This window comes from Nicotiana sylvestris, chromosome 1 (assembly GCF_000393655.2).
Source record: "Nicotiana sylvestris chromosome 1, ASM39365v2, whole genome shotgun sequence".
Taxonomy (NCBI): domain Eukaryota; kingdom Viridiplantae; phylum Streptophyta; class Magnoliopsida; order Solanales; family Solanaceae; genus Nicotiana; species Nicotiana sylvestris.
The window spans coordinates 151875910-151947998 of NC_091057.1; the positions used below are offsets into that span (position 1 = coordinate 151875910).

Here is a 72089-nt window from a genome sequence, read left to right on the forward strand (position 1 = left end):
AGCATTTGACAAAATACATCATCCATTTTAAATAAGGTGTCCCCTGGACACACGAGCAATTTGACCCGTATGATTTTATTTTTTTCTTCATATTTTTACTTCTGTAGGCTTCCCGATAATAACAATATAGCGGAAACTCTTTCCCATATCTTACCATTTGTTTCGGAGTTGTGCGCTCATAGCACGAAAGAGTGTCTTGTGGTACAATTTCACTTCATGACACGACAAACAAAAAAGAGCTTTGCTGCCTCTTTCTCTTCTTCTCTCCAGTCAACAACAAATAAGGGGGAGATGTAGGATTCGAATCTACATAAAAGAACTTCAACAGATTTACTGTCTAATTTTTATTTTATTTAACATTTTAACTGTCTCCGACTCCAGGAAAATGACTTGACTAAGATAAGTCATTTCTCAATCACTTACATTTTTAGACACTCAGTTGGACTATTAGGGCTCGTTTGGTACAAGGAACAAAGAATAATTAATTCCGGGATCAAATTTAAGAATAGTTTATCTCATGTTTGGTTGGGAGAAAAGTATGGTATAATTAATCTCGGGATTAATTATCCTAGGATTGTAGTGTTTTTTTATCTCCATGGAAAGATGAATAACTAATCCCAAGATAAAAATTACTTTTAGCCCGCGGTCGGAATTATTTATATTCGATAATCTCATATATATATATATATATATATATATATATAAGAAAACAACAACAACGACGACCAGTAAAATCCCACGAGTGTGGTCTAAGGAGGGTAGTGTGTACGCAGACCTAACCCATACCCCAAGGGAGTAGAGTGGTTGTTTCCGAAAGAGCCTCGGCTCAAAAAGACAACGAGACAATATCAGTACCACCAATAGAAACCATAAGAAAAATAATATCATGAAAATGAGAAAGTAGATGCAAAGCAAAAGTGATAGACAGTACATAGATCCGACATTATGAAAAATGAAAGAGTAGTAAGATGCAATATTGCCACTAACTGACTTCCACAAAAACCCTACCAGACTAGCCTCACAAAGGTACGAAATAAGGAAAGTGTCACGACCCGAAAATCTCACCCTTGGGAGTCGTGATAGCGCCTACTCGTGGAAGCTAGGCAAGCCATAAACCTTTGAAAATCATTAATCCTTTTCGTTTTATACTTGTTTAAACAATTAAATTAATAATGGATAAGCAATTAAATGAAAGCGAAAAAATAAACTCTTAGCGGAAGTCTTAGACAAATAGAAACCAAAATGCACAACAGCCAATACATGTCTCTACCCAGCACCTGGTGTCATAACGTACACGGACTATCTAAGAGTGCTAAATACAAGAGTCTGAAACAATGAAATAAAACTCTGTCTCGGGTACAAAAAGAAACAGTGCATAAAACAAACAGAAGAGATGTCGGGCCTGCGGACGCCTGCAGGACTACCTCGGGATCTCGTGGACTGAAGAGTGGCTCCCTGGCTACTGCTGCGCTCCGTAAGCTGCTCTGGTATCTTCACATAAGTGCAGAGTGTAGCATCAGCACAACCGACTCCATGTGTTGGTAAATGTTTGGCCTAACCCCAACAAGGTAGTGACGAGGCTAGGACCAGACTTCAGATAAACCTGTGCAATTATATATAATATATGGTGGAAAAGTAAACAGGCAATAAGCAGTAGAAGGGAGGGGGTACATGCTTCGGGGGAGCAATTTAACTTAGCAGAAACCAAGTAAGTATGAAGGAACGGTACTGTAGCTAAAGCAATATAAAAATACTACTGTTGCGGCGCGCAACCCGATCCATATGCATATTATAATTATTGCAGTGTGCAACCCGACCCAATATATATAATATCTGTTGCGGCGTGCAACCCGATCCAATGTAATATATGTTGCGGCGTGCAACCCGATCCAATATATATATACATTCATTAATAAAGATGTTACGGCGCACATCCCGTTCCAGATGTACAGCTTACAGTGATCACAACAACAATCGCGGCAAGGGACTAACCATAAATTACACTATCTCGGCAAGAGAACTCAACAGAACAAGTATAAACGTCCCGGCTAGGGAGAATCAGCTATAACCAATCTCAATTCAACTTCTAATCATCGCTACTATCATCATTTTCAACTCTCGAGTACTTCTACGAAATAAACTAAGCCTTCGCTCAATACCACAGATTTTTCTCACTATTTCAATCATAATATTATCCAGACACAAGTATCAATTTAAGACTCACGGTCATACTCAACACCAACGTATAGATACTCGTCACCATGCCTATACGTCGTACCCAACAAGAAACACATAGCAAATATGACTCAACTCCTAATCCCTCAAGTTAAGGTTAGACCGAACACTTACCTCAAACTTCCACGGCCAATTCAATCCTCAATTACCGCTTTTCCTCTTGAATTCGGCTCCAACTCAATCAAATCTATACTATAATGACTTTATATTATCAATATATGCTAAACAAATCAAACCTAATGCCTAAATATAGATTTCCAAGCTTTCTTCCCAAAATTCCAAAAATCGACCTCGGGCCCGCTTGGTCAAAACACGAGGCTCGGATCAAATTCATATCACTCATTCCCCCACGAGCCCGAACATATATTTTGTTTTCAAATTTGACCCCAAAACGAGGTCTAAATCAAGAAAAATTTAAAAGCCCTAACTCTACCCATTTCCCCCAATTTCTACCCAAAATTACATGATTTGAGCTTAGGAATTAGATAAATAGTGATGGAAAATGAAGCAAACAAGTTAAACAATACTTACCCAAGAAACTTTGGTGAATGAATGCTCTAATAATCGCCTAGAAGCTTTGGAGAAGAAAGGGTTCGTGTATTTGGTGAAAATTTCCCGTCACTGTTATGTTTTGGGCATTTTAAATAACTGGGCAAATTTTCCCTTCGCGTTCGTGGGATCAAGGTCGCATTCGCGAAGGGTTGGCTTAACAGACTATCGTGTCCGCGATGAGAAGGACGCGAACGCGAAGAGAAGGACTGGGGGGTCCAGGGGATTGGCCTATGCGAACGCATTGGCCTATACGCGAATGCGATGAAAAAAGGTTGGGAACCTACGCGAACGCGGTCCAGCCATCGCGAACGCGAAGAAGGAAGGAGGGCTGGGCCGTCAAAGTTCTATAACTTTATGCAAATGCGATGAGGGAATGCGAACGCGAAGAAGGACTCGCTCGGGCTTCCCGAACGCGAAGAAGAAAAGACCTGAACACCTGATGCAGATTTTCTGCAACTTTTCTAAGTTCAAAACCACCCCGAAACACTTCCGAGCCCTCAGGGCTCCTAACCAAACATATACACTAACTCAACAACATCCTACGAACTTAACCGTACGGTCAAATCGCCAAGATAACATCAAAATCAATGAATCAAACCTCAAAATCATTAGTTTTTCTTCAAACTTCATAACTTTCAAATTTAGAGTTTTAAGTCCGAAACACATCAAACGACGTCCGTTTTCAACCAAATTTATAGAAAGCGCTTAAACCAGATATAAGACCTGTACTGGGCGCCGAAATCAAAATACGGGCCCGATACCAACGCGTTCTAATCAATTTTCATTTTCATTTTTCTTAACAATTTTTGAAAAACAATTTCTTTTAAAAATTCATTTCTCGGGCTTGGGACCTCGGATTTCGATTCCGGGCATACGCCCGAGTCCCATATTTTTCTACGGACCCTCCAATCACGGGTCCAGGTCCGTTTACCTAAAATAAGTACCTGAGTCGGGAAATAGATGAGGATAACGGCTCCGCATATCGGACTCAAACTTCCAGGTCGATGCCTCAGGAGGTTGAACTCTCCACTGAACACGTACAGAAGGGAAACTCTTGGATCTCAACTGACGAACCTGCTGGTCTAGAATAGCTACCGGCTCCTCCTCATAAGACAGATCCTTGTCCAACTGGACAGTGCTGAAATCTAACACGTGGGCTGGATCGCCGTGATACCTTCGAAGCATGAACACATGAAAAACTGGATGCACGGCTGACAAGCTAGGCGGCAAGGCAAGTCTATAAGCTACCTCTCCCACACGATCGAGAATCTCAAATGGACCAATGAACCTAGGGCTAAGCTTGCCCTTCTTCCCGAATCTCATCACGCCCTTCATAGGCGACACTCGGAGCAATAGCCGTTCACCAACCATGAAAGCCACATCTCGAACCTTGCGGTCTGCATAACTCTTCTGCCTGGACTGAGCTGTACTAAGCCTATCCTGAATGATCTTGACCTTGTCCAAGGCCTCCTGAACCAGATTCATACCCAATAACCGAGCCTCTCCCAGCTCAAACCATCCAACTGGAGACTGACATCACCTACCATACAACGCCTCATAAGGAGCCATCTAAATGCTGGACTAGTAGCTGATGTTGTAGGCAAACTCCGCTAAAGGCAAAAACTGATCCCACGAGCCTCCAAAATCAATGACACAGGCTCGGAGCATATCCTCTAATATCTGAATAGTCCGCTCGGACTGTCCGTCCGTCTGAGGATGAAATGCTATGCTCAACTCAACCTGGGTGCCCAACTCTCGCCGAACTGCTCTCCAGAAGCGCGAGGTAAACTGCGTACCCCGGTCCGAAATAATAGGTACGACACCCCATGAAGGCGAACAATCTCTCGGATGTAGATCTCAGCTAACCTCTTAGATGAATAGGTGGCTGCAACAGGAACAAAATGCGCTGACTTGGTCAGCCTATCAACAATGACCCAAACCGCATCAAACTTCTTCCGGGTCAACGGAAGTCCAGTAACAAAATCCATGGTAATCCTCTCCCACTTCCACTCGAGGAGCTCAATCCTCTGAAACAGTCCACCAGGCCTCTAATGTGCATACTTAACCTACTGACAATTCAAACATCGAGCCACATATGCCACTATATCCTTCTTCATTCTGCGCCACCAATAGTGCTGCCTCAGATCCTGATACATCTTTGCGGCACCCGAGTGAATAGAATACCAGGAACTATGGGCCTCCGCTAAGATCAACTCTCGAATCCCATCAACATTGGGCACACAAACTCACCCCTGCAATCTCAAAACATCTAAGGTCACCTTCTTGGCACCTCCACGCTGCACCGTGTCTCTCAGGACACACAAATAGGGATCATCAAACTGTCGATCACGGATACGCTCCAATAATGAAGAATGAGCGACCGTGCAAGCTAACACTCAGCTAGCCTTAGAAATATCCAACCTCACAAATCGATTGGCCAAAGCCTGAACATCCAAAGCAAGCGGTCTCTGGCTGACCGGAATATAAGCAAGTCTCCCCATGCTGGCTGACTTCCTACTCAAAGCATCGGCTACCACATTGGACTTTCCCAGGTGATACAAGATAGTAACATCATAATCTTTCAACAACTTCAATTCAACTCCTTCTGCTTGAACAAGTACTGAAGGCTCTTGTGATCCGTGTACACCTCACACGTCACACCATATAGATAATGCCTCCAAATCTTCAAAGCATGAACAATGGCTGCCAAGTCTAGATCATGAACCGGATAATTCTTCTCGTGGATCTTCAACTACCTCGAAGCATAGGCAATGACTCTGCCATCCTGCATCAATAATGTACCAAGCCCAATACGGGAAGCATCACAATAGACTGTATAAGGCCTTGAACTTGTGGGCAAAACCAATACCGGTGTCGTAGTCAGAGCTGTCTTGAGCTTCTGAAAGCTCGCCTCACACTCATCTAACCATTTGAACTGGGCACCCTTCTGGGTCAATCTGGCCATTGGGGCTGCAATAGATGAAAACCCCTCCATGAACCGACAATAGTAGCCTGCCAACCCCAAGAAACTCCGAATCTCTGTAGTTGATACTGGTCGAGGCCAGTTCTTGACTGCCTCAATCTTCTTCGGGTCCACCTGAATACCCTCTACTGATACAACGTGACCCAGAAATGCAACCGAACTCAACTAGAACTCACACTTTGAGAACTTAGCATATAACTGACTATCCTTCAGAGTCTAAAGAACCACTCTAAGATGCTGCTCATGCTCCTCCCGACTGCGGGAGTATATCAGAATATCATCAATAAAGACTATCACGAACAAGTCCAAATAAGGCCTGAACATTCGGTTCATCAACTCCATAAATATTGCTGGGGCATTGGTCAACACAAACGACATGACCAAGAACTCATAATGCCCGTACCGAGTATGGAAAGCTATCTTAGGGGCATCGGATGCCCTAATCCTCAACTGACGGTAGCCAGATCTCAAGTCTATCTTTGAAAACACCTTGGCACCCTGAAGCTGGTCGAACAAATCGTCAATATCTTGATTGTAACTTTGTTCAATTGTCGCCAATCAATGCACATCCTCATCGAACCATCTTTTTTCTTCACAAATAACACTGGCGCACCCCAAGGCGAAATGATGGGTCTAATGAAACCCTTCTCAAGCAAATTCTGCAACTGATCCTTTAACTTTTTAAACTCTGGCGGGGCCATATGATACAGCGGCATAGAAATGGGCTGCGTGCCCGGAGCCAGATCAATACAAAAGTCGATATCCCTGTCGGACGGCATGCCCGACAGATCTGAAGGGAAAACCTCAGGAAACTCCCGAACCACGAGTACCGAATCAATAGAAGGGACCTCTGCGTTGGAGTTGCGAACATACGCCAAATAAGCTAAACACCCCTTCTCGACCATGCGTTGAGCCTTCACATATGATATAACACTATGGGTGGCATGACCTGGGGTCCCTCTCCACTCCAAACGGGGCAAATCTGGTAAGGCTAAGGTCACGGTCTTGGCATGGCAATCCAAGATAGCATGATACGGGGACAACCAATCTATCCCTAATATAACATCGAAATCCACCATGTCTAAGAGCAATAAATCAACACGGGTCTCAAGACCCTCAAACACTACCACACAGGAATGATGAACTCGGTCGACACAATAGAATCACCCACCGGTGTAGACACATAAACAAGAATACTCAATGCATTACTAGGCATAACATAGTACGGTGCAAAATAGGATAACACATACGAATATGTAGACCCTGGGTCAAATAGCACTGAAGCATCTCTATCACAGACCAGAATAGTACCTATAATGACAGCATCCGATGACTCAGCCTCTGGCCTAGCTGGAAGAGCATAACACTGGGGTTGGGCCCCACCTTCCTGAACCATATCTCTTGGATGATAGGTTGTTGGCTGGCCTCTACCTCTGGCGGTCTGAACTCCACCTCTATGACCTCTACCTCCACCTATGTGACCTCTGCCCCCGCCTCTAGTTGGTTGGGTGGCCTGTGGAGCACCTGGCGCTTGAATCATAGGATGAGGACCCTGCTGCTGCGACTGAGCACCCCTAAACCTCGGTCAAGCCCTCCTAATGTGACCATACTCACCACAATCATAACACCCATCCAAATGCTGCAGCTGAGGAAACTGAGACTGACCTTGTCGACCCGAATGACCACCTCAGAAGCTCTGAAGCGGCGATGCACTGATAGGAGCTGGTGGTGCACTGTAAGGCTGCTGATCAGAATAATGCAGCTGGGAACCACGTCCACCTGAAGTGCCATGAGAGACCTATAGAGCTGACTGAAAGGGCCTAGGAGTATGGCCTCTACCATAAGAATCTCTACCTCCAGACGAGGTACCACTGAATCTGCCTAAATGATATGGCCTCTTATCCGACCCGTGACCGCCTCCTTGTGACAAAGCTATCTCAACTCTGCGGGCCGCATTGGCCGCCTCCAGAAAAGTGATCTCACTCCCGGCTCACATAGCCATCTGGAGACGAATCGGCTGCATCAAACCATCAATAAACTTCCTCTCCCTCTCTCTCTCTCTCTCTCTCTCTCTCTCTCTCTCTCGGTGGGGAGTATGAAAATAGCATGGCGAGCTAGATCAATGAACCGGGTCTCATACTGAGTGACCGTCATGGAGCCCTGCTGAAGGCGCTCAAACTGCCTACGAAGAGCCTCTCGCTGAGTGACGGGGAGAAACTTCGCCATGAATAACTCTGAAAACTGCTCCCAAGTCAAAGAAGGCGACCCTGCTGGTCTGGCTAAGCAATAATCTCTCCACCAAGTCTTTGCGGATCCAGATAGACGAAAGGTGGCAAAGTCGACCCCATTGGTCTCAACAATACCCATGTTCTGAAGAACCTCGTGGCAGCTATATAAGAAATCATGGGGGTCCTCTGAAGAAGCACCGCTGAATGTGGTGGTAAAGAGCTTGGTGAGTCTATCCAGCCTCCACAAAGCATCTGCATACATAGCTGCCCCATCGCCGGTCTGAGCCACTATACCCGGCTAAACTGCCACAACTAGCTGAACTATTGGAACCTGAACCTGGGGAGCTACTTGCTCTGGCGTACGTGTAGAAGGAGTCTGAACCCCTCCTCCAGCCTGAGCAGTGGCTGGTGATACTGGAAGCAAACCCGCTCTGGTGACACTCTCCATGAGCCCTACCAATCTGACCAAAGCGTCCTGAAGAACTAGGGTGGCTATGAACCCCTCTGGGACCTGAGCTGGGCCCACCGGAGCTGCTGAGGCTAGAACCCCCTCGTCATAATCAACCTGAGGCTCCGCCACTGGGGATGCTGCTCGGGGCTGAGCTCTGCCCCTGCCTCGGCCTCGCCCTCTGCCCCTAGTGGGAGCTGCTTCTGAGCGGTAAAAGAGGAAGCGTGTGTTCTCGCTATCTGCGAAAGAATATAGTAGAAAGACAATCAGTATTTGAGAAATAAAAACGCACGACAAGAAAGAACAAATGTGAAATTTTCCTAACTCTGTAGCCTCTTGGGGATAAATACAGACGTCTCTGTGCCGATCCCTCAGACTCTACCAAGTTTGTCCGTGAGTTGTGAGACCCATGCAACCTAGTGCTCTGATACCAACTTGTCACGACCCGAAATTCTAACCCTTGGGAGCCGTGATGGCGCATACTCGTGGAAGCTAGGCAAGCCATAAACCCTTGAAAATCATTAATCCTTTTCATTTTATACTTGTTTAAGCGATTAAATTAATAATGGATAAGCAATTAAATGATAGCGGAATAATAAACTCTTAGCGAAAGTCTTAGATAAATAGAAACCAAAATGCATAACAGCCAATACATGTCTCTACCCAGCACTTGGTGTCACAACGTATACGGACTATCTAAGAGTGCTAAATACAAGAGTCTAAATCAATGAAATAAAACTTTGTCTAGGGTACAAAAGGAAACAGTGCATAAAACAGACAAAAGAGATGTCGGGCCTGCGGATGCCTGTAGGACTACCTCGGGATCCCGTGGACTGAAGGATGGCTCCCTGGCTACTGCTGCACTCTGTAAGCTGCTCCAGTATCTGCACATAAGTGCAGAGTGTAGCATCAGCACAACCGAACCCATGTGCTGGTAAGTGTCTGGCCTAACCCCGGCAAGGTAGTGACGAGGCTAGGACCAGACTCCAGATAAACCTGTACAGTTATATATAATATATGGCGAAAAAGTAAACAGGCAATAAGCAGTAGAAGGGAGGGGGTACATGCTTCGGGGGAGCAATTTAACTTAGCAGAAACTAAGTAAGTATGAAGGAATAATACTGTAGCTAAAGCAATATAAAAATACTACTATTGCGGCACGCAACCCGATCCATGTGCAAATTATAATTGTTGCGGCGTGCAACCCGACCCAATATATATAATATCTATTGCGGCGTGCAACCCGATCCAATGTAATATCTGTTGCGGCGTGCAACCCGATCCAATGTAATATCTGTTGCGGCATGCAACCCGATCCAATATATATATACATTCATTAATAAAGATGTTACGGCGCACAGCCCGTTCAAGATGTACAGCTTACAGTGATCACAACAACAATCGCGGCAAGGGAATAACCATAAATTATACTATCCCGGTAAGAGAACTCAACAACACAAGTATAAACGTCCCGGCTAGGGAAAATCAGCTATAACCAATCTCAATTCAACTTCTAATCATCGCTACTATCATCATTTTCAACTCTTGAGTACTTCTACGAAATAAACTAAGCCTTCGCTCAATACTACGGATTTTTCTCACTATTTCAATCATAATATTATTCAAGAATGCACAAGTATCAATTTAAGACTCAGGGTCATGCTCGACACTAACGTATAGATACTCGTCACCATGCCTATACATCGTACCCAACAAGAAACACATAGCAAATATGACTCAACTCCTAATCCCTCAAGCTAAGGTTAGACAGAACACTTACCTCAAACTTCCACAGCCAATTCAATCCTCAATTACCGCTTTTCCTCTTGAATTTGGCTCAAACTCAATCAAATCTATACAATAATGACTTTATATTATCAATATATGCTAAACAAATCAAACTCAATGCCTAAATATAGATTTCCAAGCTTTCTTCCCAAAATTCCAAATATCGACCCCGGGCCCAGTTGGTCAAAACACGACGCTCGGACCAAATTCATATCGCCCATTCCCCCACGAGCCCGAACATATATTTTGTTTTCAAATTCGACCCCAAAACGAGGTCTAAATCAAGAAAAAATGAAAAGCCCTAACTCTACCCATTTCCCCCAATTTCTACCATAAACTACATGATTTGAGCTTAGGAATTAGATAAATAGTGATGGAAAATGAAGAAAACAAGCTAAACAATACTTAACCAAGAAGATTTGGTGAAGAAATGCTCTAATAATCGCCTAGAATCTTTGGAGAAGAAAGGGTTCGTGTATTTGGTGAAAATTTCCCGCCACTGTTCTGTTTTGGGCATTTTAAATAACCAAATTTGCCCTTCACGTTCGCGGGATCAAGGTCGCGTTCGCAAAGGGTTGGCTTAATAGACTATCGCGTCCGCGATGAGAAGGACGCGAACGCGAAGAGAAGGACTGTAGGGTCTAGGGGATTGGCCTACGCGAACGCGTTGGCCTGTACGCGAACGCGATGAGAAAAGGCTGGGAACCTACACGAACGCGGTCCAGCCATTGCGAATGCGAAGAAGGAAGAAGGGCTAGGCCCTCAGAGTTCTATAACTCTATGCGAACGCAATGAGGGAATGTGAACGCGAAGAAGGACTCGCTTGAGGCTTCGCGAACGCGAACAAGGCGTCGCGAACGCGAAGAAGAAAAGACGTGAGCACCTGATGCAGATTTTCTGCAACTTTTCTAAGTTCAAAACCACCCCGGAACACCTTTGAAACACTCCCGAGCCCTCGGGGCTCCTAATCAAACACATACACTAACTCTACAACATCCTATGAACTTAACCATATGATCAAATCGCCAAAATAACATCAAAATCAATATATCAAAACTCAAAATCATTAGTTTTTCTTCAAAATTCATAACTTTCAAATTTAGAGTTTTAAGTCCGAAACACGTCAAACGACGTCCGTTTTCAACCAAATTTATAGAAAGCGCTTAAACCATATATAAGACCTGTACCGGGCACCGGAACCAAATACGGGCCCGATATCAACACGTTCTAATCAATTTACATTTTTATTAATTCCCACCCTTGGGAGTCGTGATGACGCCTACTCGTGGAAGCTAGGCAAGCCATAAACCCTTGAAAATCATTAATCCTTTTCGTTTTATACTTGTTTAAACAATTAAATTAATAATGGATAAGTAATTAAATGGCAGCGGAAAAATAAACTCTTAGCGGAAGTCTTAGATAAATATAAACCAAAATGCACAACAGTCAATACATGTCTCTACCCAACACCTGGTGTCACAACGTACACGGACTATCTAAGAGTGCTAAATACAAGAGTCTGAAATAATGAAATAAAACTTTGTCTCGGGTACAAAAGGAAACAGTGCATAAAACAGACAGAAGAGATGTCGGGCCTGCGGACGCCTGCAGGACTACCTCGGGATCTCGTGGACTGTAGGATGGCTCCCTAGCTACTACTGCGCTCTGTAAGCTGCTCTAGTATCTGCACATATGTGCAGAGTGTAGCATCAGCACAACCGACCCCATGTGCTGGTAAATGTTTGGCCTAACCCTGGCGGGTAGTGACGAGCCTAGGACCAAACTCCAAATAAACATGTGTAGTTATATATAATATATGGCGGAAAAGTAAACAGGCAATAAGCAGTAGAAGGGAGGGGGTACATGCTTCGGGGGAGCAATTTAACTTAGCAAAAACCAAGTAACTATGAAGGAACAGTACTATAGCTAAAGCAATATAAAAATACTACTGTTGCGGCGCGCAAGCCGATCCATATGCATATTATAATTGTTGCGGCGTGCAACCCAGCCCGATATATATAATATCTGTTGCGGCGTGCAACCCGATCCAATGTAATATTTGTTGCGGCGTGCAATCCGATCCAATGTAATATCTGTTGCGGCATGCAACCCGATCCAATATATATATACATTCATTAATAAAGATGTTACAGCGCATAGCCCATTCCAGATGTACAGCTTACAGTGATCACAACAACAATCGCGGCAAGGGACTAACCATAAATTACACTATCCCGGCAAGAGAATTCAACAGCACAAGTATAAACGTCCCGGCTAGGGAGAATCAACTATAACCAATCTCAATTCAACTTCTAATTATCGCTACTATCATCATTTTCAACTCTCGAGTACTTCTACGAAATAAACTAAGCCTTCGCTCAATACCATGGATTTTTCTCACTATTTCAATCATAATATTATTCAAGAATGCACAAGTATCAATTTAAGACTCACGGTCATGCTCGACACCAACGTATAGATACTCGTCACCATGCCTATATGTCGTACCCAACAAGAAACACATAGCAAATATGACTCAACTCCTAATCCCTCAAGCTAAGGTTAGACCGAACACTAACCTCAAACTTCCATGGCCAATTCAATCCTCAATTACAACTTTTCCTCTTGAATTCAGCTCCAACTCAATCAAATCTATACAATAATGACTTTATATTATCAATATAAGCTAAACAAATCAAACCCAATGCCTAAATATAGGTTTCCAAGCTTTCTTCCCAAAATTCCAAAAATCGACCCCGGGCCCGCTTGGTCAAAATACGAGGTTCGGACCAAATTCATACCACCCATTTCCCCCACGAGCCCGAACATATATTTTGTTTTCAAATTCGACCCCAAAACGAGGTCTAAATCAAGAAAAATTGAAAAGCCCTAACTCTACCCATTTCCCCCAATTTCTACCCTAAATTACATGATTTGAGCTTAGAAATTAGATAAATAGTGATGGAAAATGAAGCAAACAAGTTAAACAATACTTACCCAAGAAGCTTTGGTGAAGGAATGCTCTAATAATCGCCTAGAATCTTTGGAGAAGAAAGGGTTCGTGTATTTGGTGAAAATTTCCCGTCACTATTATGTTTTGGGCATTTTAAATAATTGGGCGAATTTGCCCTTCGCGTTCGTGAAATCAAGGTCGCATTCGCGAAGGGTTGGCTTAACAGACTATCGCGTCCGCGATGAGAAGGACGTGAACGCGGAGAGAAGGACCCAGGGGATTGGCCTACGCGAACGTGTTGGCTGTACGCGAACGCGATGAGAAAAGGCTGGGAACCTACACGAACGCGGTCCAGCCGTCGCGAACGCGAAGAAGGAAGAAGGGCTCGGCCCTCAGAGTTCTATAACTCTATGCGAACGCGAAGAAGGACTCGCTCAACGCTTCGCGAACGCGAACAAGGCATCGCGAACGCGAAGAAGAAAAGACCTGAGCACCTGATGCAGATTTTCTGCAACTTTTCTAAGTTCAAAACCACCCCGGAACACCTCCGAAACACTTCCGAGCCCTCGGGGCTCCTAACCAAACACATACACTAACTCAACAACATCGTACAGCCTTAATCGTGCGATCAAATTGCCAAAATAACATCAAAATCAATGAATCAAACCTCAAAATCATTAGTTTTTCTTCAAACTTCATAACTTTCAAATTTAGAGTTTTAAGTCTGAAACACGTCAAACGACGTCCGTTTTCAACCAAATTTACAGAAAGAGCTTAAACCACATATAAGACCTGTACCGGGCGCCGGAACCATAATACGGGCCCGATACCAATGCGTTCTAATCAATTTTCATTTTCATTTTCCTTAATAATTTCAGAAAAATAATTTCTTTTAAAAATTCATTTCTCGGGCTCAGGACCTCAGATTTTCATTCCGGGCATACGCTCGAGTCCCATATTTTTCTATGGACCCTCCGGGACCGTCCAATCATGGGGCCGGGTCCATTTACCCAAAATGTTGACCGGAGTCAAACTCATTCATTTTAACCTCAGAATTTCGCATTTAAGCTTTTGCGATTACGCACCCGGACTGTGCACGCAAATCAAGGCGACTAAAAATAAGGTTTTCAAGGCTTCAGGAGCACGAAAGGATAGAAAAAACAGGTGATGACCCAAAGGGTCATCACAGAAAGACTCAACTACCTCCTAACCTACAACCCTAATACTCGACCTCCACAACTTCCTATCAAGAGCTATGTCCTCAAAAATCTAAAGCCTCGCCATGTCCTGTCTGATCTCCTCTCCCCGATACTTCTTAGGTCATCCTCTACCTCTTCTCATATCCTCCAAAACTAACCGTTCACACCTCCTTACCGGAGCATTTGGGCTTCTTCTTTGTACGTATCCGAACCATCTGAGTCTCACTTCCCGCATCTTGTCATCAATGGGAGACACACCCATCTTTCCCGAATATCTTCATTCCTAATGTTATCCATACCAGTGTGCCGGCACATCTACCTCAAAATCCTCATTTCTGCTACTTTCATCTTCTGAATATGTGAGTTTTTAACAAGCCAACACTCAGCCCCATACATCATGGCCGGTCTAACCATCGCTTTGTAAAACTTACCTTTGAGTACCGGTGGCACTCTCTTGTCACACAAGACTCCAGATGCAACCTCCACTTCATCCACCCCACCCCAATACGGTGTGTGACATTCTCGTCATCTCTTCCCCCGGATAACCGACCCAAGGTACTTGAAATATCCACTACTTGGGACGACCTATGATTCAAGCCTCACTTCCACGCCCACATCCCTCATCTCAGTGCTGAACTTACACTCTAGGTATTCCGTCTTCGTCCTGCTCATCTTGAAACCCTTAGACTCAAGAGTTTATCTCCAGACCTCTAACCTCTCGTTAACACTGGTTTTCGACTCATTAATCAGAACTATGTCATCGGCGAATAACATATACCATGGCATCTCCCCTTGAATATGGTATGTTAACGCGTCCATCACTAGGGCAAATAAGAATGGGCTGAGTGCTATACAATATCATTTTTCCAAAAACGAAAGGGGGTATTATCACTTTTAGCTCGTGACAGAAACTATTTACATTTAATAATTGAAAAAGTATATAAAACTTGTACAATTTTTGTATATAACAAACAGTGTATATATATACTAGGTAAGGATAGCTCGTGCCAGCACGGGCCCAATATTATGAACGTTAAAACTATTATTATCAACTTTTTTTGGTTTTGAATTTGTAGGGAATAAAAATTTCATCAAATTAGATGAAGAAAAAATCACAACATAACATCATATAAATCATCAAATTGAACTAAAACAGAATAATCTAATTTTAAACATCAATTGTGGCTTCGGGCATGTGTGGACCTTCCCTTTCTTTAAGATCCACAAAACACTAATAAATGATATGGTTATCCAGATTTTCTTTCAATTCTTGTACTTGAGCTGCCTTAATGCTTCCTGCCCATAATATTTAGAAAAAATAAAAGATAAGATATTCAAATGATGTAGCAATCAACTTTGATTGTAAATTTTCATGGCAAAATCATGCTTGACATTTGACAATGTAAAACCAAATTCATATCTCAAAACTAAGAACCGCATCCGAACATCTCTTAAATTCTAAATACTCCAAAATTCATAAATTTGTATCCCATTCATACTTCACCAATAAATTATCCAGTAGTAAAGATCTCTGTCATTATTTATTTAAAAGAAAGAAGACATAAAATAAACGGGACGGGATCAAATTATCTATTCAGCTTTCCACAGCTAATGATCAAGCAACGGTGAAGATTGCATATTATAGCTCAAAATCTCCCTTCATAGTGTCTTGTGTAATACCAGAATCATCACTTGAATTTCACGATTTTTTGTCCGAAATAGCACATATTGGAGCACAGCCACCTTGGCTATACTTGGTGCAGAATGAGCTTGACTGGGACATAAATATAGTTGCCATCATTAGAGGGAAAAAAAACTGGTCAAGCTGCAAAACACTATAAATTAGCCCACTTAATAAGCTTTAACTAAAATTTTAGGAAAAAATAATAATAAAACAAACGGCATCAGAGATGCACGAAAACGTCCAAAAAAGTTATTTTGCAAATCTGCATAAGATAGAACAGAAGCAATTGACAGATCATACTTTACCTACAATTAAGAAATCTTACTTTTTCTTGCATTCAGTAGGCCTTGGCTCTTGGCTCTGTTTTCTACACATTTCCATAACCTTCTCTTTCGCACAACATGACGCAACAATTCTTATGCTCCCAACAACATCATTCAAAATTTAACTTGCTTCCTCAAACATAATCTGTGGAAAATAAGATTAGTCAGTAACATTAACATCGAAATAAAAATGATTTAACCATCTGAGATACTATTAGCAAGCTTTCTATCTTGGCTAATCTATTTATTCAACTGGTGTTCGAGAGCAACTCACAGACTTATTTATCCATATATTTTAATTTTACACGCAACTCAAACAAACTCGTGCATTTGATTGAACTCTTTCATGAATTTGATTTAATCTTACCCATTATTTCAACTACTGGTATTATAGCAAGCATAATAAGTGCCAACTTCTAACTCACTTCAAAAGCAATAAATAAACTTGTTCGCAAATGCAGCATCTTGAACCAGTTAAGTAAATGCATTTCCTACTAAAGCATGTCCCACCAGTTAAGTAAATGTATTTCCTACTAAAGCATACACCGGGGTTGCATCAACAGAGATCCTAGCAACACTCATTCCAGTGACCATTAATTCATCAAACCGTCTCACCTTCACGTGTGGACCACCTCCTCAAAGCAAATAGATTTTATACTTTTATTATCTTACAATAACCACCTATACCAAAAAGGCATGTTCTTGCTTTAGAGATATAGCTGCTCGTATTAAACTTCCATATCCATTATATAAAGACTAAACATACTTTTGGTGAGGATGTTTAGATATGAAAATAGCTCCATTTAATATCCACTAATTGAAATAATGAACAAAAGCTTTAATTTTTTTTGACAAGAAATACAAAAAACAACTCTAAAATAATATGGTTAGTTAAACAATGTAGTAAATACCTAAATGCAAAAGCTTAAATTCAGACAAAACAACTCACTTCATTCAAAATTTGACAACATTGGTAATTAAAAGAATTGACTTGGTGGTCATTTTGCGTGTTAGTCTACTTTTTCTATATTTTGTATTGAATTTTATTATTATTTATAACTGATGATGTGTGTTGGTGCGAAATTTTTAATTTTCTATCGAATTTAAAAAGAATAAGCAAAATATCTATACATAATAGCCATGGAATCATATGTTAACACCAACACACAAAATTTCTCTTTCAAATTAGTATGTTGTCATATTTCATTAGATACACATAAACTTGAGTTGTTGTGGTCACTTCCTAGCTCCTACAGTCATTCTATGTCGTATGAACCTAATGCTGTGCAAGTAAAGATGCACATTGGCAATACATCTAGTATACCAACCCGAGAGGGTAGTTCGAACCCTGTGCCATGCGAACTAAGCATGATATTTAAATTTTAGGATTATAGAAGATTTCAGTTGGTCCCAAGGGTTCGCCAATATCTAGGTCATCAGAAAAGGAAACAATACATTTCCTATACCATCCAGTCTTGTTCATTTATTTTATTATACCGTTATGAGATCTTTCAATTGTAAAATTCTTTCTTTTAACTTGGTTATTACACATTATAAGCATGTGTCCACATAATTTGAGATTTAAGTAAACAAAACCTAGAGATAATTATATACTAACTCACCAATATGATTAGATTATCTACTTAATTTGCCTCCTTATCATTACAAGCAGAACAAAAAAGCTTGAATATTAGTTGCTTATGCTCTAGTGAAATGTATAGGAAGAGAGTGTTCCGCAGATAAATTTTATTTAAGTAGTTTGCCTCTGGTTCTGGACATATCTACATTGATAGTTTTAGCAAAGATTGTTATACTTTATCAAGTAACTCTCCTAAAGGAGAGGAAAGGGAGCTGAATATTATGCATCTCTGTTAGAGGAAAAGAAAAATTCAAATATATCAATAGCTAGATTTTGCTAATTTTATAATATCCAAGAATATATTCCATCCTCATATATAAACTCCAAATGCAAGGAGTTCATAGATAAAGTATTATATTCTAACCCTGAATCTAAATGTGAAAATTTACATATAACAACTGTCAAACATGTAATGACAAATGGGTAAACTTACTTGTCTTTGTACATCTTGTCCCATCTTTAGCCATAATATTCCTACAAAAGGAAGAAAGAGTTCAAAGCTAAATTCTTTCTATAACATAATTCTGATTTCATAAAGTTTTGATAGCTTATGTGGACAACTCTAATGTGAGCTTCAATCCACTGTAGAACCTTAGTCTGCCTCTAAGAATTTGCCTCCTTTGAAAAAGATGTTAAAACATAAGGTATTAATTTATCATACTCTGTCATGTATAAACTTGCATATTGACAGAACATAATTGAAAATATTTTTCTCATTCACCTCGTACTTCCTCGTTGAAACAATTAGTCCCACCACCTGAAATATGATTTCGAAATCCCTTGGAACCTTAAAGCAGATAGTTACGGAGTCATAATCAGACGTTCAAAAATAATATTTTCACATATAAAAATAATTCAAAAATAGAAAAACAAATAAAGTGATATGCGTATCAGGCTAGACCTGCGAAAATGTTACAATCACAAAATAATGTGATAACACATGAATATTCAAGAAAAAATGGAATATGCACCAAAATTGAGATAGCAGATGCACCAAAAGGAAATTGCAGAAGCAAACTCACAAAACCCCAAAAAGAATCATGTCGATAGAAGCAAACAAGATACCCAAAAAATTCCAGCAAAAGCAAAGAGAGCAAAAATAATAGAAATGGACCCAAGATAGATAAGAAGAAAGCGATGAACCAGAGAAAACAACTAAGTTGCAATATTAGAAAAATGTAATATGTTGTCTCTGCTGAATTAAAAGACACGTGGAATCAACATCTTTTAGAATCAAATGGAAGAGACACGTACTCTTTTCAGTGCAAAAGTGTATTGGTAACTGAGAAATATGTAAAGAACTGAAGAAGCATTAGTTGAAGGTGAAGAAAGAAAGAAGTTGTTGTTGTCATCTAACATCACTACTTCCTATGTGCACCATCACACACACACACACACACACACATATATATATATATATATATATATAATTAAAACATGTATTGCAAAATATATCGACTGAAAACAGTTTTGAGCATATTTAATTGTTAATTCTAAGGCTCCAATGTCTTCAGCCAATTGGTCAAACATATGGCATATAATTTCACGAAAATATATGAAAGTACGATATGAATTAGCCATCCCAAAATAATTAGGGCAAAGTAATCACAGCAACCCTTCATCAATTTCACACAACCATCAAAATAGTCCAAAAAAAAAAGAAAAATAAAAGATGTCTATCAAAATCTCATCATCATATAAAGGAAATAGAATGGATCCCAAAAACACAAAGAAGGAAACTGCAAAAACCAACACATATCATCAAAATCCCATCACCAAGAAACTCCGCAGAATTCACATATATGATAAACCCCCAAAACCAAAAAGCAAATGAGAAAATGTAGAAATCAAGTAAAAGCTAATGGCCAGAGTGAAGAAGAAACTTAAGGAAAAGCTGGAATAGGGCAATAATCGAGCATAAAGACTTTAGACCAAAATCAAATTTCAACTCAAAAAGGGATTATCACTTGGTTTATGCCCTTTCTCGATGCTACGCTTTGATTGTGGTGAATTGTTGCTGTACTGCTTTTTCTTCGTGCATGCCTAGAAAATTCCAGATTGGGATATTGAGTAGAAAGAGAGAGAAAAGGGAATTAAGATTAAGATGTTAAAGAAAGAGATGCACACCTGGAGTCATATAACAATTACATGTAGACTTATGGGTAGGCAAATAAAGCCACATATATGTATGATACAACAAAAGTGATGCTAAATGACTAAAGTGTTCTCAAGCTTTTTGAAATAGACACTAAACAGACACATCGAAACTCAAGCTCTTCTATAGAAAATGTGACATAAAAAGAAATTTCAGCACCATGATACTGAACTGATTTGAGTAATCACTAAATTGATTGGCACTTTCAAACTTGTTAACCTACTCCACGCCTTCACAACTATCTTTGCAGCAAGTTTTGTCGGTAAAGCTCTGCAAGTTGCCAAATCCAATGATAAAGCATCCCATATACTATCACAGCCTGTTATAAGCCTTCCTCAGCATTTGACGCTACTAAAAGAAGAAAGTAATATCTCTTTTAGGAAGCTGGTACCAACCAACCCATCCTGTTCCAAGCACCATTGCTCTCTTCTTTGCTGATTTTGATTCACTCTCTTTAATTTGTTTTTTACTTTCTACAGTTGACTAATTCATTCAAAAGCATCAACCACTAATATTATCTACAGAGATGATGAGAAAACCAAGTATACCACAAAGAGAACCTTTTTTTGTTAATAATATAGACAAGAGAACCTATTCTAGTTAATAAAAATTAACATGAGATAAAAGAGACTTGAAGCTTCCTTTCATCCGAATGGCAAGGCTTGCTAGTTTCCTGAAGTACACTCGTATCTGTCTATCTAGTATGTATCTAGAGAGTCAGCATTGTTTCTTCTTTTAAGATTTAGATACTCAATCTGTAATATTTTTGTATGTACATTTCTGATCTAAAAGCTTGTAAACTTTTGTCAAATTATTTATAATTTAATACATTTGAAGTGATAAGTTACATCTAATTTTTGTTGTTGATAAAAAGTTAAACAAATAGTAGCAAAACTGCAATAGAGATATACTTGAAGCAAATAGAATATGTTAAAGAATAATTTCTTTAACACTGGTACATAACAAATAACACACAATATATAATTTACTAATTTTGTAGAAGTAAATAATGTATGTCGCGCCCCTTTTTCTAAAGCAAACTGGGGTTTATGACATTTGGGAGGACAACTCGTTCCCTTTTGGGAATTGAGTTTGGATTGAAGAGTCGCCACCTAATGATTAAAGTGCATTAGGACACTAAGAAGGGTTTGAGTTGAAGAACTAGAGTTTGGGTAAGGGCTAGAAATTATCCCGAGGGGAAGGTGTCAGGCACCCCTCAGGATCCACTAGTGTGGTTCCCGGCCATGTTATAATTGTGACTTTAAATAACAAATAAGAAAATAGAGGTCTCAAATAGAAGGGATTTACACATAATGTTGCAAGTAAACTGAAAGTTTGAAACAAATAAAGGAAGCAGAAATTTTAAGAAAAAGTTTGAACAATTCTGAAATTAACAAGTAAAGGGGAAGGGGGTCCTAGGTTTATGAACAATATGGATCATATCAATGCAATACCCGGTAATCGCTCCTCAGAAGAGGGGTTACACGTGATATTAGCGCACTGGTCATCATATCCATATCTACCATTTCCCACCCCATTAATGTATTAAAGCACAAAATGGTATCATTACTTATTGCATACTATTATCCGTCCCAATCCTATCAGTCCGGAGGCATTTGGGACTACTAATCCTAAAGGGAAGGGATATTTTGGCTTTTTAGAGTTTAAAGGATAAAAAGTCTAAGGCGACAAACAAAACACATAAAAACAGTTAAGGGGAAACATATAGCAGTTTAAAGGCTCGAACAGGCCTCCTCACTTAAAGAAACAGATTATTTAGCATGGCTTACATATACTGGTTATGGTTTGAATTAAACTTAATGTTAAGGCAGGTTGATTTATCATATATTTCTCAGATGAGAAGTCTGAATTAGGCCTTGTCTGGTTGTAGTTATCAAAGACTGGTGCAGTTAATTAATTACCTACTGGCTTGCCTAGGTGGAAGTATACTAATTTTTTAAAGAAGGGTTACTAATTTTAGAACCAACTAAATTCTGCAGATATTAAAACGATATTACTACTGATTTTAAACTTATTGACGAAATAGACGAATCAGATTCAAACGATTACTCCTATAGGCATGATTTCTAAGCGTTATTAGTTTTAAAGCGTTTATAAAAGTGCAAGAGTCCTATAGGCATGGTATCTAAGATGCAACTTGTTATTATTTTAACCTATAGACTGTTTTCCTAATGACAGATGTATATGCAGAAGTGCAGAAAACCTATAATCATGATTTCTATATGCAGAATTGCAGAAAACTTATAGGCGGGATTTCTATATGATATGCATAAGTGCAGGATTTCTATATGATATGCATAAGTGCAGAATTTGTAAATAGTAATTCCTATGAGCATGTTGTCTACCCATATGCATACATAAGTGACCCTCCCCTTTTCACTAAAGCCCCCATAAGTTATTACAAATTATTGCAGACCCGAATGAATCAAGAAAAAGTAAAAATTATATCAGAAATTTAAGCTACAACCAAACAGCCTAATTCAGACTCAAGGTCTAACAATATGAGATAAACCAACTTCCAGGATCCGATTTCCAAAGCCTTCTCTTATTTGGGATGTGTCAAAGTTCCCAAGAGCCTCAAGGGGGCTCCGGGCAATGCTTACACCCCAAATACATTGCAAAATTAGATTATAGTGCAGCGTGGAAAGGCCAGCCCTCAAATGTCCAAGTTCAGAGGAAACTCAAGGTCCCAAGGCAAGGCTCATAGGAGGAGGGGTAGAACTTAGAGTCTAAGAGTAAGTGCAAGTGAATAGAGGGGGAGTTAGGGAAGGCCATGGCAGGCTGGTGGTCATGCCCAGCAATTAGGAGTGCTGGCACACCCCTGACCAGCCTGTTAACCACATTTAGAGTTAGGATCCATTGGGGATCAGGTTCAGACCTGGGCAGCAATATGGATACTGCCAGGCCATGAGCCTTAACTCAAGCACATAGAAGGGAGTGGGGGTATAGGGAATTCATAACAAACAACAGATACAAAGAGAGAGTAACATAAATAGTTAACATTAATCACTGAACATGAACAGCAAAGTAAACAGGATTGCAGAAACTGTAAATAAACACATAGGGGTGAGGCTGAAAAGTTAAATCAGAACATACCAGTTTTATAGAAAACAAACAAGTAAAAACAGTAGTCTTGAAAAGCCAAGTTGCAAGCAAATAGTTCCAAAAGATCTCAAAAAGAGAAGAATGTTGTGATATTGTAAGTGTGTAAGTAAGTTGAAAGTATTGAACTGAAGGTTCAAGGTGTCCAAGTGCTGAAGGGTCGTACCCCTTTTATAGTGCAGAAAACAAGTAACAAAGGTAAGAAAATAGTTTGCAATCAATCACATAGAATCTCCCTTCAGTTAAGGGATTCTGATTTCAAACAGGTAGAATACACTTAAGGAAAGAAATTTGATTAAAAACCTTTCAAAATAGCATAAGAAGGGTAAATACATAGAGTTTATTTAAGGAAAAAGTTCAGTGGTACACGTTTTGTGAAAAATAAGGAAAGTGTATCAATCAAATAGCCAGTAAAATCAAAGTGGCAGGCTTCGTTCGAATGAACCAAGTCAGGAAAAAGGTAATGGAAGGTTTAATTTAAAGGAAATCAGTAACAATTAATTAAACCCTATTAAAGGAATTCAGAATCAATTAGTAATTAGCAAAACTCCTTTTTAAAGAAGAATTTCTCACATATAAAGCAGACAAATCAAACAAAAAGAGTCGTCATATCACTTAGAAAAATAGTCTAACATTGAAAGGTTCAGAATCATAAGCAAAGGGATACAAGTCCAGTTTGTAGACTCATAGTGAGTCTGAGAGTCCAGGGTCCCAAAGTGGAACCCTAACTCGCACACAAAATCAAAATTGCCAAGAAATCCCCAAATCCTAGGGTTTCGAATTGAATCAGACGTAGAGATGAGAAGGCAGGTCATTGAAATAGACCCAAAGGTCTATTTCAGAGCCCTATGAGAAACAAAACAGATATGATAGCAATTTTGAAACAACAAGGAAAGAAAACTGATTTAAAGCATGAAGAATATGTTTTAAGAAAAGCTTGGAACTTAAACAAGTTCAGAAGAAAGAAGTGACACAAACTTAGGCAAAAGCAGATGAAACATGTTTAGCAAGAATACGATCAGAGTCCAGTAAAGCAAACAAAAATCAAAGAACTCAATGGTAAACACATATAGTAGAAGAGTAAGGAAAACATAACATGGATTAACATGTGAGCACATGTATAGTAGAAAAAGAAAAGTAGAAGAACAATACATGCGTAGTAAAAGAAGTCATACGAGCATAACATAGACAAACACACATAAAGAAAGAATAGAAAGAATCAGAAAGATGTTTTTGAAAAACCTTTCAGAAACCCTAAATCGAAGACAAATGATTTTGAAAAGAAAATTTGGGGAAAACCTTTTAAATGTCAAGTAAAGCATAGATCTAAGCGAACAAACAACGAAAGAACCTCGAATAGAAATGAGAAAGGCTTGGAAGAAAAATCAGATCCTGAGTCGAAGAGGTCAGGAATCAGGATTCTAGTGCTTGAATATGCCGGAGCATGGCCGGAGAGGCCATAGAACTATAGATCTGAAAGGATCTGAGGGACAACCATCAAAGTCAGACTTCAACACTTCAAACAACCATGATTTAATTGTGGAGAGGGTCGAGTACAGACCATCCATGGCCTAAGAAGCCATGGATTCCGGTGAAAGTTCGGTGAAATAAGGTAGGAGGAGGCTAGGGTTCCGAAGAGTTTTGGAGAGAGTTTGAGAGCGTTTGGGATTCAAAGACGGCTGAGAGGTGAAAATGAGGGGATTAGGGTAGGTCGTTTGGTTTAATTATGGAAGGGTGAGTTATGGCTGTTGATCTTGAGTGATCAACGACCCAGATTCGAGAGGGTAGGTGGGAACCGGGTAGGGTCGTTTGGATTGGGTTATGGGTTGTGTCAAATTAAAAAGTGGGCCGGTCCGGTTGGGGTTGGGATTGGGTCAAATAATGGTTAAAATTAAAATGTAAAAAGAGGCTATAATTGAAATAAAGTGAGGCTAAATGTTAAATAGCCATTTTCACTTTTTATTTTATAAAACTAGTAAAGATGATTTTAAAAGCAAAGTAAAAGTACTGAACCAATTAATAATATTTAAATATTAATTTAAAAATACTTGAACCAATTTTACAATTATAAAATGTTATAAATCTTAAAGTAGGCTATAATTGCAATTATATGCAATTTGGCTTTAAAAATACCAAATAAATTTGTAAAAATATACAAAAATCACCTTAACTATATGGTGTAAATATGAGAATAAAATAAGTTATTCACCAAAATAATAATCTTGGAAATAATTGTTGGATTTTGTACTACTAAAATAGATAATAAATTAATTTTAAAATCTAAAGAAAATTGTGAAAAATACTAAAATACTTGGGTATGTTTATATGCATATACATGTTATTTTGAAAGTATTTTGTATATAAAAATACATAGAAAAAAATTGAGTATCAACAATGTACCTTTAGACTTAGTGGATGATGGATGTGTATATTGCAGAATACATATAGAAATAGAAAAGGGAAAAAAAATGTGTTTCAGTCATATCGTCAAACGCCTTGACTGCACCAAAATTCTTCTACGTTCCATCGCTACTTTAGAAAATAATCACACTCATGTGTGAAATATACAAAGAAATATGAAAAACTTGATAAGCAGAAAGATTCCAATATCAGTAATCTCGGAGAAAATAGATCACAATTCTACTGCCAAGTTCATCCTCGAAGAACCCATTTACTCTCCAAACAATCAACACACACCATAAATAGCAGTATATCACAAACATGCATATTTTAATATTATAGAAGAGTTTGTATCATCCGCAAACTCTAAACACAAACTGAACATTGCATATTTTCCTCAAAAAAAATTTACAGTCAGATTTTGAGAGAAACATAGACGAATTGTAACTAAATGGAGAAACTTTAGACGAAAACCAAGTGAAGGCCAAGAAACAGCATAATACAAGTGAAGAATGATGTTTTTTTTTGAAAAGGTAACATCAAGTGAAAAATGATTAGGAAGAAGTAAATACCTTTCAACACTTTTTCAAGGGATGAATTTTTATTTCTATACTATGCTTATGCCTGTGGATTTTCTTTAATTGCAAAAATAAATAGAATTGAAATAGCTGAGATCCAGTTTAATAAAATTTAAAATTATTACTCATTTAGCAGGATACATATTAGTATTAGTTGTGACGTCCCGGCCGGTCGTCTTAAGAATTAATGCCCCGATCCCCTATTAATTGCTTCCCCTAAGTTCATTTCTACTATTTTGTTTTGCCGGGACATTCAGTGTTGGGTTTCGGAGAGTTTTGGGACACTTAGTCCCTAAATGAGAGCTTACGTGTTGGAAAGTGGTCCGTCGTCGGAATAGTGTGAAGACGATCTCGGAATGGAAATCCGATGGTTCCGTTAGCTCTATTAGGTGATTTCGGGGTTGGGAGCGTGTTCGGAATGCATTTTGGAAGTCCGTAGCTCATTTAGGCTTGAAATGCCGAAGTTTGAATTTTTGAAGTTTCCGGTCCGATAGTGAATTTTTGATCCGAGAGTCGTAATGGAATTCCGAAAGTTGGAATAGCTCCATCATGTCATTTGAGATATGTGTGTAAAATTTCATGTTATTCGGACGTGGTTTAGTCAGGTTTTTTATCGAAAGCGTGTTTTGAGAGAATTTGAAGTTCTTAGGCTTAAATCCTTGATTAATTCGAGTTTCCGACATTGTTTTAGGTGGTTTAAGGATTGGTGCAAGTTTGAATGATGTTATGGGATATGTCTGTAGGTTTGGTTGAGGTCTCGGGGGCCTCAGGTGTGTTTCGGATGCTTAACGGGGCATTTTTGTGTTGAAAAGTGTTGCAGATTTCTCTTCAGTTATGCTGCAGATTTTTCCTTCTCTGCGATCGCATCTTCACCTCCGCGATCGCATAGTGCAAATTCCAGAGGGGGCCAAATCCTTCTATGCGATCGCATAACCTGGATCACGATCGCATAATATTGCCCTTCCCCTTCTTCGCGTTTGCAACTCCCTCTACGCGTTCGCACTGAATAAACTGAGTCGGTGTCTCATAGCCCAAGTTCTTCTACGCGATCACATGACCACGGTTGCGTTCGCATAGACCTGCTTCTTTCTCTTCTGCGATCATAGGCCCTTCTCTGCGTTCGCATAGGCTATTTTCTGGGCCTTTATAATTTACTCTTCGCGATCGCATTCCTACTCTTGCGATCGCATAGAACAAATCCCTAGGCAGTTATAAACAATTCAAAACCGAGGGTTTGCCATTGTTATCAAAACACAAGCTTGGGAGCTCGGATTTGGGAGAAATTTCGATGGTTTTTCGGGGGCAACTACTGGGTAACGATTCTCTACTCCCTTATGCTTAAAACCCACTAATCTAATCACGAATTCATCCTTAATTTCGGATTTTTGAATGAAAAATGGGGAAAACTTCATAGACAAAACTATTGAGTTTTGAGTGGGGGTTTGACCTCTTATTTAGGAGATTTTTATATGGTTAGACTCGTGAGAGTACAAGGGTTCTGAAAATTTGAAAATTACCCGATTCTGAGACTTAAGCCTGAGGGGCGTTTTGGTCATTTTACCTAATTTCGCGTCTTATCTTTGAATTAAATAGTAGAATCAGTTGCTTGATATGTTATTTACGATATGTAATTGAATTGAATAGATTTGGGCCATTTGGAGTCGGATACTCGTGGCAAAAGTGTGATTTCGAGTTGATTTTGGAGCCGGTTCGAGGTAAGTGGCTTGTCTAACCTTGTGTGGGGGACCTTTCCCCTTAGGATATGATATTTGGTAATTGAATGCCTTGTATATGAGGTGACGAGCACGTACTTGAGCTAATTGTTGAAAATCTGGTTTTTACTTAAGATATTGAGATTGAGTTTCTTTCGTATTTGCTTTATTCTACTTGCAATTATAACCTGTGTTAGATTAGAAAAACATGTTTAGTTTATTTAAGTTGCCTATTTGCTTAAGTTGCCTTGACTGTACTACGTGAAGCATGTTAGGCTAGTACTACCTGTTGCTTGTCTTTTTGTACTTCATTTTTGAATATCTTCTGGTTGTGGATGCGCATTTACATTGGGACTACGGATGTGGGATTCCGTTAGCTCCCCCCTTGTTTGTTTACTTTGGGACTACGAGTTAGATTCTCGATAGATCCCCCTGCACTTTTACTTTGGGACTACGGGTTAGATTCCCAGTTGATCCCCCTGCACATTGATAGTTGGACTACGGGACGGTATCCCGGGAGATCCTTCGGATATACTTATATGATGGACTACGGGACGGTATCCTGGGAGCTCCTCGGACAGTTGATGAAATGGACTATAGGATGGTATCCTGGGAGAGCTTCGGTGTTGGTACTGATATTGATCTGATTTACTCTGTGTTACCTTATTCTCCGCGTGTTATTGTTGCTCCGTATAACTTGTCTTACTTCATAGTTTTATTCATTATTTTTGTTTATTTCATACTATTGCAAGGCTTGTTATTATATTTTATCTCAGTAGGGCCCTGACCTTCCTTGTCACTACCTGACTGAGGTTAGGCTTGGCACTTACTGAGTACCGCTGTGGTGTACTCATGCCCCTTCTGCGCATGTTTTTCATGTGCAGATCTAGGTATCTCCACCCAGGCGTACTATTCCCGAGGCGGAGAGTTCTAGCGGAGACTTCGAGGTATATTTGCCGCGTCCGCATACTAGGAGTCTCTATCTTATTCCGGCTTTATTAGATAGCTTTCCTTTCTTACTGTTGATTAGACACTGTGGAGTTAGAGTAGTGTATCACATTTCTATTAGCATGTGTTTCCCGTGAGTTTCCGGGTTTTGGGATGTGTTATAGATTTTTCGTGATGATTGAGTTGTATATGCTGAGCGGCACTTATATACAGTTTCTCTTATAGTTGTTCAAGCTTAATTATCTATTTTCCGCAAGTTTAATTTGTTTTTCCGCATTATTAGGCTTACCTAGTCATAGGGACTAGGTTCCGTCACGACATGTTCATGGTGGGTGAACTAGGGAGGTGACAAGTTGGTATTAGAGCTCTAGGTTCATAATAGTCACGGAACACAGGCTGGTTTATTAGAGTCTCGCTGATCAGTACGGAGACGTCCATACTTATCTACGAGAGGCTATGTAACTGTTAGGAAAAATCTTCACTTTATTTGATTTCCTTGTCGTGCGATATTTTTGACATCACAATTCTAAACTTCTGTCTTCTATTCTCTCACAGATGGTGAGGACACGTGCTACTCGGGATGATCAGGCATCCGCGCCCCCTACTGTAGCCATCAGAGGCTAGGGCCGGGGTAGAGTCCGTGGACGCGCACGTGGTGCAGCCAGAGCACCTGCGCGAGCTACCGCTGAGGTACCGCCAGCAGATCCAGCCGGAGTTCAGGCACCTGACACGCCTACTACCACTACCACTCCAGCCCTTCAGGTGACGTAAGCTCAGTTCATGTCTATGTACACCACTCTGGCTCAGGCAGGGTTGTTTCCCCTTGTTGCAGCCACATCCCAGGCTAGGGAGGAGCGCAGACTCCCGCCGCCCGCACTCCCGAGCAGCGAGTGCATGTTAAGCAGGTCCCAGAGATCATTCCTGTTCTGCCTGCAGTGCCAGTTTAGCCCGTGGATTGGGCAGCTACTTTTGAGGACGAGCAGCAGAGGTTGGAGAGGTTCAAGAAGTATGATCCTCTGGTATTCAGTGGGCTAGCATCAGACGATGCCTTAGAGTTTCTAGAGGAGTGCCACCGTATTCTTCGCATTATAGGCATAGCCGTATCTAGCGGGGTTTCCTTTACTACATTCCAACTTCGGGGAGCCGCCTATGATTGGTAGCGCACATATGAGTTAGACAGTCCAGACGAGACTGCTTCAGTGACTTGGACCCAGTTCTTAGATATGTTCCTGAGAGAGATTGTTCCCCAGAACCTCAGGGACGCATGGCGCGCAGAATTTGAATATTTGCGCTAGGGTGCTATGACAGTTTCAGAGTATGCCATCCGTTACACCAGATTGGCCAGGCATGCATCGGCCTTGGTTACTACAGTCCGTGAGAGAGTTCGTCGGTTCATTAAGGGTATTATCCCACCCATCAGATCTAGCATGGCTCGAGAGTTGGAGATGGACATTCCTTATCTGCTGGTAGTGAGCATTGCTAGGAGGATCGAGGGTATGCTCGCTAGGGAGCGAGAGGAGAGAGAGGCCAAGAGGTCTCGAGAGTCGGGCAACTACTCTGGTGCCCGTACCCCAGCAGCAGGTCGACATGGTAGGGGTTATATGAGTCGCCTCGTTCATTCAGCTCTTCCAGCAGCGAGCAGTGCTCCAGCTCCTCCTAGACCTCAGGAGCGTTACTATGCACCTCCGGTTTCTAGCGCGCCCCTGCGCGGGGTGCTATCAGATGCCAGTCCAGCAGACCTGGCCCTAGCCAGTCACAGCCACCACATCCTCCTAGAGCTTGTTTAGAGTGTGGTGATACACGTAATATGGTTAGGGACTGCCCCAGACTTGGTAGGGGTGCATCTTCATAGACTTCTCAGCCACAGCGTGCTCAGCAGAGTTCTCAGGCCATGATCACGGCTCCAGTTGCTACCCCATCTTCCCAGCCAGCAAGGGGCGGAGGTCGTGGAAATACAGGTCGCCCTCGAGGGAAAGGCCAGGCCAGATATTATGCCATTCCTTCTCGTACCGAGGCTGTTGCCTCCGATTCTGTCATTATAGGTATTATTCTGGTTTGTCACAGAGATGCATCGGTTCTATTCGATCTAGGATCCACTTATTCTTACGTGCCTTCTTATTTTGCTCCACATTTGGGTTTAGCCCGAGATTCTTTGAGTTCTTCTGTTTATATTTCTACTATTGTGGGAGATTCTCTTGTTGTGGACCGCATTTATCGGTCTTGTTTGGTTACTATACGTGGTTTTGAGACCAGAGCAGACTTATTGTTACTCAGTATGGTGGATTTCGATATTATCTTGGGCATGGACTGGTTGTCGCCCCATTATGCTATTCTTGATTGTCATGCCAAGACCGTGACGCTGGCTATGCCAGGTATTCCGCGTGTTGAGTGGAGTGGTACGTCAGATCACACTCCCAGAAGAGTTATCTCTTTCCTTAAAGCTTAGCGTAAGGTTGAGAAGGGGTGTGTTGCATATTTAGCTTATGTGAGAGATGTCAGTGTTGATACCTCTTCTGTTGATTCAGTCCTAGTGGTACGGGATTATCCCGATGTGTTTCCAGCTGATCTTCTGGGCATGCCGCCCGATAGAGATATTGATTTTGCCATTGATTTGTTGCCGGGCACTCAGTCCATTTCCATTCCTCCGTACCATATAGCTCCTCCTGAGTTGAAGGAGTTGAAAGATCAGTTATAGGAATTGCTTGATAAGGGTTTTATTCGACCCAGTGTTTCACCGTGGGGGGCTCCTGTCTTTTTTATGAAGAAAAAAGATGGTTCTATGTGTATGTGTATCGATTATCGCCAGTTGAACAAGGTTACAGTTAAGGCCGTTATCCTCTGCCTCGTATTGATGACCTATTTGACCAGTTTCAGGGCACACAGGTGTTTTCTAAGATTGATTTGCACTCAAGTTACCATCAGTTGAAGATTCAGGAGCTAGACATCACGAAGACTGCCTTCAGGACTCGGTATAGTCATTACGAGTTCCTTGTTATGTCATTTGGGCTGACTAATGCCCCAGCAGCTTTTATGCATTTGATGCACAGTGTGTTCAGGCCATATCTCGACTTGTTCGTCATTGTTTTCATAGATGATATTCTTGTTTACTCTCGGAGTCGGGAAGATCATGAGCAACACCTGAGGACAGTGCTTCAGACCCTGAGGGAGAAGAAGTCATATGCAAAATTCTCAAAATGTGAGTTTTGGTTGGATTCTGTGGCATTCTTAGGCCACGTGGTATCGAGTGAGGGCATTCGGGTGGATCCGAAGAAGGTAGAGGCCGTGCAGAGTTGGCCTAGGCCATCCTCAGATACACAGATACGTAGTTTCCTTGACTTGGCGGGTTATTACCGTCATTTTGTGGAGGGGTTTTCATCGATAGCAACCCCTATGACTAGATTGACCCAGAAGGGAGCTCCATTTCAGTGGACAGAGGAGTGTGAGGCGAGTTTTCAGAATCTCAAGACAGCTTTGACTACAGCCCCTATTTTGATATTGCCTACTGGTTCAGGGTCCTATACAGTTTATTGTGATGCCTCACGGGTTGGCCTTGGAGCGGTGTTTATGTAGGACGGTAGGGTGATTGCCTACGCATCCAGACAGTTAAAGATACATGAAAAGAATTACCCTTTCCATGACCTTGAGTTAGTTGCTATTGTTCATGCCTTGAAGATCCGACATTATTATTTGTACGGTGTGCCTTGTGAGATTTATACTGACCATCAGAGTTTGCAGCACTTGTTCAAGCAAAAGGATCTAAATTTGCACCAGAGGAGGTGGTTAGAGTTGCTGAAGTATTATGATATTACTATTCTGTATCATCTGGGCAAGGCCAATGTGGTGGCGGATGCCTTGAGTCACCGGGCGGAGATTTTGGGAAGTTTGGCATATTTACCAGCTTCAGAGAGGCCTATGGCGATGTATGTTCAAGCCTTAGTCAGTTAGTTTTTGAGATTGGACCTTTCGGAGCCCAGTATGATGACCCTCATTTACTGGTCCTCAAGGACATGGTTAAGCACGGTGATGCCAGAGATGTGACCATTGGAGATGATGGGGTATTGAGGATGCAGGGCCGGATTTGTGTGCCCAATGTTGATGGGCTTCGAGAGCTTATTTTAGCAGAGGCCCATAGTTCGCGGTATTCCATCCATCCGGGTGCCGCGAAGATGTATCAGGATTTGAGACAGCAATATTGGTGGAGGCGGAAGAAGAAGGATATAGTTGGATATGTAGCTAGATGCCTCAACTATCAGCAGGTGAAGTATGAGCACCAGAGACCAGGTGGGTTTCTTCAACAGATAGATATTCCGGAGTGGAAAAGGGAGAGGATCACTATGGGTTTTGTAGTTGGTCTCCCTCGGACCGCGAAGAAGTTCGATGCCATTTGGGTGATTATGGATCGGCTGACCAAGTCCGCTTATTTTATCCCTGTGTGTACTACTTATTCATCGCAGCGGTTGGCGGAGATTTATATCCGAGAGATTGTTCGTCTGCATGGTATTCCAGTTTATATTATTTCAGACAGAGGTACTCAGTTTACATCACAGTTCTGGGGGGTCGTTCAACTGGAGTTGGGTACTCGAGTGGAGTTGAGCACAGCATTTCACCCCTAGACGGACGGACAGTCCGAGCGCACTATTTAGATTCTTGAGGATATGCTCCGTGCGTGTGTGATTGAGTTTGGAGGGTCTTGGGATCAGTTCTTGCCATTGGCGGAGTTTGCTTACAACAACAGTTATTAGTCCAACATTCAGATGGCACCGTATGAGGCTTTATATAGTAAGAGGTGCAGATCTTCGGTGGGCTGGTTTGAACCGGGTGAGGCCAGGCTATTGGGCACAGAGTTGGTTCAGGATGCATTGGAGAAGGTCAAGGTGATTCAGGATAGACTCTGTACAGCCCAGTCCAGACAGAAGAGCTACGCAGACAAGAAGGTTCGTGATGTGTCATATATGGTCGAAGAGCGGGTTATGCTTCGGGTTTCGCCTATGAAGGGCGTCATGAGGTTTGGAAAGAAAGAAAAGTTGAGTCCGAGGTTTATTGACCCTTTTGAGATTTTGAAGCGAGTTGGGGAGGTTGGTTATGAGCTTGCCTTACCTCCCAGTTTTTCCAGGGTTCATCCGGTATTTCATATTTCGATGCTCCGGAGGTATCACGGTGATCCGTCGCACGTGTTGGATTTCAGTTCAATCCAGTTGGACAAGGATCTATCCTATGTTGAGGAGACAGTGGCTATATTGGACATATAGGTCAGAAAGTTGAGATTAAAGAACATCACTTCAGTAAAGGTTCAGTGGCGGGGTCAGCCGGCTGAGGAGGCGACTTGGGAGACCGAGCGGGATATGCGCAGCCGATACCCTTATCTTTTCACTACTTCAGGTATGTTCTCTATGCTCGTTCAAGGGCGAACGAATGTTTAAGTGTAGGAGGATGTGATGACCCGGCCGGTCGTCTTAAGAATTAACGCCCCGATCCCCTATTAACTGCTTCCCCTAAGTTTATTTGATCTATTTTGTTTTGTCGGGACGTTCGGTGTTGGGTTTCGGAGAGTTTTGGGACATTTAGTCCCTAAATGAGAGCTTAAGTGTTGGAAAGTGGTCCGTAGTCGAAAAAGCGTGAAGACGACCTCGGAATAGAAATATTATGGTTCCATTAGCTCCGTTAGGTGATTTCGGGATTGGGAGCGTGTTCGGAATGCATTTTGGAAGTCTGTAGCTCATTTAGGCTTGAAATGCCGAAGTTTGAATTTTTGAAGTTTTCGGTACGATAGTGAGTTTTTGATCTGAGAGTCGGAATAAAATTCCGAAAGTTGCAGTAGCTCCGTCATGTCATTTGGGATGTGTGTGTAAAATTTCAGGTCATTCGAACGTGGTTTAGTTAGGTTTTTCATCGAAAGCGTGTTTTGAGAGAATTTGAAGTTCTTAGGCTTAAATCCTTGATTAATTCGAGTTTCCGGCGTTGTTTTAGGTGGTTTAAGGATTGTTACAAGTTTGAATGATGTTATGGGATATGTTCGTAGGCTTGGTTGAGGTCCCGGGGGCCTCAGGTGTGTTTCGGATGCTCAACGGGGAATTTTTGTGTTGAAAAGTGTTGCAAATTTCTATTCAGTTCTGCTGCAGATTTTTCTTCTCTGCGATCGCATCTTCACCTCCGCAATTGCATAGTGAAAATTCCAGAGGGGGCCAAATCCTTCTATGCGATCGCATAACCTGGATCGCGATTGCATAATATTGCCCTTCCCCTTCTTCGCGTTCGCAACTCCCTCTACGCGTTCGCACTGAATAAACTGAGCCGGTGTCTCAGAGCCCAAGTTCTTCTACGCAATCGCAGGACCACGGTTGCGTTTGTATAGACCTGTTTCTTTCTCTTCTGCGATCGCAGGCCCTTCTCTGCTTTCGCATGGGCTATTTTCTGGGCCTTTATAAACAATTCAAAACCGAGGGTTTGCCATTTTTATCAAAACACAAGCTTGGGAGATCGGATTTGGGAGAAATTTCGAAGGTTTTTCAAGGGCATCTACTGGGTAAAAATTCTCTACACCCTTATGCTTAAAACCCACTAATCTAATCGTGAATTCATCCTTAATTTTGGATTTTTGAATAAAAAATGGGGAAAACTTCATAGGCCAAACTATTGAGTTTTGAGTGGGTGTTTGACCTCTGATTTAGGAAATTTTTATATGGTTAGACTCGTGAGAGTACGAGGGTTCTGAAAATGTGAAAATTATCCGATTTCGAGACGTTGCCTTGTGGGGCGTTTTGGTCATTTTACCTAATTTAGCGTCTTATCTTTGAATTAAATAGTAGAATCAGTTGCTTGAGATGTTATTTACGATATGTAATTGAATTGAATAGATTTGGGCCATTTGGAGTCGGATACTCGTGGCAAAAGTGTGATTTCGAGTTGATTTTGGATCCGGTTCGAGGTAAGTGGCTTGTCTAACCTTGTGTGGAGGACCTTTCCCCTTAGGATATGATATTTGGTAATTGAATGCCTTGTACGTGAGGTGACGAGTGCGTACTTGAGCTAATTGTTGAAAATCCAGTTTTTACTTAAGATATTGAGACTGAGTTTCTTTCGTATTTGCTTTATTCTACTTGCAATTATAATCTGTGTTAGATTAGAAAAGTATGTTTAGTTGATTTAAATTGCCTATTTGCTTAAGTTGTCTTGATTGTACTACGTGAAGCATGTTAGGCTAGTACTACCTGTTGCTTGTCTTTTTGTACTTCACTTCTGAATATCTTCTGGTTGTGGTTGCGCATTTGTATTGGGACTACGGATGTGGGATTCCGGTAGCTCCCCTCCTTATTTGTTTACCTTGGGACTACGGGTTAGATTCCCGGTAGATTCCCCTGCACTTTTACTTTGGGACTACGGGTTAGATTCCCGGTAGATCCCCCTGCACATTGATAGTTGGACTACGGGACGGTATTCCGGGAAATCCTTCGGATATACTTATATGATGGACTACGGGACGGTATCCCGAGAGCTCCTCAAACAATTGATGAAATGGACTATAGGACGGTATCCTGGGAGATCCTTGTTATTGGTACTGATATTGAGCTGATTTACTCTGTGTTACCTTATTCTCTGCCGTCACGAATGTTCTGGGTGAACTGGGGTCGTGACAAGTTGGTATCAGAGCTCTAGGTTCATAAGAGTCACGAAACATAGGCTGGTTTATTAGAGTCTCGTTGATCGGTATGGAGACATCCGTACTTATCTACGAGAGGCTATGTAACTGTTAGGAAAAATCTTCACTTCAATTGATTTCCTTGTCGTGCGATATTTTTGACATCACCATTCTAAGCTTCTGTCTTCTATTCTCTCACAGATGGTGAGGACACGTGCTGCTCGGGATGATCAGGCACCCGCGCCCTCTATTATAGCCGTTAGAGGCAGGGGCCGGGGTAGAGGCCGTGGACGCGCACGTGGTACAGCCAGAGCACCTACGCGAGCTGCCGCTAAGGTACCGCCAGCAGATCTAGCCAGAGTTCAGGCACCTGACACGCCTACTGCCACTACTACTCCAGCCCTTCAGAAGACGTTAGCTCAGTTCATGTCTATGTACACCACTCTGGCTCAGGCAGGGTTTCTTCCCCTTATTGCAGCCACATCCCAGGCTGGGGGAGGAGCACAGACTCTCGCCGCCCGTACTCCCGAGCAGCGAGTGCATGTTGAGAAGGTCCTAGAGATCATTCTTGTTCCGCCTGTAGTGCCAGTTCAGCCCGTGGATGGGGTAGCTACTTCTGAGGACGAGCAGCGGAGGTTAGAGAGGTTCAAGAAGTATGATCCTCCGGTATTTAGTGGGCTAGCATCAGATGATGCCTTAGAGTTTCTAGAGGAGTGCCACCGTATTCTTCGCACTATGGGCATAGCCGGATCTAGCGGGGTTTCCTTTACTACCTTCCAGCTTCGGGGAGCCCCCTATGATTGGTGGCGCACATATGAGTTAGACAGTCCAGACAAGGCTGCTTCACAGACTTAGACCCAGTTCTCAGATATGTTCCTGAGAGAGTTTGTTCCCTAGAGCCTCAGGGATGCATGGCGCGCAGAGTTTGAGCATTTGCGCCATGGTGCTATGACAGTTTTAGAGCATGCCATCCGTTACACCAGATATGCCAGGCATGCACCGGCCTTGGTTGCTACAGTCCATGAGAGAGTTTGCCGGTTCATTGAGGGTCTTATCCTACCCATCAGATCTAGCATGGCTCGAGAGTTGAAGATGGACATTCCTTATCAGTAGGTAGTGAGCATTGCTAAGAGGATCAAGGGTATGCTCGCTAGGGAGCGAGAGGAGAGAGAGGCCAAGAGGTCTCGAGAGTCGGGAAACTACTCTGGTGCCCGTACCCCAGCAGCAGGTAGACATGGTAGGGGTTATATGGGTCACCCCAGTCATTCAGCTCTTTCAGCAGCCAGCAGTGCTCCAGCTCCTCCTAGACCTCAGGAGCATTACTATGCACCTCCGGTTTCTAGCGCGCCTCCTACGCGGGGTGCTATCAGAGGCCAGTCCAGCAGACCTGGCCCTAGCTAGTCACAGCCACCACGTCCTCCTAGAGCTTGTTTCGAGTGTGGTGATACACGTCACATGGTTAGGGACTACCCCAAACTTGGTAGGGGTGCATCTTCACAGACTTCTCAGCTACAACGTGCTCAGCAGAGTTCTCAGCCCATGATCACGGCTCCAGCTGCTACCCTATCTGCCTAGCCAACTAGGGGCGGAGGTCGGAGAGGTAGAGGTCGCCCTCGAGGGGGAGTCCAGGCCAGATATTATGCCATTCCTGCTCTTACCGAGGCTGTTGCCTCCGATTCAGTCATTACAGGTATTATACTGGTTTGTCACAGAGATGCATCGGTTCTATTCGATCCAGGCTCCATTTATTCTTATGTGTCTTCTTATTTTGCTCCGTATTTGGGTGTAGCTCGAGATTCTTTAAGTTCTCCTGTTTATGTTTCTACTCTTGTGGGAGATTCTCTTGTTGTGGACTGTGTTTATCGGTCGTGTTTGGTTACTATACGTGGTTTTGAGACCAGAGCGGATTTATTGTTACTCAGTATGGTGGATTTCGATATTATCTTGGGCATGGACTGGTTGTCGCCCCATTATGCTATTCTTGATTGTCACGCCAAGACCGTGACGCTGGCTATGCCAGGTATTCCGCATGTTGAGTGGAGTGGTACCTTAGATCACACTCCCAGTAGAGTTACCTCTTTCCTTAAAGCTCAGTGTATGGTTGAGAAGGGGTGTGCCGCGTATTTAGCTTATGTGAGAGATGTCAGTATTGATACCCCTTCTGTTGATTCAGTCCCAGTGGTACGGGATTATCCCGATGTGTTTCCAGCTGATATTCTGGGCATGCCGCCCAATAGAGATATTGATTTTGGCATTGATTTGTTGCCGGGCACTCAGCCCATTTCCATTCCTCGGTACCGTATGGCTCCTCCTGAGTTGAAGGAGTTGAAAGATCAGTTACAAAAACTTCTTGATAAGGGTTTTATTCGACCTAGTGTTTCACCGTGGGGTGCTCCTGTCTTGTTTGTGAAGAAAAAGGATGGTTCTATGCGTATGTGTATCGATTATCGCCAGTTGAACAAGGTTACAGTTAAGACCGTTATCCTCTGCCTCGTATTGATGATCTATTTGACCAGTTTCAGGGCACACAGGTGTTTTCTAAGATTGATTTGCACTCAAGTTACCATCAGTTGAAGATTCAGGAGCTAGACATCACGAAGACTGCCTTCAGGACTCGGTATAGTCATTACGAGTTCCTTGTTATGTCATTTGGGCTGACCAATGCCCCAGCAGCTTTTATGCATTTGATGCACAGTGTGTTCAGGCCATATCTCGACTCGTTCGTCATTGTTTTCATAGATGATATTCTTGTTTACTCCCGGAGTCGGGAATATCATGAGCAGCACCTGAGGATAGTGCTTCAGACCCTGAGGGAGAAAAGGTTATATGCAAAATTCTAAAAATGTGAGTTTTGGTTGGATTCTGTGGCATTCTTAGGCCACGTGGTATCGAGTGAGGGCATTCGGGTGGATCCGAAGAAGGTGGAGGCCGTGCAGAGTTGGCCTAGGCCGTCCTCAGCTACAGAGATTCGTAGTTTCCTTGGCTTGGCGGGTTATTACCGTCGTTTTGTGGAGGGGTTTTCGTCGATTGCAGCCCCTATGACTTGATTGATCCAGAAGGGAGCTCCATTTCAGTGGATAGATGAGTGTGAGGTGAGCTTTCAGAAGCTCAAGACAGCTTTGACTACAGCCCCTATTTTGATATTGCCTACTGGTTTGGGGTCCTATACAGTTTATTGTGATGCCTCACGGGTTGGCCTTGGAGCGGTGTTGATGTAGGACGGTAGGGTGATTGCCTACGCATCCAGACAGTTGAAGATACATGAGAAGAATTACCATGTCCATGACCTTGAGTTAGCTGTTATTGTTCATGCCTTGAAGATCTGGCATCATTATTTGTACGGTGTGCCTTGTGAGATTTATACTGACCATCGGAATTTGCAGCACTTGTTCAAGCAAAAGGATCTAAATTTGCGCCAGAGGAGGTGGTTAGAGTTGCTGAAAAGGATTATGATATTACTATTCTGTATCATCCGGGCAAGGTCAATGTGGTAGCGGATGCCTTGAGTCGTCGGGCAGAGAGTTTGGGGAGTTTGGCATATTTACCAGCTTCAGAGAGGCCTATGGCGATGGATGTTCAGGCCTTAGCCAGTCAATTTGTGAGATTGGACCTTTCGGAGCCCAGTCGGGTCCTAGCTTGCGTGGTTTCTCGGTCTTCCTTATTTGATCGTATCAGGGAGCGGCAGTATGGTTTCTCGGTCTTCCTTATTTGACCCTCATTTACTGGTCCTCAAGGACACGGTTCAGCACGGCGATGCCAGAGATATAACCATTGGAGATGACGGGGTATTGAGGACGCAGGGCCGGATTTGTGTGCCCAATGTTGATGGGCTTCGAGAGTTGATTTTAGTAGAGGCCCATAGTTCGCGGTATTCCATTCATCCGGGTGCCGCGAAGATATATCAGGATTTGAGATAACACTATTGGTGGAGGCACATGAAGAAGGATATAGTTGGATATGTAGCTAGATGCCTCAACTGTCAGCAGGTAAAGTATGAGCACCAGAGACCAGGTGGTTGCTTCAACAGATAGAGATTCCGAAGTGGAAATGGGAGAGGATCACCATGGATTTTGTAGTTGGTCTCCCTCGGACCGCGAAGAAGTTCTATGTCAATTGGGTGATTGTGGATCGGCTAACCAAGTCCGCTCATTTTATCCCTGTGTGTACTACTTATTCATCAAAGCAGTTGGCAAATATTTATACTCGAGAGATCGTTCGTCTGCATGGCATTCTAGTTTCTATTATTTCATTCCAGTTTCTATTATTTTGGACAAAGGTACTCAGTTTACATCACGGTTCGGGGGGGGGCGTTCAGCGGGAGTTGGGTACTCGAGTGGAGTTGAGCACAACATTTCACCCCCACATGGACGGACAGTCCGAGCGCATTATTCAAATTCTTGAGGATATGCCCCGTGCGTGTGTGATTGAGTTTGGAGGGCCTTGGGATCAGTTCTTGCCATTGGCGGAGTTTGCTTATAACAACAGTTATCAGTCCAGTATTCAGATGGCACCATATGAGGCTTTACATGGTAGGAGGTGCAGATCTCCGGTGGGCTGGTTTGAGCCAGGTGAGGCCAGACTATTAGGCACATAGTTGGTTCAGGATGCATTGGAGAAGGTCAAGGTGATTCAGGATAGACTCCGTACAGCCCAGTCCATACAGAAGAGCTACATGGACAGGAAGGTTCGTGATGTGTCATATATGGTCGGAGAGCGGGTTCTGCTTCGGGTTTCGCCTATAAAGGGTGTCATGAGGTTTGGAAAGAAAGGAAAGTTGAGTCCGAGGTTTATTGGACCTTTTGAGATTTTGAGGCGAGTTGGGGAGGTTGCTTATGAGCTTACCTTACCTCCCAGTTTGGCTGGAGTTCATCCGATATTTCATGTTTCGATGCTCCGGAGGTATCACGATGATTCGTCGCACGTGTTGGATTATAGTTCAGTCCAGTTGGACAAGGATCTATCCTATGTTGAGGAGTCAGTGGCTATATTGGACAGGCAGGTCAGAAAGTTGAGATCAAAGAACATCGCTTCAGTAAAGGTTCAGTGGCGGGGCCAGCCGGCCGAGGAGGCGACTTGGGAGACCGAGCGGGATACGAGCAGCCGATACCCTCATCTTTTCACTACTTCATATATGTTTTCTATGCTCGTTCGAGGACGAACAAATGTTTAAGTGTAGGAGGATGTGACGACCCGGCCGGTCGTCTTAAGAATTAATGCCCAGATCCCCTATTAACTGTTTCCCCTAAGTTCATTTCTACTATTTTGTTTTGCCGGGACTTTTAGTGTTGGGTTTCGGAGAGTTTTGGGACACTTAGTCCCTAAATGAGAGCTTAAGTGCTGAAAAGTGGTCCGTAATTAGAACAGTGTAAAGACGACCTCGGAATATAAATCTGATGGTTCTGTTAGCTCCGTTAGGTGATTTCGGGGTTGGGAGCGTGTTCGGAATGCATTTTGGAAGTTCGTAGCTCATTTAGGCTTGAAATGCCGAAGTTTGAATTTTTGAAGTTTCCGGTCCGATAGTGAGTGTTTGACCCAAGAGTTAGAATGGAATTCCAAAAGTTGCAGTATCTTCGTCATGTCATTTGGGATGTGTGTGTAAAATTTCAGGTCATTCGGACGTGGTTTGGTTAGATTTTTGATCGAAAGCGTGTTTTGAGAGAATTTGAAGTTCTTAGGCTTAAATCCTTGATTAATTCGAGTTTTTGGCGTTGTTTTAGGTGGTTTAAGGATTGGTACAAGTTTGAATGATGTTATAGGATATGTTCGTAGGTTTGGTTGAGGTCCTGGGGGCCTCGGGTGTGTTTCGGATGCTCAACGGGGCATTTTTGTGTTGAAAAGTGTTGCAGATTTCTCTTTAGTTTTGCTGCAGATTTTTCCTTCTCTGCGATCACATCTTCACCTCCGCAATCACATAGTGCAAATTCCAGAGGGGGCCAAATCCTTCTATGCGATCGCATAACCTGGATCGCGATCGCATAATATTGCCATTCCCCTTCTTCGCGTTCGCAACTCCCTCTACGCATTCGTACTGAATAAACTGAGTCGGTGTCTCAGAGCCCAAGTTCTTCTACGCGGTCGTAGGACCATGGTTGCGTTCGCATAGACCTGCTTCTTTCTCTTCTGCGATTGCAGGCCCTTCTCTGCGTTCGCATAGGCTATTTTCTGGGCCTTTATAATTTACTCTTCGCGATCGCATTCCTACTCTTGAGATCGCATAGAACAAATCCCTGGGCAGTTATAAACAATTCAAAACCGAGGGTTTGCCATTTTTATCAAAACACAAGCTTGGGAGCTCAAATTTGGGAGAAATTTCGAAGGTTTTTCGAGGGCAACTACTGGGTAATGATTCTCTACTCCCTTATGCTTAAAACCCATTAATCTAATCACGAATTCATCCTTAGTTTCGGATTTTTGAATGAAAAATGGGAAAAACTTCATAGACCAAACTATTGAGTTTTGAGTGGGTGTTTGACCTCCGATTTAGGAGATTTTTATATGGTTAGACTCGTGAGAGTACGAGAGTTCTGAAAATGTGAAAATTATCTGATTCCGAGACGTTGGCCTATGGGGCATTTTGGTTATTTTACCTAATTTCACATCTTATCGTTGAATTAAATAGTAGAATTAGTTGCTTGAGATGTTATTTACGATATGTAATTGAATTGAATAGATTTGGGTCATTTGGAGTCGGATACTCGTGGCAAAAGTGTGATTTCGAGTTGATTTTGGAGCCGGTTCGAGGTAAGTGACTTGTTTAACCTTGTGTGGGGGACCTTTCCCCTTAGGATATGATATTTGGTAATTGAATACCTTGTACATGAGGTGACGAGTGCATACTTGAGCTAATTGTTGAAAATCCGGTTTTTACTTAAGATATTGACATTGAGTTTCTTTCGTATTTGCTTTATTCTACTTGCAATTATAATCTGTGTTAGATTAGAAAAGCATGTTTAGTTGATTTAAATTGCCTATTTGCTTAAGTTGCCTTGACTGTACTACGTGAAGCATGTTAGGCTAGTACTACCTGTTGCTTGTCTTTTTGTACTTCATTTTTGAATATCTTCTGGTTGTGGATGCGCATTTACATTGGGACTACGGATGTGGGATTCCGGTAGCTCCCCCCCTTATTTTTTTACTTTGGGACTACGGGTTAGATTCTCGATAGATCCCCCTGCACTTTTACTTTGGGACTATGGGTTAGATTCCCGGTAGATCCCCCTGCACATTGATAGTTGGACTACGGGACGGTATCCCGGGAGATCCTTCTGATATACATATATGATGGACTACGGGACGGTATCCCAGGAGCTCCTTGGACAGTTGATGAAATGGACTACAGGACGGTATCCTGGGAGATCCTCGTTGTTGGTACTGATATTGAGCTGATTTACTATGTGTTACCTTATTCTCTGCGTGTTATTGTTACTCCGTATAACTTGTCTTGTTATTATATTTTATCTTAGTAGGGCCCTGACCTTCCTCGTCACTACCCGACCGAGGTTAGGCTTGGCACTTATTGAGTACTGTCGTGGTGTACTCATGCCCCTTCTGCGCATGTTTTTCATGTGCATATCCAGGTACTTCCACCCAGGCGTACTATTCCCGAGGCTGAGAGATCTAGCGGAGACTTCAAGGTATATCTGCCGCGTCCGCAGACCAGGAGTCTCTATCTTATTCCAGATTTATTAGATAGCTTTCCTTTCTTACAGTTGATCAGACACTCTGGAGTTAGAGCAGTGTATCACATTTCTATTAACTTGTGTTTCCCGTGAGTTTCCGAGTTTTGGGATGTTGTTATAGATTTTCCATGATGATTGAGTTGTATATGCCGAGCGGCACTTATATACATTTTCTCTTATAGTTTTCAAGCTTAATTATCTATTTTCCGCAAGTTTAATTTGTTTTTCCGCATTATTAGGTTTACCTAGTCGTAGGAACTAGGTGTCGTCACGACATGTTCATGGTGGGTGAACTGGGGTCGTGACATTAGCGTTACCAATTACTGGTTAAAGAAAGATAAAAGTAACAAAAAGAAGCAGTTTATGTGAATATCTTAATGGATCCAAGATCTAGGTCAAAAATTCGACGGATGATAACTTGGATCTCGTAAATTAGTCAAAGCTGAAGCATGTGTGTTACGAGAACTCATAATATCAATAGATATTGGTAGCATCACCTGTTAACAAAGGAAAATCTAGCAATAACACATAAATGAAAGATACCATCCTTAATCTAACAGTCTCGTCAACTCTAACCCCAATCGGTTCCGCAAACTAAAATAGTTTCGTCAACTCTAACAGGTCTGGGTTCAAAGTACCAAGAGCAACCAACATAGCCCAATGGGTAATTCATTATATATTGCTTGAAATGCCAGAATCAGCAAAATCGCAACATGGGAAGATGAAATAGAGATGATAGAGAGGCAGAAGAAGGCGATGAACAGATAGCAAGAAGTGGCCAATGATACGTGTCTACTCAGTTGCAGGGTTAAAGCCACGTTGCAAAGGGGGAGAATGATTAGGCTTACTGTTATAGTACCAAGTGTTAGGAAAGTGAAAGTAAACATAGCTTTTTAAGTTAGTGGGTATTTGAGTTAATATCTGGACATTTGCATTCTGCATACCTCTTTTGCTTTGGTATGAAGATTTGCACACTTTTCATAATAGCATTGATAGTTCAATATTCTAACTTTTGCAGCTTCACTGCTCTGAGAAGTAGTAGGTTAACTGGTCAAGGTGAGATAATAAAGTGTAAGATACAATAAAGTTTTTTTGAGTTTTTTTGCATCAAGCTTCAGTAGATTATGCAATTAAATTTTTACGTGGTCTAAGATTAAATGGCTTCATAAAAAAGGATAGTCAGAGTACATTGCATCCATTATTTCTACCAGAGTGACCTGGATTTGGTATAAGTGTACCTGTTTTAAATACTCAAAACTAAGTGTTGCTCGAGAGGTAGAGTGATATGCTGCGTGGTGGACTATTCAGTTGCATAATGAAAGACACGTATACGATACAAAAGTAAAATTAAAACACTGCAAAAACACACAATTTCTTTGTACTTTGTTTCTCCGATCTCCATAGGCCCTCTGAGAATTGTGTGTTCTTGCTCTTAAGGTTGTGTGTTCTAGCTACATGTTTGTTCCTCTTTTAAATGTTTTTCTTAGACTAAGTGTAAGTTACCTATCTAATATCGAATCCAATTCTGATAGTAAGTATTTAAATCATTCGACAACTAAATCAACAGAATTAGTAGGCAGCTATTCAAAATTCCACCTACTTTTTATACCGAAACTACTACTTGTTCTATTAATACAGTTATAAAGAAAAAGCATTAGCAGATAGATATTACAACATATGGATTTCTTTCTCCTTTTAAAACATAAAGAGCTATTAGAAAAGGCAACTGGAAATGAATATGAGGCAGGGTATTTAGTGCACTTTTAGACTTCACTACTCTCCTATATGCTTTACATGGACCACATAAATTAGGCAGCTGGTATTTGGTGTAAAAAACAGAAATTCAAGCAAGTAAAGAAACTGAATTTGTTTTCTTGATTTCAATTCATCTCCGAAAAACAAAAAATTTCCCAATTTCATCCATCGAAACCTTAACTCGAAAATCTGTAATTAATTCACTCTGTTTTCATAAATTTAAAACAAAAAAGAAAGAAGAAACATATAGAAAACAATAAAATTTCCCAAATTCATCCATCAAAACCCTAGCTCGAGAATTTTCGATTCTTCTGTAGGTTAATTGATTTAGTTCAAGAGATTTGAGAGAGAAAGTAGGAAAATTCAGCACAAATCACAGGTACAAACACAACTCACAGCCCAACAAATGCCAAAACCAAAGAGAATGGATTAAAAGCTAGAAACTAAGGAGTAAAGCTGATACAGAGCAATAATCGAGCAAAATAACTTTGAATCAAATTCAAATCTGAAATTCAGAAAGAAATTTTTACTTGATTTCGAACTGGTCTTGTGATGGATCGCTTCTCTGATGCTTTTTCTTGTGTCTGCTTTGCTAAGGGATACATACATTGAAAGAGAAGAAAAGATACATGTGGTAATAGCCAGAAATGTACACATATATCTGGGGAGAGCACAAAAAGGCACGTATATAGCTAATGATAAATGACTTAAATGCCCTCAAACTTATTTAAAAAGATTCCAAGCCGACGTGTCGAAAGTCTTCTTCTAAAGAAGAGAAAATTTGCATTTGCTATACAATTTCATATTTCCAAAAAGGAAATGGCACTAAGCCCAGGCCCATTAAAGTAGACAGCCAGCTTAAATTCCAAATTCCCCCTAGTCCCTCCTTCACTCAGTTGTTCAAATTCCTCTCGCTCAGCCATTCGCAAATCCATCGCTCGAAAAAGGTACTCTTCAATCTCCATATTTCAATTCCAAAAAACCCTAGTTGCATTCATATGCTATACCTATATCTATAGATTACAAGTTTTTCAATTTACTCTTCCGTAAAACCCTAGAATGGAGTGGAACCCCGAAACCCTACAATTTCTGTCCCAATGCTTCCTTAATACGCTGTCTCCGTTACCGGAGCCACGCCGTCGAGCTGAAGCGGCACTTGCCGAGGCCTCTGAGAGATCTAACTATGGCCTCGCCGTCCTTCAGCTCGTAGCTGAGCCTTCTGTTGATGAGCAGATTCGTCATGCTGCTGCTGTTAACTTTAAAAATCATCTCAAGGCCCGTTGGGCTCCATCTCCTCCTAAAGAACCAAATGTTCCATCCTTAACCCCAATTTCAAACGCTGAAAAGGAGCTTATTAAGAGTTTGATTGTTTCTCTTATGCTTAAGTTGTCACCCAAGATACAGTCTCAGCTCAGCGAAGCATTGGCCGTGATTGGTAAGCATGATTTCCCGTTACAGTGGCCCACTTTGTTGCCTGAGCTTGTTGCCAACCTTGTTAGTTTGACACAAGCTAATGATTATGTTTCTGTTAATGGTGTTTTAGCTACGATTAATTCTTTGTTTAAGAAGTTTCGATATCAGTTTAAGACCAATGAGTTGCTTGTCGATTTGAAAGAATGTCTTGATAAGTTTGCGAAGCCACTTTTGGAACTGTTTAAAAGAACAGTGAATGTAATCGATCAAGCTGTGGGGTCTGGGGCTGCAGATGCAGCGACTCTGAAACTGTACGTAGAGTCTCAGAGGTTGTGCTGTAGGATATTTTATTCGTTGAATTTTCAGGAGTTGCCTGAGTTCTTTGAGGACCATATGGATGAGTGGATGATTGAGTTTAAGAAGTATCTCACTGTGAAGTACCCCGTGCTTGAGGACAGTGGGAATGATGGTCTTGCTGTTGTCGATGGCCTGCGTGCTGCAGTGTGTGAAAATATTGGTCTTTATATGGAGAAGGAGGAGGAACTGTTCCAAAAGTATTTAAGCGGGTTTGTGGAGGCTGTATGGAGTCTTCTTGTGGTTTCATCTGCATCTTCTAGCAGGGAACGGCTAACTGTTACTGCAATCAAGTTCTTAACCACTGTTAGTACAAGTGTTCATCATGCTCTCTTTGAAAGAGATGACATTTTGGAACAGATTTGTCAGAGTATTGTTATTCCCAATGTGATGTTGAGGGATGAGGATGAGGAGTTGTTTGAAATGAACTATATTGAGTTTATTAGAAGGGATATGGAAGGGAGTGATCTTGACACGAGGAGGAGGATTGCATGTGAACTGCTCAAGGGCATTGCCATGCATTACAAAGTCAAGGTCACGGAGAAGGTTTCCCTTCAAATAAAAAATTGTTTGGCCTTGTTTGCTCAGAATCCAGAAGCAAATTGGAAATATAAGGATTGCGCTATCTATTTGGTCGTCTCCCTTGCAACTAAAAAGGCAGGTGGTAGTACAGTCTCAACTGATCTTATAGATGTTGAGAACTTTTTTGGTTCAGTTATTGTACCAGAGCTGCAAAGTAGGGATGTGAATGCTTTTCCAATGTTGAAGGCAGGTGCATTGAAGTTCTTTACTATGTTTAGAAATCAGCTGCCAAAGGATGTTGCAATGGCATTGCTTCCAGATGTTGTGCGTTTCCTTGCTGCAGAGTCCAATGTGGTTCATTCTTATGCTGCGAGTTGCATTGAGAAACTCTTGCTCGTCAAAGATGAAGGGACACGACCAAGATATACAGCCACAGATATTAGTCCCTTTTTGCTTGTGTTGATGTCGAACCTTTTCAGTGCCTTGGAGAAGCCAGAATCCGAGGAGAATCAATATATAATGAAGTGTATCATGCGAGTGCTTGGAGTTGCTGAAATTTCTCGTGATGTTGCTTCAGCTTGCATAACTGGTCTGACAAATGTTCTCAACAGAGTCTGCCCGAACCCAAAAAATCCTATCTTCAACCATTATCTCTTTGAATCAGTTGCTGTTCTTATTAGGAGAGCCTGTGAGGGGGATCCTACTCTCATATCTGCTTTTGAAGGAAGCCTTTTCCCTAGCCTCCAGATGATCTTAGCTAATGATGTGAGCGAGTTCTTCCCTTATGCATTCCAACTGTTGTCCCAGCTTGTTGAGTTGAATAGACCTCCTGTTCCTCAGCACTACGTGCAGATCTTTGAGATTCTCCTTTTACCTGAGTCATGGAAAAAGTCGGCAAATGTTCCTGCTCTTGTTCGCTTGCTCCAAGCATTCCTTCGTAAGGCACCCCATGAGCTTAACCAACAGGGCAGACTGTCTAATGTTCTGGGTATTTTCAATACACTTATTTCATCTCCCAGCACAGATGAACAGGGGTTTTATGTGCTCAACACAGTTATTGAAAACCTTGGGTATGATGTGATATCACCTTTTGTCGGCCACATTTGGGTTTCACTTTTTAATCGGCTGCAGCATGGCAGAACAGTGAAGTTTATGAAGAATCTTGTGATATTTATGTCTCTTTTCTTGGTCAAGCATGGGTTACAAAATCTTGTGGTTTCGATGAATGCTGTTCAGAAGGATGTCTTCCATACAATTGTGGAGCAATTTTGGGTACCTAACCTCAAGTTAATCACAGGATCAGTTGAACTCAAGCTGACTTCAGTTGCTTCAACTAAACTAATATGTGAATCTTCAACATTATTGGATTCCAAGGTTCGGGGCAAAATGCTTGACAGTATTGTTACTCTACTCTCTAGGCCAGAGGAAGAGAGACTGTCGGAGGAGCCAGACGTTCCAGACTTTGGGGAGACTGTGGGTTATAATGCAACTTTTGTCCATCTTTATAATGCTGGGAAGAAAGAAGAGGATCCTTTGAAGGAAGTGAATGATCCAAAGCAATATTTGGTGGCTTCCATGGCAAATCATGCTTCTAGTTCCCCTGGGATGTATCCACAACTTATTAGGGAAAATCTTGAGGCAGCAAATCAAGCAGCACTTCTTCAGCTCTGCAGCTCCTATAATCTTTCAATTGTTTGAGAGCAATCTGGGTGGTGGTATGCCTTCTTCTTGGTGCTTTTTTGTCCCGTTTAATTGTCATTTGATGTTGTCCAATCGATACTTCTCATTTTTAAGGATTAATCTTAATGGTGGTGTTTGGAGTTTTTGTGTTTACATCTTTGATTAAATGACTCATTGAAAAGAAGATTCATTGAATCTGTCTTAGAATCCTGTGTTCAGGTTATCAGCAATTATTTTTCTCACTGCTCTACTTGAAGGAAGATAACAACAACAACAACAACGACCCAGTATAATCCCACAAGTGGGGCCTGGGGAGGGTAATATGTACGCAGATCTTACCCCTACCCCGAAGGGTAGAGAGGCTGTTTCCAGGAGACCCTCGGCTCAAAAAAGCAATAGGAGATGATATATTAGTACCATAAAAATGCATAATAAAAATAACAACAATATAATACGAAATACGAAATAGATGGCTGGTATAGCACAACTAGAAGGTAAAGCCCTGCATCAATAGACGACCAATGACATTCCTAGTCTAACTCCTAACTGGATAGTCTCACTCTATTGTGCTGTAGAAATATTCACACTCTCCCTAAACCTACAACCTTAATGCTCGACCTCCATAATTCCCTATCAAGGGACTTGAAGGAAGATAAATTGATAGAATAGTTATGCTTGCAGATATTACCTAATTAATTATTTTAGGTGATAATAGAGTTGCTTGAGTTAACAATCGTTTTATTTTTTTTCTTTTTCCTACTGTGCGGTTAGTTTGACTATAACGAACGACTGTTTATTGAATTGTAGAGTCTGGTCATTTTATCACATTAAGCATGGTAAAAGTAGGACAGCTTAACTTTTTTTTGGTTTAGCTGCATTTATTGTGGTGGGAATTGTGATAGTTTAGTGCGCCAAGTTGCTTATATCAGATATCCTGATGTTTAATATGTGTGCTTCGTAAGTGGCTGCTTCCTGCTCATTGAAGTTAGTTTGCAGTTCGAGGTTCTTTATGCGATTTTTTAGGCTGCCAAGCCTTTTTGCGACAGTTTTTGCTTATGATAAATTTTAGCTTAATCACGAACCCGGCTCAAAGTGTAGGAAAGAGTCGGTCTACGTTACATATGCTGATGAACATATGCTTTGTTCAGCCCCCAGTCCCTTGGCTTAACAGAAAGATTATACAGTGCAGGATGCACATCACGACTTTGAACCTGTGCTGGTGAACTAGGTCTAGTATTCAAATGGAGAATGGCAGGGCAGAGGAGCCCACCCATTATTCACCAAGTTCCAAAGCTAGAAACAATGTATTTATTGGTTATTAAGAAAAAAAGAGGCCTTTGTTCAGAAAAAAAAGAGGCCTTTGTTCAGAAAAAAAGAGTTGTCTGATGGAGATCTGTGACAACAACAACGACGACCCAGTAAAATCCCACTAGTGGGGTCTGGGGAGGGTAGTATTTACGCAGACCTTACTCCTACCCCGAAGGAGTAGAGAGGCTGTTCCGAAAGACCCTCGGCTCAAGAAGACAAAAAGAGACAATATTAGTACCACCGTAGAAATCATAGGAAAAATAACAACATGAAAACCAGAAGATAGATGGAAAGCAAAAGCGATAGCCAGTAACTAGACCCAGCACGATGAGAAACGAAAGAGTAGTAACATACAACATTACCACTAGCTATCTTAGACAAAACCCCTACCAAACTAGTCTCACAAAGGCACGAAGTAAGGTAAGACTCAATTACCTCCTAACCTACAACCCTAATACTCGACCTCCACAGCTTTCTATCAAGGGCCTTGTCCTCGGAAATCTAAAGCCTTGCCATTTCCTGCCTGATCACCTCTCCCCAATACTTCTTAGGACGCCCTCTACCTTTTCTCGTGCAATCTATATTCATTGGTTCCTGTCTCATAATGTTATACTTGAAGGCATGTTGTAATATGGCTCAAGCTGCTGATACAGACACGTTCAAGGATGTTGTCACCATCGCAGACTGACCCTTTTTATGCCTCGGTTTATTTTTGTCCTTTTGTTTCAAAGAACGTTCCCAGTTTGCTTCTCGTGTTTGCATGTTTGTTGTCCTTCTACCTTCTGCATTCTATCTCTCAGTTTTCACATTCCTCTCTTTTCCTCTATCGGTGGAGCATTCTTAGTTAGAAACGGCCATGCTTTCTCCAGCCTTGGTTTTGCCTCTTATTTACCTGTTTGTATGTGTCAGATGAATTTTATTGTCTTTTATGAAATCAGAAATTTCAAGATTTATGATCTTTGCATTTGGCATTTGCGTGATTTACTGACTGAACTTGTTTTGGAACTTCCTTGCATAACATGTCTCATGATGCATTGGCATCTGCATATCCTGGCATTACTTCGACTTCATATTATTTGGGTTTCTTGTGTGTTGGAACATTTCCTACGTTTATCAGCCCCGAAAAGAAAAACCAACTACAGCTATGAATATTGTTCAATGAAATGTCTCGGGTTTAGGGCAGATAATGTGTCTCTGCCCCTTTTTGTTAAAGGATGCACCATTGATGAGCGTATATTAAGTAAAATGTCTTGACTTGGCGCGGAGTAACTCGAATCTATATCTCTATTATCTATTAGGCACTTGGCAATATGATGGTCAAACTCAGTTCTGTGCTTGTATCTTTGTTTGTCATCACTTCATTATGTTGCATGAACTCATGCTTAAGAAAAGGGAAGTGGGTCACGCATCCATTTTTACCATTGTTCTTGAAATTTGTTGCATGGTCGATTTTGTTATCTCTTGTTTTGTTTCTTTCTTTAACTCTGCCATGGACTAGGACTTCACTTATTAAGGTCTTAAATCTGTTGTTTGACCTCTGTTTTCTCATTTCAATATACCTTTGGATCTGCTTTATCCACAGAGTGCCTTTCAACTTATATGCCTTTTATGTTATTTTTATATGCCTGATTTTTCGCAGGTTGAACTCTCAGGATCTGTCATCAAGAAGACGTGTTTGTGGGTGCTCCGGAATTTGGTTCTTCCCTCCTTGCACTTCTCTTTTTATGTTGCTTATGGATCTGATGAAGCATGTAACTCTTATGGGTCTGATAGGGTGATGCGAACTGTTGATCTAGTTTGCAAGTCATCTTTTTCTGTTGTGGAGTTTGCACTGTGCGTCCAGCTTTCCTTATTTCATCTTCCTGTCGCCAGTGGCAGTAGCCTCTATTGCCTCTACATTTCCGACTGAGAAAGGTTTAGTTTTTGTGGAGTTATATATGTGATTCTTAGTCTTGAGGGGTCAAGGGTTTGCTTCATCAAGGATTTTGATGTGTATGTGGTCAAGAAAAAATAGAAATGGTCAAACACCTAAAATTTTCAAGGTTGAGTTGTTGTCATGGTCATTTTTCTATTTCGTGCTTGTTAAACTGTGTTCACTGCTTCTACGGTGGAATATAATCATTGCGACATCTGGTGTATCAGATTCAGGATAGCTTTTTTATATGTTTTTCTCCCCTTTTTGAATTTTATTTCAAGTTCATCTGGATTAGTGTATAATTAGCAGAACTAGAAGATTGGATAGCTATCAGTATGTGAGGTTATTATAGCACGTTATGAAAGGAAAATTATAGTTTCGATGTAGAATTTCAAAATACCAAAAAAGGAGGAGCAAACAAATCGTTGTCTTTTATTCTGGATCAAATCGTTGTCTTTTATTGTGGTGTAAATTTTATCTCATCGGCCCTTCGTTTTGTAAGTTTTGACAAATACCATCCCTAACATGTGTGGTAAATCTTTTATACTACTATAATTTTGTACATCTTATGATTCTCTTTATTGTGTTTTACTCTTTTAGTATAATACACGTCGCTTTAGATTTTTAAGAATAAAACACAATTCAAACACGAGAATTTCATAAATATATGTTTGAAATAGCCGTCCAAACATAAGTTGTTTTCCAGAAAACTCGAATAAAAAACATTTCTAAAATTTTCTCGAAAAGACGTTCCCAGAAAATTATCGGGAACGCCACCCAAGTAATGAAGTGAGGACCAGTTTTTGACCTTTGTTGGGGTTCCATTGGCTTTTAATATGTACAAGAATTTGGTAAAATGGCCTCTCCAAATAAATATTTTCCACCAAGGTCTTTCATAAGTTAATTGATCATAACACTCGTAACTTTGACTTGGGAATTCCCAATGCATATATTTCTTTTTCATTTTTATAACTTAAAGCGTTTCTCTACTTTCCCACATATCTTGAGTCAGGTGTTTTTTTATATATATGGGTATGGCACAGTATAATATTTCCACACGCGGGGTGTGGGTGGGGTGGGTGGGTGGGTGCGTGGGTGGGTGTTCTCTTTCTAACATCATGCTAATGGCATGCATGCGCCATAGTCCGACATAAAATACTAAAGGGGTGGTTTATTCACAGACTAATCGTATTTTTTATTATAATTCAAATATTAACATACAGAGAAGCACTCATAACTAATAAATATAGACATACATACATATATAAATACAAACGCATATTATACCGTAAGGGGTCGTTTGGTAGGATGCATTAGATAAAATAATATTTGCATTAGCTTTGTGTATTAATAATACCCTGTTTGGTAGATATTTTGAACCTATGCATTAGTTATGCAAGCATTAGTTATACATCCTATTTGGTATTATCCTATGCATAACTAATGCATAGAAAACCATGGTATTAGCAATGCAGTGGGTTTTAATGCATGCATTAGCTTAGTTAAATATAAAATTGTCCTTCAAAATTTATGCTTGATTAAAATATGCTAGTTATTATATCAATGTATGTTTAAAATAATTCAATTAATGAGAAATAAAATTATATCTCTAGTAAATAAATAAATACTTAGCATATTTTCTTTTTTTATAAATAAATATTTAGTTCTATTTTACAATATAGGTAGCCAAATCAAATAATTTTTTTTAAACTTTTTCATATAAAAATATTTCTCAACATATGTTTCTTTTAAAATGTTAGAGTGATGGACTGGTTTTGAGGATATTTTTGTAAACAAGCAATTCTTTTAGAAATTGTGCAATGCTTTAATACATCAAACCAAGCAATGGATAAGAGATATGTCAGCATAACTAATACCAGCATAACTAATGCAAGCATAACTAATACCAGCATTACTAATACACCATATTCAGCATTATTCTTATGCACCCTACCAAATATCGAATTATATTAACCAGAATTGGAGTCTAAACAATTTTGTAGGTGTTTGACTCAAAAGATATTAAAACCTTTTTGAACAAATCAATCAAAGATGAAGGAGTAAATCTTAGTTTAGGATAATAATCTCTAGAAAGATCGATAGATAAAGAGAAGATAGGTCACGAGGTTTCTTTGTAGTCGCAAGTAGTAATGTCTTCAGAGTTTGGAATCCCCATTATAAGGTTCTTGTCCTCCTTTTATACTAAGAGAGAAACTCTTCTAAACTGTAAAAGACAAAATACAAGGAATATTCGAAGGAATATTCTCCATATCCCCTAATAGCCATACATTGTTACAAGGGTTGTCTAGTCTCTGGCTTGTCTCAAGGTCGTCTCCCTCAGGACGTCAATTCAAGGAGGCTCCGTCAATCGTCGTACTCATTGTCGGTCAAATTTGGACACATACAGTTAGTCCCTCCGCTTGTCGGGGTCGCAACTGGGTGCGTCCTCGATGAGCGGTCACCATGCGTTCCCATGGAGAAATTTGAGTCGTTGTGACGTTACGAAATGGACAATGGGGGAAGGTCAGCGTACTTGGCAAGACACCAGGTAATATACTTTACCGGGAAATGATGTCATCTTCACGTGCGTCATCATCACGCATGTTTTTGAGGCAGGAGTTAATGGCTTGATGCTTCGGTTTTAGCGCTACTTTGTGACTCTCTGCTTCGATTCTGGCGCCACCCAACCCTATAAATAGGTGAAGGGTTTGTTTTTTCGAAAGTTTTAGGCCATTCCACTCTTGATAACCTTCTTCATTCTTCCGAGCTTTCCTTCATAGCTTTCTGCTTCTTCTTACGTTCTTCATTCGAAGCTTCTTCCTCCTTCTTTTTTTTGTGTTGATATTTCTTTGAACGATATTATACCAAGGTCTCGTCATTCTCGTAAAGAGGTTCCTGAGGCTGCCCCATTGTCCACGGCGTCCCCTTCTGGCAGTGAAGATACGATGGCAAAAGAGGGTGACAGCCTTCCTACGGTAGTGGAGCTGTTGCCGAGACATCCCTTATCTCGAAGTGACTTCCTCAAAGATCCCCCTCCTACTTCGGAACCCGTATTCTTTGAGACGGAGCAAGTTCATATCGATGCTCTTCGTGTAAAGTATGGCATTCCCGCTCATGTAGATATGGTTCCGGCGGGGAGAGATTTCGTAGATGTCCACAGACCTGGGTACTACGCTTTCTATGAGTACCCTTTCATTATTAGATATATTCTTCCTCTCTTCCCCTTAGTGGAAGAATTCTGTAGATTCTACCAAGTTTGTCCGGTGCAACATTCGCCGTATACGCTCAAGATACTTCTGCTCCTGACCAAGTATGTAGAGTTGGCGGAGTGTAATGTTTCCATCCACCACCTTTTGCACCTGTTCACACCTGGCTTCCACAGGGGTATCATGGTGCATTTGAGGCTTCGTGGTACGAAACGGCTGGTGGTCGGTACAGATGACCGGGCGAGTCGCAAGTTTTGGCATAAGCATTTCTTCGTCAAAACCGAACATGTCGTTGCTGACTCCGCCAAGTTCCTAGAGCGATGGAATAAGACATGTAAGTGTCGCCACTCGTTTTACTCTTTTTTTTATCTGTATTCATTATTTAGTTTTTTTCCTCCCGTTTGCAGCTATGCGACGTCCACCTCGCCCTATTGCGGATATCAGGGATTGGGTAGCATGTATGTTGCCTCATGCAGCGAAAACCCGAGGTTGGACCGCCTTCGTGAAGCGGTACGACCCTAAAGTCCCCTCTGGTAAATGTTTTCCTTACCACTTCGTTGGCCGTATGACCTTGTTTACTAATACGACCCTTTGTGATGACAGGTCGAGGAGCTTCCAGGAGAAGGGTGCCAGTCCCTGCATTTCGACAGGCCGTTGCTGCCGTGGACACGTAGTTTGTTTTGAGTGAGTCTGTTCGAGAGGGTCGTCCTCAACCTATTCAATTAGAAGGTCCCTCTCGAGTCATGGTCGTGAGGGAGGAGGCTTCTTCGGTACCAGCCTCACACTCTTTGGACGAATCCTCTAACGGGGACGAGCCATTGTCGAGAAAAAGGAGGAGGCTTGAACTCGGGAAGGGCATAGCCATGGACGCTAATAGAAGTAGGGCATCGCAGACGGCCCCCGTGCTCGTATTTATGGATGACGCCATTTTATCGGGGAGATCTCCCCAAGTGGAAGGAGTTTACCCAAGAGCTGGCTCAATACGCTCTGCTGAGGGTGGTGCATCATCCAAAGTCGGAGGTCGTCATGTCGAGGGTGACGACTCGGGTTCAGATGTCGACCCATAGGATGTCAATTAGTTCGTAGGTCTCCATACTTATGTGGAGGTCAGAACGGAAGGGTCTGATCGTCACATAGTCATCCCGGGGGACTACAACTTGCTGCTGAACTGCGAGCAAGTGGCATCTTCTCTGGCTCCTCCATGTGCTGCCCCTGAAAACGAGGTGCTTAGGGAAATGAGCAATGTGGAGTTATCTCAGAAGGTCGCTGGTATGACCTTATAGGTAGGTTCCTTTCCTTCCCTTTTCATCGTTGGGTATGTGTGGTGATCGTCGTTCTGCATTTTGTTTCTAACTTCTCCTCTTTTTTGTCAGACCCACATCATGGAGATTGAACGAGAGCGTAGGGAGAGCAGAAAGGTGGCCCTTTATGAGAAGATGTCATCCAAATATCAACAGTATCGTTCTAAGCATCGTGCGATGACCGACATTTATCATCAGGACCCTGAGTTTCAGTTGTTTCGCGAAGGGCTCAAACCGCGGGAGGACCAACTGGAGCGTAAGACCGAAGAGTTGAGGGAGCGGGATGAGGATCTCATGAAGACTGTCGCTCGTAACAGTGAACTCGAGGCTTCCCTTAAGGTGAGGGATGACGAGCTTGAGTTGAGTAGGGGTGATGGCCGAAAATGCCGACTTGCAGGCAAAGGTGGCCAGTTTGACCACTGAGTTGACTGTGAAGGCGGTGGATGTAGAGGGGCTTAAGGGCGAGCTGAGCGTTGGTACTGATAAGTTGGCAGCAGCTATATCTGGAACCGCATCTTTGGAGGATTCCCTCCGCGTTTATAGGTCGGAGCTGCTGAAGAGAAGAATGCCTCTGGTCGTAAGGTTACGGGGCTCGAAGGGCATGTCAAAGAACTGGAGGCGGAGTAGTCCGTGTTAAATGAACAAGTGGCCTTGCTGAGGGCGGAGGATGCAAGTCGACGCTCTCAGCCTTCTACGTCTCGTGCCTCAGCCGATCCGGTCGTGCCCCGTCGTTTATACGAGTTATGGGTCCATGCTGAGGCTCGTCTTGACCTGTACAAGGCTTTTCATGCTGAAGGGGGGGAAATTGAGGTGGAGTTTCAGGCCGTGCACACCGAAGCTCGTGCAGCTCGTGAAGCATGCGGGTACGACTGATAACTAGGGATTTTGATGCATTTTATACTCCTTCTGGATTATGCTTTGATTAGAAATTCATACAAAATAGTCCCGAAAGGCTCACAAGTTGTGCTTGATTGCAGGTTTGATCAACAAAGTGACAAAATGTCAAAGATCATCTCAAAAGAAGTGAAACTTGCACATGTGCCAAAGACAAGACAAGCTCAGGCAAAACAGGCCTAGTGTGGCCGCACACCACTTTGTGCTATCCGCACTAGGAGATTCAGAGAGCATGATTTCCGGGCTAAGAGGCAGTGCGATCGCACTAGGTTTTGTGCAGTCTGCACTAAAGTCAATGCGGCCGCACTACCATTTTGTGCGGTCCGCAGAGCTGAGAATCAGAGAAGTGTCAAGTTAGAGATTTCAAGCCAATGCGGTCCGTAGTCCATTTTGTGCGGACTGCACTAGAAGCCTCCGCGACCGCAGTCCATTATGTGCGGTCCGCGGTGTCCAAGTTCAGAGAGCCAGATCTTCAAGCTCAGAGCCCTAGTGCGGCCGCACACCATTTTGTGCGGTCCGCACTAACCCCGCAGGGGCATTTTTGTCCAGATTTTTTAGCTTAGTATAAATAGATTCTTTTTCCATTTTTAGGGGATCAGATATTGTAATAGGATAGCTGCGCTCATGGGTCGATTTTTCTTAGCCTTTTTGGGAAACTTTAACTACATTTCATCATTGAATCTTTGTATTTAACTTGGCAATTAATTAATATGTGTTTATCTTCATCTACTTCTTGTTTTTCTTCTTTGAATATGAGTAGCTAGACCCCATAGCTAGGGTTGTGGCTCAACCCTAGTGGGTAATTGATGGGTCTCAGATTTTAAGGCTAAATTGACTATGGGTATTTGATATTTGGGTCAATTTCATGGTTAATTGTTGAATTAGTGGTTGCAAACACTAGTTTGTGTTTAGTTGACTAGGGCTCTTCTTGAGAAAGAGAGCCTAATTCTCCGAAATTGACCGAACAAGGAATTGGGGCGTACTCAAGAGATTGATAGCCCCAATTAAAGGGTTAAACCTCGAGAGAGTAGTACCCGACTTGAACCCTAAGTTGCTTGTGCAAATTTGCATACCCAATTGGTCTTGAGAAAGTCAATTGGGCAAAATCACTTGAACCACCGTGAGGTGTAGAGTGGGTAAAGTAGTGCAACAGTTATATCATACTCCCCAATCATGTCAATTGTGCCTTAGACTCAAGTACCCATCAATTGACCACCTAGGCGGATGTCACTACCCTAGTGCCCTTTAAACTATTTGAACAACCCGTATCATTTAACTCTTAGCTTAATTTACAACTTGTAGTTTGATAAAAGTAGTATTATAAAGAAAATCCCAAAAATGATTAGAAGTACAATTTGGAACATATACACAATCCTAAGCTAAATAGATACTCGACTCCAATTCTAGCTCTCTGTGGATATCGATCCCGACCCAAAATCGGGTAAAAGCTATTGCGACCCTCTCTTGCTACTTATTAGTAGTGCTGAGTTGGAAGCGATCAACGACCCCCTCACACCTGACGGTGATGATATCAACTCTGATGATGCGAACCGTCTTGCTTCGGACTCGTGGTACGAAGATGCTTACCCCGTCGGGGATAATATGTAGTCTTTGTTTGTACTTGCTTTTGTTTTGGGGTTTTTGCAGGGGGCATACTTGAGCCCATTTGTAAGTGTAAATAACATTTTGATGCAATGTAAAATATATTTTGTTGATTCTCTTCTTTGCAATGTTTATGATATCCGGGATACCTATCGAGCTATTAAGTCGATTTAGGTTTTTGGCGAAGATTCCCCTTCGTACTGTCGTCGAAGTAGTATTCCATCGTAGTTCGAACGAGGTTGAAATCATGTTTTTGTCGATGGCCATGGCCATTGGGATGTTTCTTCGAACTGTTGTCGAAGTAGGATCCCGTGGTAGTTCGAACGAGGTCGAACTCATGTTTTTGTCGATGGCCTTGGCCATTTCTTGTTGAAGATTTGATTGTATTGCCGTAGGAAGACATGTCGACTTTATTCATGCAATGGAGGTTTGACTATATACTTGGAAGGATCACATGTCGACTCTGCACATACAATAGAGATTTGATTAAATTCTTGTGAGAATCACATGACTCTGTACATACAATAGAGACAATTATCTATATCAAGTCCCTTCATTACTTCGCTCCGGAGATCATGTCGAGGGGTCGGGGTAATGAACAACACTTCGATCCTCGAGGCGTCCCCCTTGCCTCCTCATTAAAAACCTCCCCAGAAAAACCCAATTGGGACAAAACCCTGGTGAGGGAAAAAGAGTACGACTTAGGTGACGCCTTCTTTTAGAAGTGGAATTACTTGAGATGGGCAACATTCCAGTTGTTTTGGAGTAGTTTTCCCTCCATTGTTTCTAACTGGAATGCTCCTTTGTTTGCTGTGACTGTGATTTTGTATAGTCCGTCCCAGTTTGTCTCCAGTTTTCCCTCATTGGGGTCTTTCGCTGCTTGTGTCTTAGCCTTGAGGACGTAATCTCCGACTTTGAGCGGTCGCACCTTGGCCCTCTTGTTGTAGTACCTTTCCACTTGCTGCTTATGGGCTACCATTCTAAAATGGGCCATGTCTTTCCGTTCTTCGACTTCATCCAGATCTTGTAGCCTACTTTCGTCGTTGCTTGGTCCGCTCTCGTTAGAGTATCTTAAGTTGGGTTCACCGACCTAGATGGGTATAACTGCGTAAGTCCCCTAGACCAGTGAATATGGCGTCTCACCTGTGCTGGTTTTTGGCATAGTGCGATATGCCCATAATACTTCTGGTAGTAGTTCAGGCCATAGCCCTCTAGCATCCTCAAGCTTCTTTTTCAATATATTCAGTATTACTTTATTGGAGGATTCGGCTTGACCATTGGCGGCAGGGTGATATGGCGTGGAGAGTATTTGTTTGATGTGCCATTTTTCGAAAAACTCAGTCGTTCTCTTTCCGACGAATTGAGGTCCGTTGTCGCAGCTGATTTCTTTAGGGATGCCAAAACGACATATTATGTTTTTCAACATGAACGCGATGACCTCTTGCTCGCGTATTTGAGTGTATGCACCTGCTTCCACCCATTTAGAAAAGTAATCAGTTAAAACCAAAAGGAAACGTACCTTACCTCGTCCTGCTGGGAAGGGGACGACTATGTCCATTCCCCACTTATGAATGGCCATGGTGAAGCGACGGAATGAAAGAGTTCCCCAGCTTGATATATCATAGGGGCGTACTTCTGACACTGTTCACATCTACGGACATAGTCTGCGGCTTCTTTTTCCATGGTGGGCCAGTAGTATCCGGTGCGGATGAGGCATCGGACGAGAGCGTGATTTCCCGTGTGGGTGCCGCAGTGTCCTTCGTGTACTTCTTCCAGTACTCGCCTTGTTTGATTCGGGCCAAGACATTTGGCTAGGGGGCCGCCGAACGTTCGTTTGTATAGATCACCATTTACGAGGCTGTATCTGGTTGCCTGTACCCGAAGCTTTTTGGCTTCTTTTTTATCTTGTAGGAGCGTTTCATCCTGCAAATATGCTATGAGGTGGTTACGCTAGTCCCAAGTTAGATTTACAGAGTGTACCTCGGCGTGGTCTATTGCGGAGTGGAGAAGGGTGACCACGTTCTCCCTATTGATATTTTTGGTAGCCGCAGCTAGTTTGGTGAAGTTGTCTGCTTCGATATTCTGTGCCCTACGTATCTGGTCGAGGCGACATTCATCAAATTCCGGCAGTAGTTTGTGAATTTCCGACTGGTACTTCTGTAGTCTCTGTTCTTTGACTTGGAAAGTCCCAGTGACCTGGTTCACCACGAGTTGGGAGTCACAATGGAGGACGAGCCGTCAGGCGCCATATTTGAGGGCTAACTTCAAACCTGCAATCACGGCTTTATACTCGGCCTCGTTGTTAGTGATCTCGGGGCATCAGATGGATTGGCGAATTACTTCGCCTGTAGGGACTTCGAGGATGAGTCCCAGTCCCGATCCCAAGGCATTAGAGGTGCCATCGGTGTAGAGGACCCAGAGGTCGGTATGTATGGAAGCGCTCAGTGCGGAGAGATTCCTGCTCTACTTCAGGCAGTATTTCTTCGCTAAAATTGGCGACAAAGTCGGCGAGCACCTGCGACTTAATGTCAGTTCATGGTTGGTATGTTATGTCGTGCTCGCTTAATTCTATGGAAATTTGTCCAGTCTACCCGATAGTTCGGGTTTGTGTAGGATTTCTCTTAGGGGGAAGGTTGTCACCACCTTTATGGGGTGGCATTGAAAATATGGTCTAAGCTTTCGTGAAGCTATGACTAATGCCAAAACTAGCTTTTCAAGATGAGGGTACCTTGTTTCGGCATCGATTAAGGTTTTGCTAATATAGTAAATCAGAGATTGCGTACCTTCGCTTTCACGGATCAAGACTGCGCTTACCGCAACTTCGAACACTGCTAGATACATAAGTAGACATTCTTCTGGGTCCGCTTTGATGAGTAGTGGTGGCGAAGATAGATACGCTTTCAGTTTCCTGGGGCGTCGATGCATTCTTCATTCCATTATAGTTCGTGATCTTTCCTTAGTACATTAAAGAATTTGTGACATCTATCTGAGGACCGTGAAATGAACCTCGACAGGGCGGCTACTCGTCCTGTCAACTTCTGCACCTGCTTTTTGCTGGTCAGTATTTCCGGTATTGTGTCGATGGCCCTTATCTGATCCTGATTGACCTCGATACCTCTTTGTGACACTAGGAAACCAAGGAATTTTCCCGAAGTTATGCCGAAGGCACATTTTTCGGGATTCAGTTTCATTCTGTATTGCCTTAATATCTTGAAGGCCTCCTTCAGATGGTCGATGTGGTCCTCTTTATTTGCCGACTTTACTAGCATATCATCGATATAAACCTCCATGGTCTTGCCGAGCTATTCTTTGAACATCTTGGTGACTAGTTTTTGATATGTGGCCCCTGCGTTCTTGAGTCCGAATGGCATTACCTTATAGCAGTATGTTCCTCGGTGAGTGATGAAAGTTGTCTTTTCTTGATCTTCTTCGGCCATTAGAATTTGGTTATAACCGGAGTAGGCGTCTAAGAAGATTAGCAGTTCGTGCTCCGTTGTCGCATCGATGAGCCGGTCGATGTGGGGCAACAGAAAGGAGTCCTTTGGGCACGCTTTGTTTAGATCGGTGAAGTCGACACACATACGCCATTTCCCGTTCTTCTTTTTGACCATGACCATATTGGCGACCCATTGGGGGTATTTTGACTATCTGATGGAACCATTAGTGAGTAGTTTATCAACTTCCTCGCTGACCACCTCATTGATAGTGGCATTAAACTTTCTCCTCATTTGTCGTACCGGCGGATGAAGTGGATCGACATTCAACCTGTGTGTGGCGATCTCCCTTGGGATTCTTAGCATATTTGAGTAGGAAAAGGCAAACAAATCGGCGTTGTTAGTTAAAAACTCATGATGTTTACCTGGTTCCGAGAGGTTGTGTCCAACATAATCCTTTTTTATGCTGTCGATATTGTCCAATTGGATGGGATCGAGATCTTCTACGGTTTCCTTGCAAGCTTCTACGATGTCTGGATCTTTGATAGCTTTTACTTGTACGTCAGGTTTGGTTCCCGACATAGCTGATTGCTATGCCTCCGCACTTGCCCATTTTAGTTGTTTGGTATGTGTTCAATCTTGGGCGATCCGGTAACATTCTTGGGCAGTGTGTGGCTCGCCTCAAATGCTGAATATCCCCTATGGGGTGGGAAATTTGATTACTTGATAGAAACTTGATGGGACGGCTAGCATGACGTGTATCCATAAACGTCCTATGATGGTGTTGTAGGCTGTTTCCTGATTCATGACGTGGAATGTCGTTTTCAGGGTGACCCGTCCTTCCAGGACGGGTAGCACTATTTCTCCAGATGTTCGCTCCACTGCATTACTAAAACCCGTTAGTGTTATACAATGCGGTATTTATCCTCGAGTCTCATTTGCACGAGAACTCACGGGTGAACAATACACGCGCCACTTCCGTCATCCACCATTATTCTTTTTACATCGGTATCTGCAATGCGTAAAGTTATAACCAAAGCATCATAGTGAGGGAAAGACTAACCGTCGACATCAGACTTATCGAAGATGATACTGTCTTCGAGGTCGTCATACTATTCGTGGGCAATTGTCCGTTTGAGTTTATGTGTGGTGGTAAATTTCACATGGTTGATTACTGTATCATCGCTGCCGCCAATGATCATTCGTATGGTACGAGCCGGTGATGGTGGCTTTGGAGGTCCTTGAGGTTGGTCGCGCCCACGAGCGAAGTTGGCCCGTCTTTTATCGCTCAGCAGTTCTTTCAGGTAACCCTGGTTTAACATCCTTACTACTTCTTGTCGCAGACCTATGCAGTCTTCTGTCTTGTGTCCTCTCTCCTGGTGGAATTCACAAAGGACGTTCGACCTCCTGGTGCTGGGATCCATTTCATCTTTTGCGGCCACTGTACCTTTGTGTCAAGCTTTTCCAGTGCGTACACTATCTCTGAAGGGGAAACACAAAAATTATGAACAGATAGCTATGGAGGCATACCTCTTTCGTTTCGAAGGGGTGCAGTGTTTTGGGGCGCGACAGCCGTGTATCGTGGAGGAGGCGAATTGGGTATTCGGATATAAGGATGATGCCTTTCTCGGTTGAAACGTGGCAGTTGATCCTTTTGCCCGTCGTTGCATCGGTCTCTCCTTGTCTCGATCTGGACTGATGTTATTCGCTGAAGCGGGCCGTTCAGGTCATCCTCGTCTGCCCTCAATTCAACGCAATAGGCATTGTGGATTTCTTCCCACGTGGTAGGGGGTACTTCATGAGTCTACTGAGTAGTTTTTTGGTTGATTTTGACCCGTTTCTGTTTAACCCATTTTGAAAGGCTGCTACTTCCATCCCTTCTTACACATTCGGTAGGCTCATCCTTACTCTGTTGAATCAGGCTAGGAAATCCCGAAGTCCTTTGCCCGTCATTTTCCTGACGGTGAAGATATCATTGACCCTAGTCTTGGCCTTTTTTGCCCCTGCGTGAGTAGTGGCGAACTTATCTGCCATCTCTTCAAACGTCGATATCGATCGTGCTGGATGTTGGGAACACCATGTCAACGCTACTCCCCTCAAAGTTTTGCCGAACTTTTTCAGCATTACAGATGGTACCTGTTCTTTTGATAGATCATTGCCTTTTACTGCGGTAATGTAATGGATTAAGTGATCCTCCGGGTCCGTGGTCCCATCGAATATTTTCAAATATGGCGGCATTTTGAAGTTCTTTGGAATAGAATGGGGAGTTGTCCCTTCGCTAAATGGCTGTTCAACGAATCGGCCCACATCGTATTTTGGTAACAGCTTTGGAGTGCCTGGTATTTTATCAACCCTATCCTGATGTTCCTTCATCTGGTCGCGGAGTGTTTTGTTCTCATTTTCCATCTCTTCCATTTTCTTTAAGATGTCCGTGAGTGCATCGTTGCGTGTATCAACAACAGTACGAGTGTTATTTGTTCGTGTAGCGTTTGGCTCATCGGCAGCAACTGCGATTTGTATGGGTAGCGTCTTCGATACCTCCCCGAACGGGTTTCTCGAGCATGTTGCTCAAGGTACTCGTTAACCATTCTTCTAGTAGTCTCTTGACAGCCGGTGGCGCTTCTCCTGCTGCGGATGTTGAGGTTCCCCTCTTGCACAAGATCGTTAGATCCCCGTGAGGAAGAGGTAAGATCTCCCCCTCCGGTGTAACACTTGGAGTTGCATTCTCATTGTCTTCTCCACTAGCTTCGTTGAGGGAACTCAGGAGGTTGTTTGTGATTCCCACTATTGCCTTTAGCCTCCCTTCTACCTTTTCCGCCATCGTTGGCTTTTATGAAGCTGAAGAAAAGTGATTATTACTTTCGAGAATCTAGATTGAAACTACGATTTCAGCTATCGAAATTCCCACAAACGGCGCCAAATTGTTTGACTCAAAAGATATTAAAACATTTTTGAACAAATCAATCAAAGATGAAGGGGTAAATCTTAGCTGAGAATAATAATCTCTAGAAAGATTGATAGATAAAGAGAAGATAGGTCCCGAGGTTTCTTTGTAGTCGCAAATAGTAATGTCTTCAGAGTTCGGAATCCCAATTACAAGGTTCTTGTCCTCCTTTTATACTAAGAGAGAAACTTTTCTAAACTGTAAAAGGCAAAATACAAGGAATATTCCTCATGTCCCCTAATAGCCATACATTGTTACAAGGGTCGTTCAGTCTCTGGCTTGTTTCAAGGTCGTTTCCCTCAAGGCGTCAATTCAAGGAGGCTCCGTCAATTATCGTACTCGTCGTCGGTCGTGGTCGGTCAAATTTGGACCCATAACGTTGGAGTAATAGATTGTTTGGTTCTTCTAAAGTTGAGTAGTAAGTGGTAGAAATTTTCGAAGGAAAGTTGCAAAAAGATTATGTAGAAGTTTGTGAAATCCATACTGTTGTAGCCAACTTTTGAAGCACCAAACTTAGGTGACCCAATCAAAAGACAAGGGAAAAATGCTACAATTGACTAACTACACTCAAGTGGTGAATATACCTAATTTGACCAACACATATAGTGCTTAGAATTTACCAATGTAGGCGTAAAGTTACCCTGGCCCTAGAAATTATGTTTGGCCGAGAGAGACATGCAAATCCCTTTTGTCTATTTTTCATTATTCATATTTTTATGATTAAGCATAGATATTTTACTTCAATTCTTTAACTCATTTTTCGATCAAAGGAGGGTATTTTTGGCTGAGACATATAAACTTTTGGTCCTTTTTGGTGGAGACACGTATTATTGAATTTTAAAAAGGCCAAATACGTAGATAGACATATCAAACTTTTTGATAGATAGTTTAACTATGTTAGTGACCAGCTAATAAGAGGTGTCTAACTAGTCACTACGAGTGTTAAAAATCTAATGAAACAGACGAATCTGTTGGATGGGTCGTTGGAAGCCGTTAATACCTTTGTTTGGAAAAACTGTTGGATTTTTCTTTTTCTTTTTCTTTTTGGGCCAATATTCTTCCTTTATGAACTCATCACGATCAGCTTTTTACTATATTCTTCTATTTGTTGACTAATTCACTACCTAGTTTAACTTTTTCTATAATTGTTTAATGAGTCATCTAACTTTTTGGGGGTACCATTCATCACAATATTCGAATCTTACAAGAGATATAGGGTATGTTTGGTATGAACGAAAATATTTTCCAATTTTTCCATGTTTGGTTAGCTTAAATGTTTGGAAAACATTTTCCTTATCAATTCATTTTTCTCCAATTGGAAGAAAATGTTTTCCTTATCAAGAGAAGAAAAAACATTTTCCAAAGCTCCTTCTCAACCTTTCCCACCCTCACCAATCTATCTCACTCACTCTCCAAAAAAGGTTTTTTTCTTTAAATTTCAGTTTTATCGTTACCACCCACCCTACAACCCCCCTTAAAAAATATATATTTTATTTTACCTTAATTTTTTTTTTACAATTTCAAATTTATGTTTTTTCATTTTTCTGCACCACCCACCTGCCCCCCCCCCCCCAAAAAAAAATATTACTTTTTTTTATAATTTAAATTTTTGTTTTTTTTTCGTTTTACTGCCCCCCCCCCCCCCGTAAAAAAAATTAAATATATCTTTCAGTTTTAATTTTATTATTTATCGATTTAAAGGCTCAAAATTTTACAAGTTCCAAAATTATGAGTTCAGAGGTTTATGTGTTTGGAAGTTTACGGGTTCGAAATTTTGCGGTTTTGAAAGTTTAGCGGTTTGAAAGTTTATGAAATTTGTGGGTCCGGAAGGTTGTTGGTTTGAAAGTTTATGGCTTCATGTTTATTATATCTAAATTATTTATGATTACTCTTGAGAAGTCATTTTCCTTAATTTGCGTACCAAACACTGGAAAATGAATAAGATTACTGCTAGAAAACATTTTTCACGAAAAACATTTTCCGTTATACCAAACACACCCATAAACTCTACTCTTCACTCTCATATCGAGTTTGGTATTTAAATTAAACCAACTTAAAGGTAGTTTCATATAAAAAAATCGACAATATTTTCTCAAATATTTTCTTAACATCTAATCCTAACACACAACTTTTCCTCAAAATTATTTTTGATAAAACAAAAACAAAAACCAAAGTGCCTCCTAACTACTTTTTAATTATCAGTTTAACGCAGTTCAAGAAGAGACGGATCTAGGATTTCTAGAACATGGGTGCACCACGGAGGGGAAAAAATGCTAAGTGAGAATTGATCTCTGCTTCTTTGATTAAATAATTAAGTATTGAACCAAGTGCATCATTCAATCTTTATGGAGCATGGGTGTCAATACATAATACTGGATCAATTCTAAAAAATATGTACATAAAATACCTAGTTTTGTAGAGAGACCATGGGTTCACGTGCCCCGTAATATGGGCTATAGATCCGCCCCTGAGTTCAAGCCCTATTAGTTATTCTATAATCCTTCATGGAATATCGGAGTAATTTCTCATAACACAAATAATTAATAATCTATTGTCTCTAATCTTCCTTCTCAGCTTCGTCGCCGGCGCAAAAATTAACTTATTTAATTTACCTTTCAATGGTCCCATGATTGATCAACGACCCAATGTATTAGGAACTTACAGAAGATTCCATGGATATTCCATGCCCTTAATTAATTAAGAATAATACACAGAAATAAAAAGAAAACATTGGGAGAAGGAATCAGAGAATAATAAATTTAAGCCAAAAAGGAATCTTACAGCAACAAAGATTATGGTAAGTTTAACTATGTTTTCTCCATTTCCACTTTGAACTTTCATCAGAAGCACCGTCCAATTATCTTAATTTTTACAATAATATCTCTTAAGTATAAAATCTTGCTAATCCATCTGGAATCTACGTACTGATGATAAAAATAAGATATGGTTAATTCCACTTTGTTTATTATTATAATCATCATTATTATTCTTTGTTTTGGAGTGATTAAAGAAATCCAAGCCCTTAACCTTTGGAAAGGGCCAGGAGTTGGACAAACTTATTTTACCATTATTAACGATTCGTGATATATTCCTTTCTTGGTTAAGTTTAAACAAATCGAATTTCAAACTGACTTTTTGTCTATGTTCTTGTAGTGGAAAATTTACCCAATAGTGTTTCTGCATATTAAAAATAACTTCTATATCACGCCAAGAATATATATTTGATAAATTAAGCATCCAATCATATCATTATTGTCCAAATTATTTCTTGATCCCTATGAGTCAAAGAAGCTATCATGAAATATTATTTTTATTAAATTATTTATCTTTTAGGATTCATGTGCACTCATTATTTGTTTTTGACAATGAGTTTACTCGACCAATGAAAAACTCGGCGTCAAAATCCCTTCTACCAAACTACACGCTATGTCCATTTATAAGTAATTTATTATAAAAATTGACAAATTCATAAAATATTATTAATATTAGCCAATTAGTTATTTGTAGTCAAAACTGTCAACTTTTTACTTTCTTTTAAGTGGGTGTTATTAGAATATATTGGATACATCTTAAAGAGCTTGAATCTCAATTTTGGGATGATTTGATGAAGTTTTGAGATGGTTTGAACTGAAAAGTCGAAGTAGAAGATAATCATAAAAAAAAATGATATGTGTATCATTTATGTATCACATATGTATTATATTTATATCAAATATTTATCACATGTATATCTGTGTGTAAGATACATGTGTGCTTCATGTTTGATACATGTGTAACATAAAAAAAAATTGAACTCGATTTTAACTACAAATTGTGATACCAAATAGTCCTAATCACCTCCAATCTTCCTCAATATATTGACTCATCTATATGTTTTTATGAATTTCAACTATACCCATTGCTAAAGATCATTTTTTGCTTAGATTTTTGAAATCTACACATATATATATATATATATATATATATATATATATATATATATATATATATTTCATTAAACCTTATTTGCTATTCATGGAATTTCCTTTCCGTCTTACATCTAATTAATGTTGTTGATCATGCTTAAAAATATAGAAGGATATATTCGCGTGTGATTCTTGAAGAGAAAGAACATTATTTATTTGGGCTTTTAAATCTCACTTTATACCTATTAATTCCAAACTATTTACTCTTTAATACCCAGGCCCAAACTATTTATTACTCCTATCCATAGCCCCCAAACTATTTACCCGCCTTTATTATGTTCCTCCTCCTCTTCTTCTTCATTTTATCTTCCTCCAATTCTCCGTCTCTTTTATATTTCTTCTTATTTATTCTTACTGTAATCGCCACTAGCTAGTCACGTCAACAACACGTAATATTCGTTCTTATTCGACCTTAATTTAGTTTTAGTTTCAATGGAATCTTAACAATTTGGATATTGTTTTCTCTCGCTCGGTTTTCTGATGGAGTACTCATTAATTGTTGAAGTGGTTCTATTATTTTAAAGATTTATTGTTTGATTCGATGTGGTGCTATAAAATATTGCTTATATATAGTATCTTCGAGTAAATTTCCCAGATCTAAATTTTTATGTGTATTTGAATATCCACCATTGTTGGGCTTGTAGCTCAATTATTTTTGAAGATTTCTCGTTTGATTCAAAGTGGGTGCTGTTAAATATTGCTTATAGTACCTTCTGGAAGTTCATACTGAAATTTGATAGCATTTGGAGCTGATTTAAGGTGATCGAGATCGAAATTTTCAGTTGAAAATCGAAGAAGAACACAGCTACAGTATATCACTACGGTATACAATATGTTGTAGGAGCATATAGCTATACTGCAACAGTATGCTATTATAGTTTACAATATAGTGTAACGGTATATTGTAATAATCGAAGAAGAACACAGTTACCTAACATTATACCACTACAGTATAAAATATACTATATGAGTATATAGTTATACTGCAACAATATACTATTATAGTATATAATATATTGTTATAGTATACTGTAATAATATGTTGTAATAGTATACAATATACTATAATAGTATACTTATTACCCGTAAATTCACTTGTCTTTTCCCTTTTAATTTGCTTTAAGCTTTTACCCAGCGTGAGGGGCAAATTGAAAATGCAAATAAATAAATAAAATATTATAGTATGCTATATAATGTAATAATATACTCTTACAATTAGATCCTTTTAAAATTTTTTGAAATTTTTATCTACAATTGATATTATTTCACTTTAATAATTGAATTAAAAAAAAATTTAACTTTTTGCGTACAATTGTATACCCTGTTGGTATAGCTATATACTATACTGATATCATATGTTAGTTAATATTTTTTTGGTTGTATTAGCTATATTTAATTGGTATACAATTTGATTTTTTTTATTAATAATATAAAAAAGAATAATAAAAAATAGTGAAAACAGTAAATGAAATTAGATTATGAGGAGAAAAAAATATAAAAAGAAAGAAGTTAAATGAAATTAGAAAAGGAAAA

At 41.1% G+C, this 72089-nt stretch overlaps 1 protein-coding gene and 1 long non-coding RNA gene across 3 annotated transcripts; one reads left to right on the top strand and one right to left on the bottom strand.

The window, feature by feature from the left end:
* Nucleotides 1-15880: 15880 nt before the first annotated feature.
* On the bottom strand, nt 15881-46641 carry LOC138880470 (uncharacterized). 2 transcript variants are annotated; one of them, XR_011403160.1, is made up of 5 exons: nt 46549-46641; nt 18754-18819; nt 18466-18506; nt 16396-16538; nt 15881-16160 (listed from the first exon to the last, which is right to left on the bottom strand). It is a non-coding gene; the product is annotated as an uncharacterized lncRNA (long non-coding RNA). The 2 variants fall into 2 exon arrangements; XR_011403158.1 differs by having other exon boundaries at nt 15881-16211.
* A 309-nt stretch (nt 46642-46950) lies between these two features.
* Nucleotides 46951-53436, top strand: LOC104232923 (exportin-2). Its single transcript, XM_009786203.2, has 2 exons — nt 46951-50022; nt 52935-53436. The coding sequence occupies exon 1, from the start codon at nt 47078-47080 to the stop codon at nt 50003-50005; it is 2928 nt and encodes a 975-aa protein (XP_009784505.1). The 5' UTR covers nt 46951-47077; the 3' UTR covers nt 50006-50022; nt 52935-53436.
* The last annotated feature ends 18653 nt before the right edge of the window (nt 53437-72089 follow it).

Coding starts and splice junctions, on each gene's coding strand:
- LOC104232923 (XM_009786203.2), top strand. CDS start 47,078: ATGGAGTGGAACCCCGAAACCCTACAATTTCTGTCCCAATGCTTCCTT.